At 44.5% G+C, this 72,089-nt stretch overlaps 5 protein-coding genes across 5 annotated transcripts; 1 reads left to right on the top strand and 4 right to left on the bottom strand.

Annotated features, from left to right (window-relative positions):
* The first annotated feature begins 6,085 nt into the window (after positions 1-6,085).
* Positions 6,086-7,051, top strand: LOC134406740 (olfactory receptor 10A4-like). Its single transcript, XM_063138271.1, has one exon. It carries the CDS (start codon positions 6,095-6,097, stop codon positions 7,049-7,051), a length of 957 nt encoding a protein of 318 aa, XP_062994341.1. The 5' UTR covers positions 6,086-6,094.
* Positions 7,052-17,302: 10,251 nt separating this feature from the next.
* Positions 17,303-18,271, bottom strand: LOC134406739 (olfactory receptor 6M1-like). The gene has a single exon (XM_063138269.1). It carries the CDS (start codon positions 18,200-18,202, stop codon positions 17,303-17,305), a length of 900 nt encoding a protein of 299 aa, XP_062994339.1. The 5' UTR covers positions 18,203-18,271.
* Positions 18,272-24,827: 6,556 nt separating this feature from the next.
* On the bottom strand, positions 24,828-25,772 carry LOC134406738 (olfactory receptor 10C1-like). Its single transcript, XM_063138268.1, has one exon. It carries the CDS (start codon positions 25,761-25,763, stop codon positions 24,828-24,830), a length of 936 nt encoding a protein of 311 aa, XP_062994338.1. The 5' UTR covers positions 25,764-25,772.
* Positions 25,773-30,206: 4,434 nt separating this feature from the next.
* LOC134406737 (olfactory receptor 10C1-like) lies at positions 30,207-31,142 on the bottom strand. Its single transcript, XM_063138267.1, has one exon. The coding sequence runs from the start codon at positions 31,140-31,142 to the stop codon at positions 30,207-30,209; it is 936 nt and encodes a 311-aa protein (XP_062994337.1).
* Positions 31,143-42,361: 11,219 nt separating this feature from the next.
* LOC134406736 (vomeronasal type-2 receptor 26-like) lies at positions 42,362-64,236 on the bottom strand. The gene is made up of 6 exons (XM_063138266.1): positions 63,968-64,236; positions 62,437-62,728; positions 58,224-59,069; positions 54,214-54,441; positions 47,090-47,216; positions 42,362-43,263 (listed from the first exon to the last, which is right to left on the bottom strand). Exons 1-6 carry the CDS (start codon positions 64,234-64,236, stop codon positions 42,362-42,364), a joined length of 2,664 nt encoding a protein of 887 aa, XP_062994336.1.
* Between the last annotated feature and the right edge of the window lie 7,853 nt (positions 64,237-72,089).

Raw genomic sequence — 72,089 nt, 5'->3', positions numbered from 1 at the left:
AGGCAAAGGATAAGATTCTCTCCCACCTCCAGCACCAGTCTCCCCCTCTGAATTGCAGCCTCGGCAGCTGCCACTTTGCAAAACAAAAAGTATCCCAGATATATGTGAACTATCTCATTCTGCCCTATGCTGAGTGAATGAATGAAGGTGATGAGATTGAGAAAAGCCATGTGACCTTGGAAGTGCTCTCAAGGCGAGGCTAGGATGGCTTTCCTGAATAAGTGAGATTTGCTGAGAAAAGCTGTGAATAAGGGAAGGGAAGGAGAAACCATTGTAATATGTGTGATTTAAAAATATTAAGGGACCAATAGCAGTGATTGTGCAAAGTGGAATGGAAGGAGAGACAGGCGAGGAGATCTAATCAGTAGTATAGGTACAGATATCTTTAAATGGAAGGACTTGGAAGCTTGCCAGGGAGGGAACCAAAGAATAGAAATTAGGGGTGTGCACGGACCCCCCGCTCCGCTTCACTTGCAGATCCACCATTTTCCGGATCGGGCCGCTCCGCCCCGCCCCCGCTCCGCCCACTTCCGCTCCGCTCCGCTCAGAGCTCCGGATCCGGATCCGGAGCTCCGTTTCCCCCCCCCATAGGCTTGCATTGAAAGCTAAAAAATTATACAACTTTTTTTCTGTTCAAGTTAGAAACCTCATGTTTGGCACCATGACACCTCATGGGGATATACACACGCACGCCAAGTTTCAAAGCAATCCCATCATCCCCTGATTTTTGGCGAATTTTTGAAAATCGGGCACCCCACACACAACATCCCTGCGAGGTGGGCAGGGGAGGAGGGAGGGAAGGCAGGCGGGCATGCAGCTGGCATTTCTGGGGGCATAAGGAAGTGAGCCAAGGATAAGCCAGTAATGCATATAAAATGGAATAAATCAATAAATAAACAAAGGAGGGGTGGAATTAAAAGCAGCAGTGTTGCTCAATAAACAGCAAGAAGAATTTTTTAAAAAAGGCTATATCTGTCTTTTACCAGCAATAGGGGGACGTGCCCGGGGGAGGGGGAAGTAGCTGCCAGTTCAAGACAGCCACCAACAGCTCTGAGAAGAAGTAAAATGCTCACTTCAACTCATAACAGGCATTGCTCCACCACTGAAAAGTGACCATTCACTTCAACTCATAATAGGCATTGCTCCACCGTTTTACTCTCTTTGGAAGGCTCTAATGGCCTTCCAGTGCAGGAGAGAGTGGGGGCACGTCCACGATGAGATGCCCTAGGGGAGCTCATCCCCTTGCACCACATCTATTCAGTTGTTCACCAAGGTTAGGGTGGGGAGCAGTGCTGTGTTTCTATCTCTTATTCTTGGCTTAGTATATGATTTCAGGTTGTGTTTGTGCATTTGGTGGGGCTACTGTGTTAAAAAACACGGGGAAAAGCCCGTTCAGATGAAGAAAGAGAAGTTTCCCAGAATCCCAAGTTACACGTTTTGCCTATGCCCTCCTCCAACTTTGGGATCATCATGACTGGGAGCTGACTCTGCCCCTCAGCCCTTTGAAAAAGGTATTTTTCCCGCCGATTTTTTAAAAACTTCTAGCGCGCGACCCGTACGATGCAGAAAGTTGAGAGTAGTCTCAAAATGACCCCCATCCACGACTCTCTGTGCACAAGAATTTTCAGAATGATAGCTTAAACCCCCCCCCAGTTATCCCCGATTCTTTCCCTCAATGCAATCCTATGGGCGAAAAGCCGAAAACGCCGTTTGAGCCGCGCGGTTGACCCGATTTTCACAAAAATATAGCACGCGACCCAGACAACGCAGAGAGGTGAGAGTGGTCTCAAAATGACCCCCATCCACGACTCTCTGAGCACAAGAATTTCTAGAACGATAGCTTCAAAAACAACCTAGTTATGCGTGATTATTTGCCGCAATGCAATCCTATGGCGAAATGTTTTCAAGATGGTGACCGGAGTGCTCCGCCTGAACTCGGAGCTCCGAAAAATGGCCGCTTCTCTTCGCCTTGCTTCTAGGGGGTCCGCGGTCCGCTCCTACTCCGCCTCTGGGTAAGGCGGAGCAGGCCAATCCGCTACTGCTTCTACGCTCCTAATCGGAGCGGATCACACCCCTAATAGAAATACCTCTGGTAGAAATACACACACCTTAATTTATCAAAATGCAATGGGGTGGGGGTGGGGGGGATATGGCAAAAAGAGAGCCCATGTTACTAAGGCCATAGCTAGACCTAAGGTTTAACCCTGGATCGTCCAGGGGTCAAACCTGTTCATCTAGGTGACACACAGGGGATCCAGTGCTCAGGCAGGGGCGAACCCTAGATGATCCCAGGATAAACCTTAGGTCTAGCTGTGGCCCCAGAGAACTAAAGCATACACAGAGGATCTAGAAGCTAACACCAGAAGCTCTGGAGATGTCTGCAAATGTCAGAGTAAACTCACATTTTGACATGTTAATGTGTGCACATCTCAGGTTAAGAAAAGGGGAAATGATGGAGAGTAGCAAGCATACCCCCCAAACCCCCCCCCCAAAAAAACACTGAATGAGGTGTGTTAAACATTAAATGCTGTGTGTCTTTGTGGGTGTGCCTAGCAAGATCTACATTAAGCAGGACATTACACTTTGAAAATGGGTTGAAAATAGTATGTGAAATGTGTCATGGGCCCCAACAGTTGTCAATGTGGTTAGAAACCATGTTAAAGCAGTAAACTTGCCCGTGTGTGTTATAAGACTTATTTATCAAAGCACTTCATAAAGCTGTGTTTTGCTTGATGTGAGCATAAAGCTTAAATTTAAAAAATTAGTAAAGGACACAAGCCCAAGCATGTTCAGACAGTTTGGGGTGGCATAGAACTAGGTCATTTCTCATATACTGAACAAACATGGCAGGCTGAGGGATGCGGGGAGTGGTAGGACTTTTTATTGCCTAAACATGTACAGGACTGCACCCTAATTGGGTTTAGACAAGTGCAAACACTTTTTATCTTTAGTTCCCTGTTGAAGACACATCTATTTCTGCAACCCTTTCCTAGGAGGAAATTTAAGAACCTTGCACAGTATTTAAAATCAATTATGTATTTACCCTATTTCTTCAATTCTAAGACACACTTTCCCCCCCATATAAACATCTCTAAAAATGGGGTTCGTCTTCGAATCGAGGGTGTGTCTTAGGGTTTGTTTGTTTTTCTGTTGGTGGTACTGAAATTAGTGTGCATCTTACAATCGATGGCATCTTACAATCGAAGAAATATGGTATTTATTTATTTATGGCATTTTTATACCGCCCAATAGCAGAAACTCTAAAATTATTAATGATGTATGGAAAACACAATCTCATTTAAGGCTAAAAAATCAAAGTTTAATGTGCCAGTTGTGATCTTTCCTGGGTTGATCTGGTATGACAACAGTTATCCATGCCTTGGTTACATCTTGTTTAGACTATTCCACTGTCTTCTATGGAGGTGCTACTCTTGAAGAGCAACCAGAACCTTCAATTAATACAAAATGCAGCAGCTACACAGTAACAGGAACTTATTGCACCAACATTGAAGGAACTCTACTGGTTGCCAATTCATTTCTAGGCTCAGTTCAAGGTGTTATATTTGTTAATGAATTGCTTACACCTCCAGATTCCAAAATGGTGTACACAAGTCATGAAACCATAAACATATGTAGCCAATGCATACAATATATTGTATCTACATATGTTGTATCTACATATGTGAAACATACTAAATTACAAAGTGAAGGGCTGCAGTAACAGATGTCTCTGCAACAAGCATCTAAAGATAAGAAGTGTCAGTACATGTCTATTCTCAATTAGAGTGCAATCTTATCCATAATTAGATATTAAAAATTTCTACAACTCCTGACATTCCCCATCCTGCCACTGCAAGTGGAAAAGGAAGCATAGAATATAGACACAAAGACCAGAGCTTGGATTAAACTAGGACCTCTTTATTTCAACAATATGGGAAATTCACCCCTCCCTGGATCCACATGCGCAAGTGCGGGTATCAATGTGTCTTTCTCAGGCAACTTGCCTGGCTTTATGGGTGAGCACTCTCCAAAGCCTGGAGTTGGGTAAAACCCCGGCTCCTTTCTTATATGTCACTCTGCAAGTGTGGGGAGACCACCCCACATCACCCCCTCACTGTAACTCACATCTCAGGGTAAGTGAGCCAGGAGAGTCTCCAAAGGCAAACCAATACTTGACATGGGAGCCACACAGTTCCCTAGGAGCAGGTCCACTGGATATGCCAATTAACAAAAGGTGCCATAGCGCTCACCGTCCCTATCCTAAAATTACCAATTCCTGCACTTCCTTGAAACCAATCAACCTATTTATCCCCCCTCCTTCTTAGCAATTCTGGGATGAAGGTGGCAAGACCTCAATGGGAGTAAAATTCCTACTCAGCTCTCCTTCCAAAAAGAGTGACTGTCTAATCCCATACTAGATTAAGGGAGCGAGGGTGGGAGCTGAGATGAAAGAGGCTGAGTGTTGGGGCGGGTGGGCTCTTATAGTCCCAGCCCCACCCTGTCTCTTAAGGCACAGTTGCCTATGCACATGGGGTGCCTTCATTCTCTTTTCCCCTGGCAACAGCTGCCTCCCATCCAAGCCATTCCAGCTGGGTGGGTATTGGATTTCCTGTTCAGTACATGGGAAAGGACCTAGACTTATGACATCTAAACATGCAAAGTTTTGTGCCATTTATTAATCTCTTAATTTAACCTTTGAAGGCCTAAATGGCTGGGAACCTGAGGAAGTACGTCTCACTATATTCTGTCTACAAAGTTCTATAGGAGAGGCCCTTTTGAGAATACCCTGCATGGGAAAGGACCTGCTGCTCTGTCACTCCCAAACTGGAATGTCCTCCTATAGATTTACTCTTCCATTTTTATTTTTTTTAGGAAAGATGTCAAGACGCATCACTTTAAATTACTTTGAATGTGTTATTGTGGTTTTAATATTTTAAAATGGTATTATTGTTAATATTGGTTTTATTCCTTGTTCTGATTTGCTGTGAACCAAGCTGATCGTTTTTAGCAACAAAAAAAGAGGTGGTATATAAATAACACCTGAATAACTAAATATAATCACAGGTATTGATTGTATGATCTACGGGCAGGCAACCTGGTGACCTCTAGATGTTTTTGGCCACACTTCTCATAATCCCTGACCTTTGGCCATGCTGGCTGAAAATTATGGGAAATATAGTCCAAAACATCTGGAACTTGCTAGGTTGCCAACTCCTGGTCTAAACTTACTTTTACTAATGCAAATATTTATTTATTTATTTATTTATTACATTTTTATACCGCCCAAGAGCCGAAGCTCTCTGGGTGGTTCACAAAAATTAAAACCACAATAAAACAACCAACAGGTTAAATAGTCTTATCTATGTGTATGAATGTTAAAGTATTCTCAACTATTTCTTTTCCAGGACCGACAGTATTCCAACCAAACTGTGTTCTTTTCTACCAGAGCAGTTACTTTACTGTGCATGTTGGTTTGAATTCAGAGAACTACAAACACATTGAAAGCTGCAGTTCATCAAGCATTATTAATATTTCCAGTCTACCTCATCAAGGTGAAAAGAAACTGAAACATGGGATGTCTGTCAACCCACACTTACAGCATAATAAATTAAATGGCATGTTTTAAACTGACATACCATCAATGACATTTAAAAATGTAAATGTATTTAATCTAATAGATTTTAAACAATGGAATAAACTACTCTCTTTCATATTATAATAAAATAGATTATTTTCTGTGAAGGCACTACAAGCTATTGCTGTGCTACACAGGTAGCTGGATATAAGGGAATGACAACGAGAAATAAATAATTATTTTTATAGAATAGAAGACTGACTGATAGTGTGGTACGGAGACAGATGGAATAAATCAACCAATTAATGATGCAGCCTCAAGATATCTCCTTTTTCATCAATATTTAAACAACCTTTATTTATTCTTTTTCCTTATATCATCCGCTAACAGAAAGGAATCAGTTGAACGGATGAAGAGTCATAGGGCCACATCACCACCGGAACATTTCCTGTAGAAGAAGAACCTATCAGTTTATTGGACAGTCTTCTCAAAACTATGATACAAATTGAAAAGACATTAATGACCAGCAACAATCAGACCAGTGTTACAGAATTCATTCTTATTGGATTTTCGAATCACCCTGAGCTTCAGGTACCCTTGTTCATCATCTTCCTTTTTGTTTACGCAATAACTCTAACTGGAAATCTCCTCATCATTCTTGTCACAACAATAGATCCTGCACTTCAGAACCCCATGTACTTCTTCCTCCGAAACCTTTCCTCTTTAGAGATCTGTTTCAATTTGGTCATCGTCCCAAAGATGCTGGCCAATTTCCTGATAGAGAACAAGACAATTTCTTATGCTGGCTGTGCCACACAAATGTATTTTTTCTTTTTCTTTGGTGCAGCTGAATGCTGCCTCCTTGCTGCAATGGCATATGACCGTTACATTGCCATCTGCAACCCATTACGCTATCCGGACATTATGAACAGAAGAGCTTGCTTCCAACTGGCGGCTGCATCGTGGTTCTCAGGCTTCCCTGTCTCTACAGTACAGACCACATGGATATTCAGCTTGCCATTTTGTGGGCCTAACACAGTCAATCATTTCTTCTGTGACAGCCCCCCAGTGCTAGAACTGGCATGTGCCGATACCTACATGTTCGAAATTGAAGCTCTCACGGCCACCGTGCTCTTCATCATGTCCCCTTTCCTCTTGATTCTGCTCACTTATGTTCACATCATCACTACAATCTTGAGAATGCCCTCTGCTGAAGGCAGGCATAAAGCCTTCTCTACGTGTTCATCTCATCTTGTGGTGGTTACTTTGTTTTATGGCACAGCCACATCTACCTACTTCAGACCTAAATCCAGCTATTCACCAGATACAAAGAAGATCCTCTCTCTCTCCTACACAGTCATCACACCCATGTTAAACCCCATCATCTACAGCCTGAGGAACAAGGAGGTAAAAGGTGCAGTGAAGAGAACATTATGCAGGAGAATATTTGCCCAGAACAAATCAAGTATTCGTTGACTCCTTGTCATAGGACTAATTGACACATTCATTTGTGTCACTTCTTGACTGCAACGTCAAGTGATGGTTGGCTTGTGTGGGTTTTATTTTACCAGATAATGGGATTTATTTTACCAGTTATATATTTTCTCATTGTACATTATGAAATATATCTCCAGGCACTTTGAGAATCTTCCTGGGAAATTTGACGGATAGGGAAATTATGAGGAAAATTCTTCACATAATGAACTTCTATTTTAAAGGCATTTCTGGGGGGAAAACTCACACATCATTAATTGACTGCCTCATCTGAAAATACATGACAGGCTTTGCTTGTTTTCTTCTAATTCTCCCTTTGGTTGAAAGTTTTGAATTGGTTAAAGAGAGAGAGAGAGAGAGAGAGAGCACTGGTTCACACTTTTAGAAGACTGCTGTTTCTCTGTGACTCTGTTCAGATGACTCACTAAGCCATGATGGTTAAGCATTTGTGTGTACCATGACCTAGTATATCATGTGAACCACTGCTAACCATGGTGGCTACATAACCATGGTTTAATAATACTCACTAACCATTTGCTACAAAAGTGTTTGTGGTCTAACCATTGCATAGCATGTCATCTAAACAAGGTGTGTATCAGGGGTAGCCAACCTATGACTCTCCATATGTTGCTGTATTCCAATGCACATAATTCCTGGGCATGGGCCATGCTGCTTGGGACTTGTGTGACATCAGGTTTCACAACGCAGAAGGTCACAGGCTGCCCACCCTTGCTCTTCTCCACCCCCACCTCCTGCTGCACATCCATGTGCATTTGTATGTCTAATTCTTATCACCCAGGGATGGGCAAATTTTAGAACAACAGATGTTTTGGCTTAGAACTTGCACTGTGCTGTGAAGGTCTGATGGGAGTTGTAGGCCAAAAGAGCTAGAGGTGTACTTGTTATAATCCTTATCTCCTTAGCAAACAATGAGGAGGAATTTGGAAGTTTTAAAAACAGCCTCTTGCTATTGTATGTAATCATATAATTGTTCTGTAATTTCTATATTTGATCTTTTTATTGTTTTATTCTATCATTTGCTCTTTCAGAGAGCTTTGAAAAGTAGGCATTGTAAAGGAGAACAGAAAGACTGTGCTGGGCAGAGGACCAATGGGTTGTGTAGTTAGCTTGCTATTAGTGAGTACAAATTCTGAATGTGAAAGAACCTTGGCCAGCCACCTGGAGGCCAAGGGAGGGGTGAAATGGAGGTCAGAAGTGTAGTTCTATTTAGCATTGGTATGCACCAAGTCTGCATGACAAAGAGCCCTGACCGAACCACCTGGAGGGGGAAGGAAGGGCAGACAGTGGTTAAAAAAGGCGGTAAGCCTTGGCACCAAGAAGGATGGGGGAGGGTGAAAGCAAACGCGGGGGGGGGGGGGGAAGGTATATAACTGAGAGCCTGCCCCAGAACTCCTGTTCTGATCTTTGGTGAAAGGATGTGGAGAGACCCATAATGAAGGGAGCAAGGTCCTACCTGGGAGTAGGTAGCAACAGTTAATGTTTTGTTGTTTCATGCATTACTGAGTTTTTATGCTATACATGTTTTCAAGTCATTCTTGCTCAGTCTTCCCATGTATTTACTCTACCCTTAGTTTTAATAAAGCTTTCCGCTTTACAATCTGTGAGCCCTCTTTGTCTTGGCTCAGGTCCATGCTAAATCCGGAAGTAACAGGTCATGGAAAACCGTGCTCAGTCTTTACAGGCAGCATAGAAATGCAAGAAATAAAGTCATTGCTGTTGCTGTGTATTTATGTGTCATTCTTATATCCTGCCTATTAATCAAAGTTCTTGAGGCAGCTTACATTTAAAATACAATGAGGTAGACATGGGTTACTAGGGAAGAGCAAAGATGTGTACTAGCCTTCCCCCACCAAAAGGAAATCATCAGATGTTTCAACTACTTCTGAATCTCTGGGCCACAACAAGTCATAATAGAATCAGCCCCAGCCTAAAAACAGTTGCTAAAACAGTCACATGTTAGTTCCTGACAATGCTGCTGCTGAAACCTTTTGGGCTAATATCATGACCATAGGCTAACAGCAGTCCATAAAGTATCTCCTCCTTTCAGTACAAACTTAGAATTTTTCAAATCTTTTCTTATAAGAACCAGTAGCCTAGGGATTTGAAGATTGATTTTGATTTCAAAATGATGATGATGACGATGATGATGATGGAAAAAACCTACCTTATACCACAATTAGTACAAATGTATTGTACAAAATCTAACACAAATATAGTGTAATAGAATTCAACTGTTCAAATTCAATGAATACAAAGCAATTCACAATTGTCAAGGTAATATGGGGCTCATCTACACCAAGCAGGATATTCCACCATTAAAGCGTTATATAAAAGGAAGGAGCTACACTACTGCTTTATAGAGGTATTGAAGTGCACTGAGAACTGTTGGGGCCCATTGTCACATACCGTATACCGCTTTTATACCACTTTCATAGTGCTATATCCTGTTGTTGTAGATGTGTTATGGGCCCCAACAGTTGTCAGTGCACATTATAAAGCAGTAGTGTGGCTCCTGCCTTTTATATACCACTTTCATTCCACTTTCATAGTGCAATATCCTGCTTGGTGTAGATGAGCCCCTACTTATGTTGAATCCAGACTTAGGTCATACTTAAAGCAGACCCATTCAAATTGATAGCATGCAACTTCATATGATTAATGGTGCAACATGCCCTCAGTGACCATAGGCCTCCATGCAGGCTAGGAGGAGCACTGGAGGCAATCATCGCTTCACTGTCCTCCTGTCCTACAGATTTTGCTATACGGGCTTTTTAGATCATGTAGCAAGGACAATTCTGGCAGGGAGGGAAGGAGTCTGTAAGAGGCTCAGTATAATATGTATCCTGGCCTCTCCAAGCTCCTTCCCAACCTGACCACTAGTACCTCCATCTTTCTTCCTCCTCCAAAGTAACTTCTGATTTTGGAGGACAGCTGGCATAGTTCTTTTTGTTCTGGCTGTGAGTGGACAGGGAAGGGGCAAATCCAAACAATCCTATGCTCCCTGGGACATTTGCCCAAGTACCACTGGTTTTCCTTCCAAGTCTGGATCTAAACATTAGTGTTTCACTTTAAAAAACTATCAAACAACACCCTTGCAGATCGTGCACGAGTGACCTGTATCACTCCCCCCTGATCGGCAAGGTATCAGGTGTAGTGAGGTGAGTTGGCCTCACAGGTAACCCTTATCCCACCCACTGGGGCCACAAAACCCTCAGCAGAAGGCCTCAGGCATCACCTATAACACTTAACGGTGCCACAGAATGATCACCATCTCTGTCCTCTAAACGTGCCCACCCTTAATGACACAGAAGAATAACAGGCCTATTGCCTAGTTGTTCTTCCCCACCTGCGCAGAATAACCTTTTGCAGAACCCTTTGCAGATCCTCTAAAAATATGTCATTACCTAAGTCAGTTAAGTGAACCCCATCCTGTCTATATAGCTCCCTCCTTGTCTGTACAATATCTGGATGGTAAATAATCCTATCACCTGTGTGAACTCAAGGTGATGGGAATCTATTTACTAGGGGTGTGATCTGCTCCGATTAGGAGCGTAGAAGCAGTAGCGGATTGGCCTGCTCCGCCTTACCCAGAGGCGGAGTAGGAGCGGACCGCGGACCCCTAGAAGCAAGGCGAAGAGAAGCGACCATTTTTTGGAGCTCCTAGTTCAGGCGGAGCGCTCCGGTCGCCATCTTGAAAACATTTCGCCATAGGATTGCATTGCGGCAAATAATCGCGCATAACTAGGTTGTTTTTGAAGCTATCGTTCTAGAAATTCTTGTGCTCAGAGAGTCGTGGATGGGGGTCATTTTGAGACCACTCTCACCTCTCTGCGTTGTGTGGGTCGCGTGCTATATTTTTTTGAAAATCGGGTCAACCGCGCGGCTCAAACGGCGTTTTCGGCTTTTCGCCCATAGGATTGCATTGAGGGAAAGAATTGGGGATAACTGGGGGGGGTTAAGCTATCGTTCTGAAAATTCTTGTGCACAGAGAGTCGTGGATGGGGGTCATTTTGAGACTACTCTCAACTTTCTGCGTCGTACGGGTCGCGCGCTAGAAGTTTTTAAAAAATCGGCGGGAAAAATACCTTTTTCAAAGGGCTGAGGGGCAGAGTCAGCTCCCGGTCATGATGATCCCAAAGTTGGAGGAGGGCATAGGCAAAACGGGTAACTTGGGATTCTGGGAAACTTCTCTTTCTTCATCTGAACGGGCTTTTCCCCGTGTTTTTTAACACAGTAGCCCCACCAAATGCACAAACACAACCTGAAATCATATACTAAGCCAAGAATAAGAGATAGAAACACAGCACTGCTCCCCACCCTAACTTTGGGGAACAACTGAAAAGATGTGGTGCAAGGGGATGAGCTCCCCTAGGGCATCTCATTGTGGACGTGCCCCCACTCTCTCCTGCACTGGAAGGCCATTAGAGCCTTCCAAAGAGAGTAAAACGGTGGAGCAATGCCTATCATGAGTTGAAGTGAATGTTCACTTTTTAGTGGTGGAGCGATGCCTGTTATGAGTTGAAGTGAGCGTTTACTTCTTAATCTCAGAGCTGTTGGTGGCTGTCTTGAGTTGAACTGGCAGCTGCTTCCCCCTCCCCTGGGCACGTCCCCCTATTGCTGGTAAAAGACAGATATAGCCTTTTTTAAAAAAATCTTCTTGCTGTTTATTGAGCAACACTGCTGCTTTTAATTCCACCCCTCCTTTGTTTATTTATTGATTTATTCCATTTTATATGCATTACTGGCTTATCCTTGGCTCACTTCCTTATGCCCCCAGAAATGCCAGCTGCATGCCTGCCTGCCTTCCCTCCCTCCTCCCCTGCCCACCTCGCAGGGATGTTGTGTGTGTGTGGCTTTGACTCAGGGGAGAAGTCCTTCCTGCGCTCACTTGGAGTTTTGGAAGTTCCAAATTTTGCAGGTTTAAGCCCCGCCAAAAAACAGGGGATGATGGGACTGCCTTGAGTCTCGGCGTGCATATGTATCCCTGGATAAGCTTTCATGGTGGCGAGTTTGAGGTTTCTAACGTGCAAATTGACGGAGCTATGGAAAGGGGTGTGAATGGGGTGCCCGATTTTCAAAAATTCCCCAAAAATCAGGGGATGATGGGATTGCTTTGAAACTTGGCGTGCATGTGTATACCCCCATGAGGTGTCATGGTGCCAAACGTGAGGTTTCTAACTTGAACAGAAAAAAAGTTGTATTATTTTTTAGCTTTCAATGCAAGCCTATGGGGGTGAAACGGAGCTCCGGATCCGGATCCGGAGCTCCAAGCGGAGCGGAGCGGAAGTGGGCGGAGCGGGGGCGGGGCGGAGCGGCCCGATCCGGAAAATGGCAGATCTGCAAGTGAAGCGGAGCGGGGGGTCCGTGCACACCCCTACTATTTACCTTTATGCATGCCTGATCCAGGTCCCAAGCCTGTTTCCATATCAGTCTGGGAATTAGACAGGACCAAACTATGGTGATACCTGGCCAACATCACCAAATCACCTGGAAATCAGACAAAGCCTGAACAATAAGGCTTTGCCTTTACACAAACCAAGGTTGTTTCCTCCCAACAACCAACTCAGATATCTGAAATGCCCCCAAAAGGCAGTAAGAGCAGCAGCAGGGAACAATGTGGCTTCTAAGTGAGAATTACATACTGTTGGCCAGGTTTCTAATAAACCCAGAAATATGTCTGGGGATAGCGGCTGTCTAGAATCCGCTACTCTGGGTGCCTCCCTCAGCTAACCTTGCAGGGAACACCTAACCCTAAAACCCCTGGTGTTATGTGTAACACCTTTCATTTTGAACCAGAAGGGAAGTGCTGCCATCTTGCCTCCAATAGTTTAAGCAGATAGTCCCTTCTGCTGGGAATGGACACAAAATTGGAGCAGATGCTCCACAGGAATGGGCCACAACTGCTGCAGTTGCATTCCTGACCAAAAGGTGTGAAACTCCCTACCTGCCTTGGTTTAGGCAGTCCTGGTGCTGTTGGCTATGGAATACATCATTGCTTGCTCTCCCTCAAACAACCAATCTCCCATAGGACTGCTGGCATGGCCACTGGATGTATCTGAGCCCAGGGGGCCAACTCCTGGAAACTTTGTACCTAGTTACGCGATAAAGGATCAGTTATGCCATTATACAAACCAGGTATGTGCCTAGCCCTGAACCAGATGTTACTGCAAAGTCAGTGTAATGTGAAGGCTCTCCCAAGAGCCATCACCCTAGCATTATGGGATGATAATGTATTAAGGACCCTAACAGTGGCCTGGTTGTTGCACCAAAAGTGGAGAATGGAGTGGGCCATCTGCTCTGCCCATAGATGCACAGCCACATAAATTGGAAAATGTAAGGTCTCTGCCTAATCCTGATTCTAGCCATGTATCAGGCCATCTTTCTGCACACCATCGGTCCTGCCAGATGACCCTGAAGCTTAAGGCCCCAGATTGCAGTTTGGCTTCCAAAAGCAATTCACGCCTCCAAAAGGAAATGCCATTAAACTCTTGTAAAAATTAGAGCCACATGGTCAGTCCCTTGTGGACTGTGGGAATGCTGTGGATGTCATACATCTTGACTTCAGCAAAGCTTTTGACAAAGTGCCCCATGATATTCTGATTAACAAACTAGCTAAAAGTGGGCTAGATGGAACAACTATTAGGTGGATTCACAGTTGGCTATAGAATCGGACTCAAAGAGTACTTATCAATGGAACCTTCTCATGCGGCAGGGTCTTGCTATTTACTGTTTTACTCTGTACAGCACCATGTACACTGATGGTGCTATATAAATAAATAATAATAATAATAATAATAATAATAATAATCTGGGGAGAGGCAACGAGTGGGGTACCGCAGGGCTCAGTCTTGGACCCAGTGCTCTTCAACATTTTTATTAATGATTTGGACGAGGAGGTGCAGGGAACGCTGATCAAATTTGCAGATGACACAAAATTGGGTCAGAAACAAACTGGAAGACAGAAACAAACTTCAAAGTGATCTTGATAGGCTGGAGTGCTGGGCTGAAAACAATAGAATGAAATTTAATAGGGATAAATGCGAAGTTCTACATTTAGGAAATAGAAACCAAATGCACAGTTACAAGATGGGGATACTTGGCTCAACAATACTACAAATGAGAAGGATCTTGGAATTGTTGTAGATCACAAGCTGAATATGAGCCAACAGTGTGATATGGCTGCAAGAAAAGCAAATGCTATTCTGGGCTGCATTAATAGAAGTATAGCTTCCAAATCATGTGAGGTACTGATTCCTCTCTATTCGGCCCTGGTTAGGCCTCATCTAGAGTATTGCGTCCAGTTCTGGGCACCATAATACAAGAAGGACGCAGACAAGCTGGAGCATGTTCAGAGGAGGGCAACCAGGATGATCAGGGGTCTGGAAACAAAGCCCTATGAAGAGAGACTGAAAGAACTGGGCATGTTTAGCCTGGAGAAGAGAAGATTGAGGGGAGACATGATAGCACTCTTCAAATTCTTAAAAGGTTGTCACACAGAGGAGGGCCAGGATCTCTTCTCGATCCTCCCAGAGTGCAGGACACGGAATAACAGGCAAAAGTTAAAGGAAGCCAGATTCCAGCTGGACATCAGGAAAAACTTCCTGACTGTTAGAGCAGTATGACAATGGAATCAGTTACCTAGGGAGGTTGTGGGCTCTCCCACACTAGAGGCCTTCAAGTGGCAGCTGGACAGCCATCTGTCAGGGATGCTTTAGGGTGGATTCCTGCATTGAGCAGGGGGTTAGACTCGATGGCCTTGTAGGCCCCTTCCAACTCTGCTATTCTATGATTCTATGATTCTATGATCACCCTTTATGACAGTGGATGCTCAGATTTGGTGATGTGGACACTTCCATCCATACATGGCTGAGAATATTCTCAAAAAGGCTCTGCCCAGAGCAACCACCCTGAATGCCAAATTCAAATGGCCCACTACCTCTTGCAATGTCTGAAGCGTGACTTTGCATGAAGTGAGGATCACAGTGGTCCTCTCTCTAACCTTCACTAGCTTATCTTGGGGGAGCCTACAGCAGTGATTCACTGTATCCAACTCAATGTTCAAAAATCTTAGGACTGTGCTAGGTCCCTCAGTCTTCTCTTGAGCAAGAGGAACACCTAGCTCGTTAGCCAACCTCTTGAAGGCCTGCATAAGCCTATAGCACTGTGTGGAATCACACGGACCTGCCAGGAGAAAATCATACAAATAATGAATAATGCTATGAACTCCCATCAAGTCCTTAAGCGCCCATTATAAAAAGGTACTAAACCTTTCGAACATGGCGCATGAAATTGAGAACCTCATGGGTAGAGGATTATCCATATAGTACTGTCCCTGGAATGCAAAAAGTATAGTGAAACTGAGCATTCACCAGGGTCCCAAGACCAACAAAGGGCCCAATGTCCAGAAAAAACTCCCTCTACTAGTGATCCAGTTAAGCCATGGTAGTTACCAGAAGTCAACATTCATTGAATTTGAATTTGTTTGTATTAAGGCTGAGGATATATATATCCACAACATTTTCTGTGGCATTGAAAAATGCCTCACCTTCCCTATAATTGTTCAACATTCTCTCTGGAAATGATAAGCTTTTTATTTGTATTCCGTTTGATTGCCTCACTCTCAATTGCCATTACTTGCACTCAGCAAAACAATTACGTAGTAATATCTGTCTGGCTACATAGTGTTGTGGCACCATCACATTCACTCTGTGACCCCTGCCTGGGTGGAACCACTTGAGACAAAGTTCAGGTAACAATAGCAGCAGCAACCCATCAAAGCAGGGACTGGAGCCTGTGGAAATGTAGAAATTGATCAGAACTCAGTCCCATTATTAGGAGGGATGGAGAAATGGTCTCATTATCTGCTCTTTGTACACAATGCATGATTTTGTAGACTTCTATGTCCAGATCTACACAAAGCAGGATATAACACTTTGAAAACAGTTTTAAAACTGTATATGGAGTGTGTCATGGGCCCCAAATGTTGTCAATAACAGTATAAACTTATAAAGCAGTAGTGTAGATCCTGCCTATTATGTCTTTCCTAACTTGCCTCTTCTCTTAGCTAGACCATCCCAGGTGTTGTAACTCATAGTGGAGTTGCTCCACCACCTTGATCATTTTAGTTGCTCTTTCTGCAATTTTTTCGACTCTACAATATTTAGGTGCAGCGACCATCAACTATTCCACCTCAGGTGCGTTTACCAAAACTCTATTCAGTATTCCAGGTGTGGTTGCATCATATATGTGGACAGCTTGATATTGGCAGGTTTAATTTCGGTTTCTTTCCTAATTATGTATAATATGGAATTTGACTTTTTCGCATTCTGGCTAGAGTGATTGGGTGAGAGGTGTACAATCTGAATGACACCATGGAAAAAACGTCCTTTATTGCAGTAACCATCCACCAAACCATAGATAGAATCATCTGGAGAAAGATCTCTGAAAAAGAACTTAACAAGTGAGCCGATTCATGTGTGGAAGGGGCAGCAGCTGTCTCTAAAGTAACTTGTCAACTCCTTATCATCCTCTTATTCTGATATCCCTGATTCATTCTTGACAAATCACAGAGTTCTTGTTTGAAAGTCAAAGGTGTAAAAGGTTGAAGAACACTCTGTTGTTAATTGGAAATATTATGAACTGTGGGGAAAATCCCCTTCCTCCACCCTTCCACATGATTCTGTACATTTGTACCATTCAAAGGAAATCTTAAAAACATCTCAGTTTCAATTTAGTGGCATGAAATTGAAGTGCTTTATAATTATTCCATTGAATTAGGATGTAATAAACAAACATAATGATGCTCGAGTAACTTTATATTTTCAAATTCCATTATGAATGTGTATTGTGTAGCTCTTAACGATTCATTTTACTGTTGTACAGATCAGAACCTTCACTACCAGCTTTCCTAATTCCCAAATGTTCCAATACAACTCTTCAGTCAAAAAAATAAATCACAATATATTTTAAATGTATATATATATTACATAATGTGTTTTTAGAGAAAGTACATTTAAGCATACATACTTAAATGAAATTTTCAATTAAAGTTTTTTTTAAAGAAATAATAAATCATAAATTGGTTTGGAAACAGAACAGAATGGGTTTATGGGTAAACACTACAAAAAGTAGCATGAACTAGAAATAAACTGACTTAAAAGTCAATTTCCAAATCCATATGTAGCTTTTGTTTTTCTGAGACTCAGGATTCTCTCACAAATGGAATTCCTTGGATATTTCAAACTCTTTCCTACTAATCAGCATTTTGAGGATTATCTTTTTCACAGCAGTTTTCATATCTTGATTCCTCAGGGTGTAGATCATTGGGTTGAGCATTGGGGTAACCACACTGTACACCACAGCAATAATTTTGTTCAGGTCAAAAGATGAACGGGTGGTTGGACTTACATACATGAATATCACTGTCCCATAATAAAGAGAGACAACAGTGAGATGAGAGGCACAAGTGGAGAAAGCCTTGTGGCGCCCATGTGAGGAAGGTATTTTCAATATGGTTATAGTAATGTAGATATAGGAGACAACAGTGGATAGGAAGGTGCTCAGAATCACCATAGCAGAAAGCAGGAACACAACCTTCTGTGCAAGTGTTGTGTCTATGCAGGCCAGTTTCAATAAAGGTGGAATATCACAAAAGAAATGGTTTATTACATTTGGCCCACAAAAAGGAAGGTTCACCACAATGATGGCAGCTACCAAAGGGGCCAGGCAGCCACCTGTCCAGCAGCCAATCACAATAAGTACACAGACTCTTTTATTCATGATAGTTGGATATCTGAGAGGGTAGCAGATGGCCACGTATCGATCATAGGCCATTGATGCAAGGAGGAAACACTCAGCTGTCCCAAGGAAGAAGAAGAAGTATGACTGTAGAAAGCAGCCAACAAAGGAAATTGTGTGCACCTCCATCAACAAGATGGACAGCAGTTTGGGTACTGTTGAGGATGTATAGCCTATATCCAAGATAGACAGATTTCCTAAAAAGAAGTACATAGGGGTCTGAAGGTGGCTGTCTGTCTTGACTGCAATGATGATGATTATGTTGCCGGTCATGGTAAGAAGATACATAGAGAGGAAGAGGAAAAATAGTGACATTTCTACTTTCCTCGTATTAGGAAATCCCAGAATAATGAATGTTGTCACTATGGTTTGGTTCAGAGGTACTGCAAGCCACTCATCTGGCATCTGTAAGAAGTAAACAAATAAACAGAATCACAAACAAAAGTCTGAATAAATGAAAAAGTAATCAGTATGGGGTAGGCAATGGCAAACCACCCCACTACAAAGTCTGCCAAGAAAACGTCAGCGAAAGCAGGTGTCCCTCTCGGAGTCAGCAATGACTCAAGTGCTTGCACGAGAGGTTTCTTTCCTTTCTCCCAATCAGTATGTAGAACACTGTGTTGTATGGCTGTGCACAGCTCCCCTGACTCACCTTGGAGGCTGCTTTGGAGATTCTGAAAGGGCACTGATTTGACACAGGGTGCTTTGGGGAGTGCCCAGCATGAAGCTGAGGTGAGATTCACCCCACCCCACCCCAAAACTTGTCGGCTTTGTTGGTTCCGGAGTGCTGGCTGCACAGCCAGCACCCAGGAAAGCCAGAAGCAAGGCCGATTGGTAGTCCATTGGACTCCTGACTCCCTGCTCCCCCTTGCTGCCCCCACTTCCCCCACACCACCCCCTCACTGTCACCACACATACCCATCCTAGAGCAGCTGCTGCTGCTGGGGCTTACCTGCAAATGCATCCTCCTTCTGAGAGCCAGGCTTTAAAGTAATTTAGAGTAATCATGGGGGCTCTTTACTTTTAGAATTTCTATTGTCAGAAACTACAGTGGCCATAAAGAGCCATTTACCCTTTATCCCCCACGCCATAGTTTGTGTCCAAAGATATACTAAAAGTAAAGATCCCCCACAATAACTTTAAATTGCAGCCAGGGTCTCAGGAGGAGGATGCATTTGCAGGCAAGTCCCTGCGGTGGTAATGGTGGGAGTCCAGGAAGGATGTGGGGAAAGAGGGAAGTGAGCCCAGTAAGTCCAATGGACTCACCTGGACTAATGGATGGCATTGTGCTGGCTTTCCTGGGTAGGCAGACGGGTATGGGTGAGTGGCTCTGCACTTACCCAAATTGGCCCAAGGCACATCAAGTCTTTGGTGCCAATCTGTTTTGACCTCAGAGATTTGGCCCAAGGTGGTACACAGCCCTACTGTGCTGGTTTTCCTTTCATCTTCGGCTATTGGGCGGTATAAAAATGTAATAAATAAATAAATAAATAAAAATCTTCATCTCCAGTTCAAACACACAGTGGGAGTGGGGAAGAAGCCCTTGGAAATTTTAATTTGAAGTCTAGATTAAATGGGTTGGATGCAGACACTTTTTTATATTGGTGGGGAATTTGTGGTCTTCCAGAGATTGTAGGGCTATAACTCTAAGCATCCATTGGCTATGGTGGCTGGTGCAGAAATAGGTCAAAAACTTAAGAAGTTCTACAGGTTCTCCACCTCTACTTTCGTCCCATTGAAATCAATAGGACTTAAGCTCATCATAACTTGTCCCATCAATTGCATTAAGGCATGAGAAATCAAAGCTGTTACTCTCTACCCAATTGGTGTAAGCCCAATTGAACTCAATTTTACTTATTTCTGAGTAGATACACATAAGATTGTACAGTTAGTCAGGATCCCACCCAATAAAAAGGCAAAACAGAGGTTTTCATCATAGAAACATTAACAACAGAGTAACTGGAAGTGCAACAGAATTTTGCAAAAAAAAAAGAAATTTCACAAAGTGGATTTTCAAGACTTCTGTTTTAATGGTATGCCTGAAGAATTTTGATAGTGAAAAACAGAATGTTAATAAGATGCAACAGTTCCCTTGGTGGAGTGTAGGGATGGTCTAAAGTAACATTGACCACCTGGTGTGCTCTGGATGTTTTGTACTTGAATTGATGGGAGTTGAAGTCCAAAACCTTGGAAGAGCACTAGGCTGGGGAAAGCTTGTCTAGGGTACTATCCAGTGCAAAATTATTCCCACAGATCTTCTTCTGTGAAATCTCCAAGAGTTTTTGATGGAAGAAGGAGCTTGTGACATCCATACCTAAGCCTCCCAGAATTCAACTACTGTTAGATGGAAATAATTGGATGCATTGTGCTATTTAATTTATTTCATTAATATCCATCCTTTCATCATGGAACTTGAGGAGCTGTACATGGGATGCCCAAGTCTCCTGCCAAGCAGGCACTGATCAGCTCCACATCTGCTTAGCTTCAGCACGATAGCTTCCAAAATACTAGACATGTGTTTATAGTTACTGCATTTCTAAATTATAATAGCCCCTGCCATGTCTATCTCAGGATTATGGGACAACTTGACCAACCACCTAGACAGCTTCGGAACCAAACTGCCCAGAGAGCTTCGGCTATTGGGTGGTATAAAAATGTAATAAATAAATAAATATATCTGTAGGATTCCTCACAACCACCAATCTTCTACCCTACATCCCCATACAACTTCAGTAAATTAGAGTATTGGGATGCTAGCAATTATGCCCTTCAGCTTTTCCTTGACATTTATCATAAGGCTGTAGCCTTTTTTTGCTCAAAATAAATAATCTGTATTCTCCAACAATAAAGGAATATTGGGTTACAATTTGGAGGTGAAAAGTCAAACAAGAAGAACATAAATGTAATTTTGTACTTTCTTTTATGTATTTTGAGAATCTCAGGCTTCAAGCCTATGCTCAATTACTTGGGACTAAGGGCCTTGCTAGACCTACCTGCAAATCTGTGCGGGAGGAGGGGTCAGCCCATGCTAAAAGTAGTGCGGGCCGTTGCCCCAGTCTACACGTAAGATGCAATGGGCTGCAGGAAGGACCCATTGTGTCCTCCATTTTTTTTTTACTTTAAAGGGGCCATGTACTCAGGAGCGCACCAACGATAAAGGTAGGTTTTTTTAAAGGGTTCCCCGCTCCTCCCTGCCCACAATTTCCCCTCCCACGATCCCCAATCCCCCGCCTGCCCACCCGCCCGCGATCTCTGATTCCCCGGCCGGCCGGCCAAGATCTCCAATCCCCATCGCCCCAGGCTCCGTTTTTCCCTCATCCCTCCTGGCTCCATTTCCCCCCCATCTCTCCACCCTGCCTTGATGGCCGCAGCGCTCCTGCAGAGTGCTGTGTGCCATCCACCGCTTTTCCTGGATACTCACGAGTAAATGCAGTAGCCGGGAAAAGCGGCAGAACAGGCTACACACCCATGGTCTCGGACTCAGTTTGAGACTGCGGGAAATACCTGTCCAGAAGTGGTGCAGGTTATCCCGGGCCAAGGGAGGGTTACCCCTGCCTGAGCCCGGGATCCCCTGTGCGTCATCTGGATGCACAGGGGCTGGGCCGGGGGCTCGTACCGGGCTACCCCATCATCTAGAAAGGCCCTAAGTCATATCAAACTGAAAGCAACTTACTTCCAAGTAAACATTGCATAGAATTGTGCCATAATTCTGTAATCCTACCATGCACATTTTGAAGCAATTATGGTCAACATAATTTATATAATGCAAATTAAAAGGAGATGTGAATATTACTATAGTTTTGTAAAAGAACAAGAGGAGGAGGATATAATCTAGGCAAATATTGCAAGACTCATTTATTTAAATAGAGGACAGTCGAACATGTGTTTAACTCTCCTATTGGAAACAATGTGTTCAATCCAATGTTAGCCTAACTTAAGTCCCATTCATTATACTCTAAGCAGGACTAACACTGTGTACAACCCAGTGAGATTTCTAGTGGAAACTTATACATGTCTACTCATAGGTAAGACTCACTGAGTTTGATGGTCTTACTCTTTAGGTAAGTGATACAGGATAGCAACCTAGAAGTGCCTGATTTGGCTGGACTATATCCTGTGTTCTTTGCCTGGGACAATTTGAAAGCTTTTACCAATTCATTTAAATCAACTCTACTCATTCTAATAAATGAATAAATAAATAATGAATCTCACTGGGCTGCAAAGGAGAAGGATGATTACTTGGAATCAAAAGATCATTAAGAATGAGACAAAAGTTAATCCCATACCTTATTCACTGCATACAAATTAACAGCCTGAAAATCAAAAGTGAATAGTCTTACCTTATGGGCTTAATATGATCACTTCGGGGTTTATTTATTTTTAAATTGTAAAAATGCAAAACCGTTAACCAAGACCACAATCTGACCAGATAGGATGATGATGATGATGATTATAAATGAAAACAGATTACAGGACACAGCATTTTAAAAAATTAGTCTTAAGCAGCATCTTTTTATTCCCTATGAAAGACAGCACTGGCTCTGAAATTATCTAAAATTAACTGTAGTATCTACAAGACTATTACATGTCTCGGGGGTTTTGACTGATATAGACCTGAGTGACAATGGAATGTATTTGCATTAAAAAGTTGTGAAAAATAATAGTTAAATGGTTAAACAAACATCTATTCCCAGTTGAGTGTAAGCAACTAAGGGTGCATGCAGGCCTGATGCCAGAGTAAGTTGAAACTAAGCATTCACCAGGGTCCCAAGACCAACAAAGGGCCCCAAGACCGGCAAAATACCCACTACTAGTGACAGTTAAATCATGGTAGTTAACTGAAGTCAAAAAATCATATGCTTGCACATGCCCTATTCCTGCTGGGCTTTACCTGACTCCTGGCTTCGCTGAGAGGCTTGCCCATAATGCAAGCTAGTTGCCTGTAGAAGGGATTAATTAAATTCTTGCACCCTCACATGCAGATCCAAAGAGTGATTAATTACCCAATTAAATAAAGAGGCACTAGTTATTCCAAACTCTAGTGTCAGTGTCATTATTTCTGAGCTTCCCTCTCTGTCTGCAATTGCCATTGTATTTATTTGTATGAAGGCTGAGGCCGAATATATTCTTTCATGACCTATTCTTTAGTTTTGAAAAATGCCACACCTTCCCTACAATTGTTCAATACTCCCTCTGGAAATGATAAGCTATTCGTTTGCATTCCCTTTGATTGCCTCACTCTCAGTTGTCATTACTTGCACTCAGCAACACAGTTACACAGCAATGTCTGACTGGCTACATAGTGCTGTGGCACCATCACATTCACTCTGTGACCCTTGCCTGGGTGAAACCACATGAGACAAAGGCCTTAGCTAGACCTAAGGTTTATCCTGGGATCATCCCAGGGTCATCCCTGTTCATGTAAATGACACACTGGATATCCTGAGAGCAGGCAGGGATGACCCCGGGACAATGCCTGGATAAACCTTAGGTCTAGCTAAGGCCAAAGTCTGGGTTCCCATAACAACAACTGCAATAATAAAACATCAAAGCAGGGACAGAAGCCTGTGGAAATAAGGAAACTGCACAGGACTGACAAATAAATAAATAAATAAATAAATAAATAAATAAATAAAACTTGCATGCATGAAGTAGGTTTAGGAGGAATATTTCTTCCCCATTGAAATGATTTGGTTCGACCTTAGACTATTTGGTTGCTTTTTGACCCAGTTCCTTTCCCTGCTGCTTTGGTAATGGCAATCCAAAGGAAATTATGTGGGGAAGGTTGATTAGTTTATTCTTCTCTATGCATTCTGATAACACACAAGTTGTCACATCTGCAGGAAGAGATGGTTTTATATGGACAATTTTAATATGATGATCAAGGCATACTTTCTTCTGCCTTGAATATTAAGATGGCGCTGCCCAGTGGCACTGCCCCAACATGAATGGTGCCAGTCAGAGTAAGCCATGAGGCTCATTTATGCATGTGGCATTTTTCATATTACATTTGGCAGGAGAACTGAAACTGATTATCAACCATTGACACAAAGGTCCAGTCATTGAGTGGTAAGAGTATAGCTCTATTATAATTCCAAGTTTTATTGTTACACACAGAGACATTTCATTTAACTGAAGTCCATAGTACGTTATCTCCTCACTAGATCTCTAAGAGTCACACAGCTACATCCATAGCCCACCAAAAAGAACAACTGAGTTCTAGGCAGTACAATAAGTTATGGAATGTGTGTATTGTAGCTGAATCTACACCAGCTAGCTCCCTCTATTAGCAGAAAGCATTTTAGTTCACAACTGCTCTTCTCTTTAATAGTACTGGGCAACACATAACAGGTAAGTTAAAAAAAATGTATATTTTATGACCCTGAAGGCTTTGGAGGGGGGGGGATATGAAATTTCACAAAAAGTGAAGTAAGGCAATTTTCATGCATTTGGGAACATGGATACAATGACATAGAATATGTAAAGTTGCATTGGGTTGAATCCAGACTTAGGTCCATGCAAGTTATGCAGAGTTTGGGGGAGAAACATTTTTTCCCCAGTATCACTAGTAAAATGGATTAGACATTATTAGAAAATTGCAGCATTTACCTATGTCACATTAGCATACAACTCTTCCTCTGAAGAGCTTGGGTCCACTTACAGTTGGTCCCCCATGCAAGAAGTCTATGGGGTCAGGGGGTCTTCATTATACAACAAAATTATTCCACATACATTCAGATCATACTACGCACCTACTAATGTTAAAATACAATTCCTGATCTTCATTTAATGTTCCTCACCTTATAATGAAAAACATGATATAGAAAAATGCAATTAAAAACAGGAATATAGAAATTATCTAGATGTATTATAGCAAGAGCCTTTAGTTTGTATATATGCTACAAGAATTGCACAGATAGCTCTCGGTTTTAAAATAAACTTAACATTTCAATGGAATTAGCTTCAACACTGTCTTTTTCAGAGCTCCCTTTACCTCCTTATTCCTCAGACTGTAGATGATAGGATTCAGTATTGGAGTAATAACTGAGTAGAAGAGAGAAAGCAGTTTGTCCACATTCAGAGAATAGCTTGATTTGGGACGTATGTATATAAAAATGGCAGTCCCATAAAATAAAGAAACCACTACAAGGTGTGAGGAGCAGGTGGAAAAAGCCTTCTGGCGGCTCTTGGCTGATTGCATATGTAAGATGGTGGAGATGATATGGAAATAGGACATGAGAATAAGCATGAATGGCATCAGGATTACAAAGGCAGCAGCGACAATAATTTGGACTTCATTCCAGTATGTGTCCCCACACACCAGCTTTAGAAGTGGCTGGATTTCACAGAAGAAATGGTTAATGTGGTTGGACTCACAGAAAGGCAGCTTGAAAATGAAGGTAGTATGACCCACAGCCACCAGGCAGCCACAAATCCAAGACAAGGCAGCAAGCTGGACGCATACCCTCTTTCTCATGATGACCAAATATCTCAGTGGGTTGCATATAGCTACGTAGCGATCGTAAGCCATGATGGCTAGAAGGCAGCACTCAGTGGCACCAAAGAAGAGAAAGAAATACATTTGAGTGGCACATGCTCTTATAGAGATGGTTTTGTCCCGAGCAAGGGTGTTCTCAAGCAACTTGGGGATAGTGACTGAAGTGTAGCAGATTTCCAGGAAAGACAGGTTCCTGAGGAAGAAGTACATAGGAGTGTGGAGAGCAGCATCAACATTAATGATGACAATGATGGTGACATTACCCAGTACAGTAGCAATGTAAATGCACAGGAACACCACAAAGAGAAGGAATTTAAAATCTGGGACATTAGAGAAACCCATTAAAATAAATGTATTCACTGTGCTATCATTTTCCATGGACTCTTCCTTTACATATTTTGTCTATGTGATAAATTGAGAAGATAATGAAGCTGAAAAATAAATGGTAATAAAAATGAAAATTGGATTCTGTTTATTTCTAAAACTAATCCAGTGAATTGGGGGAAACCTAGGCTTCACATCTCTCCCCCGGCTCTGAAAAAAACATGGGTTTCTTCTCCTGCTCTTTAACAGTAAAATCAGCCTAGTCTGGACACTGGGAATTTTAACCTTTTCTTTAGATGTTCTTGAAGTTAGGCCCTTTGTGTATTTCATCACCAGAAACTATAGCCTAAAGGGAGTAGTTCTCCTGGTAATGACATCACTTCCAAATCAGTATTTCTTAGAGATACAGTTAGTTCTTGATTAATTAATACTATAGTTGTGAACCTCCTAGAGAGCTTCAGCTATTGGGCAGTGCAGAAATGTGATAAGAAAGAAAGAAAGAAAGAAAGAAAGAAAGAAAGAAAGAAAGCAAGCAAGCAAGCAAGCAAGCAGGCTATCACTTCAACCAGACAATGGTTAACCAATCCAGAGATGCATAAGATTGAACAGAGTGTAAATGTCATTTCGGTGAGCTTGTGTGGGCTTGTGCAAGGAAGTATTACCACCTTCAGACAGCGCTTTTCTCCCCAAATTTACTGCTTCCTCCTATTGTGGATTCTTTGGGAAGTTTAAATGGGGTATCATATGACTGTTTTTTCTTGATATTCACAATGCTATATGCCATTTTTATGGATGGGTGGAGCCTGGCAGGATGTTTTTAGACATCCATCACTCTGGTGTAGCCCCCCTCCCCTTCCTCAGTGTGAAATGGAACACATCTTCTCTCTTATGGAGAGTGAATAGTAAGGACTAAAAGTTTTCTAGGCAGCACGTGCAAAGCAGTGCAAAACCTTTTCCATTGTTAAGTGCTGGTTCTACGCAACTTCAGGAGTCTATGGGCCCATCTACACCAAGCAAGATATTCCACTATGAAAGCAGTATATAAAAGGCAGTAGCCACACTACTACTTTATAGTGGCATTGGAGTGCACTGCAGGATCTACACTACTGTTTTATAGTGATATTGAAATGCACTGACAACTTGTTGGGGACCATGAAACATCTACACCAAGCAGGATATAACACTCTGAAAGTGGTATGAAAGTGGTTTATGGTATGTGTCAATAGGCCCCAACAGTTGTCAATGCACTTCAGTACCGCTATAAAGCAGTAGTGTGGCTCCTGCCTTTTATATACTGCTTTCAAAGTGGAATATCCTGCTTGATGAAGATGAGCCCTGTGTCTTCGAAAGCCCCCCTCCCCCACCCCATGACATGCAAGTCAGTACTGTCCATGTAAAAGCAATCAGTAACTTTTCTTATTTGAGTGTACACTAGGAGAGGGGATTAAATGGAAATGTGTTGCATGTGCTCACATCTTCCTCCCCCTTTGCCCATCTGCTTAGGCATTCCTGAAATATGGTACAGAGCAGGAGCAGATGGGCACAGGGGCGGAATGGTAGAGGGGTGGGAGGAGACACTCCCAACTGATCTTTGTCAGTGCTGATGTTAACACTGCACTGCCCAACACCTTCCCACTCAAGAAGGACATAGTGCGATGGGAGGGTTACACGGAGCAGATTATGGCAGTTTCGTCACATGACCGCCAAAAAGTGTTGCATTTTCCTCATAGCAAAATAACATGCAAAAAAAAGTGGGGAGATGTGGGACAACAACTGCATGGCAATGGTGGCATGTAAAGCCGGGGACTGTGACCAAGCCATGATGATCACATGAATAATCACCCATTTGAAGGGTCCCTATGATGCATCCTCAGCCCAAGCAGAGGGTTGGGTCCAGATGCAGTATACTGCGGACCAATTCTGCTGACAGAAGTGGAATTCCCTGTCCCCTCTTTCCCAAGGCAGCCCCTCCAGCCCCAGAAAATGCAGAGGGACCTTCTGTGAGTGGGGCTCATGGAAGGTCTCTCTCTCTTGCAGAAGGTAGATCCTAGATCTATCCCAGAGTCACCAATATTGGTTGTATGGTTGGTGCTGAAATTCTGCTCAGTTTAACTCACCCCTCCCTACATTTTGGAGTTCTGAATTACCTGTGTATGTTTCTAAATAGGAAGCGATGTATTTGAAATCCTTCGTTGTTCTATTCCGTTATTCATTTATTATTGAATTTTCTGCAGACTACTATGCATGCTCAGTTTGAGGAGCTTCCAATCCCTTTGGTTTATTTGTATCCTTCTCCCCTTCTACATCATCCATGCTGAAGAAGTGTTTTCCAAAGTATTTGACTTCTTCTGGGGTTCTCTGTGCAGTGGAGCAGGTGAACACTGTGATGTCCTGCCTTCACCTATGTCATCTTGACTTCACCAGAGATGCCCACAAGCTACCTGACAAGACTGTCCACACCACTAGCACTCAGGACCACTCAATCTTCCCTGTGCTGATGACATGTGTGAGGGTTTTGGCTTACTGCTGCTGCTCCTGTCTCACCTTTATTCTTTAGGCGCACAGCTGCACAGCCCTCAGTTTCCCATTCCGCTGCCAACATTAATCATTTTCTCCATAGTCACTCCTCCACAGACCACACCAGTTGTTGAAAAGTAATTAGAATGTATTTACATAAGTATGTGCATGAACAAGCTTAATGTTTTCCTCAGTTCAAATGTGTATGGTTACAAGGTTCCTAAGCATATTGGTTTCTGTCAGTTCGTTCTCTTACAAGTTCCACTACAGAATACTGAAGTGCACTGACAACTGTTGGGGCCCATGACACATCTACACCAAGCAGGATATAGCACTATGAAAGTGGTATGAAAGTGGTATATGGTATGCGTCATGGGCCCAAACAGTTATCAGTGCACTTCAATACTGCTACAAAGCACTAGTGTGGCTCCTGCCTTTCATAGACTGCTTTCATACCACTTCCATAGTGGAATATCCTGTTTGGTGTAGATGAGCCCCAAGTCATTCACATAAGTGAAATGAAGGGTGTGTAAAGTAGACGTACATCTTTGCCTTTCATTTTAACTCTAAACTATTTAGGTTTCACAATGAACAAAAATGAAAATAAATGTTAACAACTTGTATTTCTGCCATGAACAGAAACATATATGAATCTACTCTACATCGAGTAAAATCACTCGTCAATCTATGTCAGTAAAGTTTGCTTTAATTAGCACCTGCATTCCAAAGCTTTGGCACAGCACTTTCCCCCACATTCTGCTACCTGAGAATTGTGACTTATAAATATGTTATTAATTTCAGAACGGATTGCAAACTCTGGCACCTGCACAATCTACATTTAAACTGTGACATTTCTGCAGATGCTCTGAGTTGGTTGGTTAAACCCATTTATTTATTGATTTACAATATTTATATACCACTCCCCATTGAAAATTTCAGAGAGGTGTACAAGATAAAATGAAATTAAAAACAGAATAAAACACTTAAAACAGATCTTAAAAGAAGCAAATACAGTGACTCCTGGCTGGACATTAAGGAAAGGCTTCCTGGAATAATGATGTTTTCAGGAGGCGCCGAAAGGAGTACAAAGTTGGCACCTGCCTGACCTCCAGAGGCAGGGAATTATTTCAGGAGGGTATAGGATGATGTCACTTTAACCCTTTAGGTAAAGTCTGGCCTCTGAATTCTTTCCACAAACGGATCATGTTCAAAGATAGAGCATTATTATTATTATTATTATTATTATTATTATTATTATTATTTGTATCCTACCTTTTTCCCAATACGGGAAGTTAAGGCAGCTATATAGGTTGTATATACACCTCCATTTCTTTCATTTAATTTTATTTCTTTCATTTCATTTCTATACCACCCAATAGCCAAGCTCCCTGGGTGTTTTACAACAGTTCATGATAAAATACAGCAAAAAAAAAAAAAAAAAGACATAAAATATAAATATATAAAATTTAAAATGATAATAATATATTCATTTCTTACCCACCTCTCCTTCTGGATCAAGCGGGGAACAACATTGAATACAAAAAAATTACACAAAACTGATTACAAACATATAAAATGAATACATTATTAAAATAACAGCCAAACATCTTAAAATTTGACTGGGTAGGCCTGCGAGAATTTAGACAACTAAAAACAGTTTTAATAGAATACTAGGCTTGTTTAGAAGGTTGGCATTAGTATCCCATCATATATGCCATTAAATGCCTGGCTATCTTCATCTTAGGTTATTGTAAGCTCCACAAGAATGTCCTATTGACCGTTATGGAACTATATGATTTATTAGTGCAATGTTATTGCTATGGTTTGTGTCACTGCAATGCTCAAGTATTACTGTCCAAAGCCCTAAAATTGCTTTTCCTAATGCTCCTCCATAAAATTGCACACAGAATCACTAATCTCAATGAAAAACAAAAGGCATTTTCTTGTTTATTTGACCAGAACTTCTTTATCCATCCACATTCACAACCAAATAATTTTCTTCCACAGCTTTCTCATGGATCCCTGGATTTCCTTGTTTCTGAGACTATAGATAATTGGATTTAACAGAGGAGTTACAACTGTGTAGGAAAATGATAAAAGCTTGTCCACTGATGGAGAGTAGCTGGATTTGGGTTTTAAATACATGGAGCTAGCTGTGCCATAGAAAAGTGTGACCACTATTAAATGTGAGGAACAGGTGGAGAAGGCTTTGTATCTGCTCTCCAAAACTGGCATTCTAATGATAGTGAAAATAATGCCAATGTAAGAAAGGATGATCAGCAGGAATGGTAGCATGATAGCCATCATAGCCACTCCTATTACTTGGACTTCATTTAAGAAAGTGTCTCCACAGACCAATTCCAACAGTGGTTGTATCTCACAGAAGATGTGGTCGACAATCACACCACAAAATGGCAAATGAAATGTGACAGTGGTGTGGACCAGCCCAACTACAATCCCACATATGTATGAACCAGTTACCATTTTCCAGCAAACACTCCTGTTCATAATGGTTGTGTAGCGCAAAGGGTGACATATTGCAATGTACCGGTCAAATGCCATTACAGCTAGAAGAAAGCACTCAGCAACACCAAAAAACAGGAAAAAGAACATCTGCATGGCACATCCCCAAAAGGAAATAACTGCAGGATTCACCAATAAATTCTCCAGTAGCTTGGGGATTATAACTGACATATAGCAAGCTTCTAAGTAGGCCAGATGCATAAGGAAAAAATACATTGGTGTGTTAAGCATAGGATCAGATTTTACTAACAGGATAATCAAGCTATTTGTTATTAAGGTGATTATATAGAGAGACAGCAACACTGAAAAAATTAAGACATGAAATTCTTGAGTCTCATCAAACCCCACCAGTATGAAACCAGATACATTTGTGGTATTTTCTTGTCTACTCATTGCACCCAGTGGGTAGGTGGGTGGGAAGCTTCTTCGATACTGCTGCCTTTACCTACACATAGAGTCCACCTGTCTAACCACCCATCTATTTCTTTGTTAGTACATTTGTTTGCTTGTTTTAAAGTACCAATGCTCAACCAAAATCAAAATAACTTCTTGTTGATTGATCAGTGTCATGTATTGGCGTTCTTGATGAAGTTATGAGGACTAGTTGAATGTCCTTGCTTTTACGTTACAGTATAATCTCTCTTTTTAAAGTAACGCTATATCCTCTGCCATTACAAAAGTAGGTCTTCATTCTGTAAGATTTTTTTTTTAAAAAAATAAGCATACTATTTAGTAACTGATCTGAAGAAGGTGAGAAGGTGAAACCAGATAGAAAGACAACAACATTTCTTTTGAAATTTGGAAGTATAGAACTGTAAAAGTGGAGAGTGGGTTGCTACTTGGCAACTTGCTAATGGGTTCATTTGTAGGGATGTATGAGAAATTCATTTCAGCTCACTTTTGTTCAGGATTTTACTCAGTTTGCACCTTGTATACCAAAAACAGACTCAGGGCCTTGCTAGACGACGGGGTAGCCTGGTATGAGCCCCAGGCTGGCCCCTGTGCATCCAGATGACACACAGGGGATTCTGGGTTCAGGCAGGGGTAACCATCCCTTGGCCCAGGATAACCGGCACCGCTTCTGGCCCGGTATTTCCTGTTCCACCGCTTATCCCGGCTACCGCATTTACTTGCGAGTAGCCGGGAAAAGCGGCGGACAGCATGCAGTGCTCCACAGGAGTGCTGCAGCCATCAAGCCAGGGTGGGGAGATGGGGGAAACAGACCCAGGGGGGATGGGGGGAAACAGAGCCAGGCAGGATGGGGATTGGAGATCATGGGCGGGCAGGGGGTTTGGAGATTGCGGGCGGGCGGGGGGGGTTGGAGATCACGGGTGGTGGGTGGGGAATCGGGGGCAGGGAACCCTTTTTTAAAAAAGCCTACCTTACTTGTTGGTGTGCTCCTGCGCACATGGCCCCTTTGAACTAAAAAAAAATGGAGGACGCAATGGGTTCTTCCTGCAGCCTGTCGCACCTTACATGTAGACGGGGCAATGGCCCCTCCTCCTGCACGGATTTGCAGGTAGGTCTAGCAAGGCCCTCAGACACAATCTGTGATCAAAGGCCATACATTTCTGAGCTTGCAATATGATTTTTGAGCCAAATAAGAATGTGCTCGACAATATTTATGCATATGAAACGCATAAAAAAGCATCCTTTTGGGGGGGGAATGTACACTTTAAACAATGGGGAAAGGATGTGTACATCTCAAAGAGGTGCACAAATGATGTGTATGTTTGGAAAAATACACATAAGATAAAAACACCCTATTCTGAGGGGGCATTTCCTCAAAGATAGTCATTGTGGGTAAGGAGGCCAAGGAAATGCCCTATCCCAACAGTGTACAGCAGTTCAGGAACTACTTCTCAGAGCAAGGTATTAATGGGTGGGATAGCTAATAGAGCAGTGAGGAAAGAAGAGGAAGGAAGAGAGAAGGCAGTGAGCCTTCTTGCCTCAAGGGATGTCACATCTTTCACCACCTCTGGATTTAATATGATTGTTGCTGGATATTCAGTTGATATAACTCAGAGTTGATACAGCTCAGTGTTTCACATGGTACACTGGCTACACAACCTCTTATAAAGGTATGATGGTCCACAGTTATCTGTGTCTGAATGATATGAGTGCTGGTTTATTGTGATTTGTTGTACATGGAAGCTATCCTTAAAAAAAAAGTATCCAGAAATTTCAGCTGGTTGAGAATAAGGCCTTAGCTAGACCTGCTGATATCCTGGGGATAGCCCAGGGATCATCCCTGTGCATCCACATGCAGATCCTGGGAGCAGGAAGGAATGATCTCTCCCTTGCCCTGGGATATTGGCATAGCCTTTTCCCCTGCTTTTTCCAAGGTCATGGGATGATCCCGAGACCTCGGAACATGTGGATGGGCATCGTGGGTTGCCCCGGCTCCTCACAAGTAACCACAAGGAGCCAGGTTCTCAAGTGCTCTGTGCCCATTGAGGGTGGGGTAGGGGGAGCGGGGATTTTTTTTTAAAAAAAAAATACTTACATTTTGTAATTAAGCGCTCCTTCTCCTTTAAGAAAATACAAACAAAATGGTGGATGTGATGCCCTCTTCTTCCTAGGATGTAGACAGAGGGGGAGATCTCACAATAACTGTATCACGAGATCCTCCCCCCTCCATCGTGCTAGACCCGGTAAGTCTAGCCATGGCCTAAGTGCTCCGTTCTGTGGTTACATGTGTGGCCATTGGAGAGAGGGCCTTTTCAATAGTGGCATCCAAATTATGCAACCCCCTTCCCCAAACCAAATGTGTCTGACAACTTTCAAGTACCAGGCAATGTCCATTTACTTCTCTTGAGACTTTAATGACATCTAAGTTTTCCTTTTTAAGATGTCTGCTCTTTCTTGGTTTTTGTACTGACTTCTTTTGTACTGGATTACCAACATCATTTTTTTGTTTATAAAAAGGTTAAAATAGGGCAAGTATTTGCAAGTTGATATAACTGGGGAAATGGGGAAAGGTCAGGAGTGAAGTAGTCCGTCCACAAAGAAGCCCAATCTTACATTTAATTTGTTTGTTTTCCCCCCTCTGGTTGAACACAAACTTTGCAGTCATGTCAGAAGCGAAGCTAGAACACACTACAAGGTTAGTAGGATTCACCTGATTGCCTAGGCAATTTGGTACTCTCCCTGTACTTCCATGCTGTGCTTCAAGCTCCTCTAGCACAATGCAGAAAGACAGCAAGAGTTATCTAATGTCTCAGAGGATGCAGTGACATTTTCCCCAACTTCTGGGGGAAAGGTCAGCATGGCATAATAAGGGAGCATCCTTATGTTGTCTAGGCAAGGGCCATTCTGCCATGCCTGGCAACGACTGGGTGTTGGGAGGCATTTGCGGGCGGGGTAAGGAAGAGATATGCCCTGTTCCAATTGTGCGCATACAAGTGGTGCCACCAGGATAGGAGGGGTTAGATGAGCGCCTATATAAATGGCCCTTACCCCTCCCAGATCCTTCTCATTCGTGTGGCTCCCTCCCTCCCTCCCTGTAGGCAGTGTGAGTTCTCTGGTCGCCATTCAGGGCTGAGTAGGATTTTTTAACTCATGTACTAAATTGTGCACATGTTTTTTCGCCTACTCCACACTGTAAGACAACCTGGGAAAATAAATAGGTTGAGTTGGCGATTTCTTGTTAATTTGATCACATTTGTTTTGGCAGGTAGGAATGGGCATCCAGAGGGATTTTAGAATGGTGATCATTTGCAGGCACTGTTGCAGCGACTGGTAATTCCTGAGGGCTCCCAGCATTGAGCCCCAAGGCCGGGCTGAGAGATAAAGATTACCTCTGAGGCCAACCTTTCTCACCTACCTTGAGCCTTGTGACCTGGGTTGGGGGTGACACCAGAAGGTCTCCCTGCCCTGAAAAGGGCGTCCAGTGGTGGTGGGGGTTTGAATTTTACAGCGCCAAGCCACTGGCCAGGAATTGCTCGCTCTACACAGAAGGTCTATAAACAGGCCAGGCTGGATGCTCTATAGGATCCCCCTTTGCAGATCTTTAATAAATGTGGCCCTGTTTAAACCCAATGCTCTGGTGTCATCTCTTTATTTTGACCTCTGCCTCGCAATGCAGACATACACTCCTTTCCCCTTCCTGCCACTTGGTTCAAAGGGTAAAAAATCACCATCCTTTTAATTTCTCCCCTCAAACATTCATGGCAGGGGCAATCCAGTTTCACAGCCCATAATGACGCTGCACCACTATGAGTTGGGTGTCAGATCCCAAATAAAGCTGCGAAGTATAGAGGTGTTTCAGCTCAGCCCTTTCTCTTTCTTTTCCATGCTATATTTATTTAATATTCAGTCTGAAGGGTATTTCCAATAGAACTGTTTTCTATGAGAAAGATTTGGAGGGGGTGGGAAAACTGTGTTAAAATATATAATGTATAGATACCAAGTAAACCTTCAGTTTGTGTGGTGTAGAACTCAAGAGATCAGAATTTTGAAATCACTTTTGTAGTTATTGGGCAGATTGAAAATGTGAAAAATAAAGAACTGTGTGTAGAAGAGTGGGGAGAAAAAGAGAAGGGGCAAAGCCATAGTAGGAGAAGATAAATTATTGCCAAAACTATGAAGGGGACACAAAGATTTCTAACAACAATAACACTCAGTTATTTTTAACTAGATAATGTCTTTACTACTCCTGGAATCTGCCCAAAAAAGGAAGGAAGGAAGGAAGGAAGGAAGGAAGGAAGGAAGGAAGGAAGGAAGGAAGGAAAACATTAGCTAAATGATCTTACAATCACACCTTGGTATTCAAAGATTATGCAGTCATTTTTTTCTGAATTGTCTTTGTTGGAACAACAGGGCAGCACATATTTGTAATTACCTCAGTGAGCCTTTCTGTGATTGGTGCTGCTTTCAAATACTATGTGGTTTTTCTTGGGGCGTTCCTAGACGAGGCCTTAGCACGCCTTGAGAGCTGGTTTCCCTGCTGTGCTTCCACATGACGTACAGGGGAATCCGGCTCCAGGCCTCACTGAAGCCTCCTCTAACGCGCCATAAGCGAAGGCGCTTATGGCACGCCTTTTCCCCAGCCCCAGCCTGAGGCGGGAGCTGGGGAACGTCTAGCTACTTCCGTGACTTTTTGCGGCTACTCGCTTACTTGCGAGTAGCCGCAAAAAGCCGCAGACTGGCCACAGCGCTGAGCTCTGTGCCCATCGGCCGGGGGAGATCCCGATAGGGAGAAGGAGAGACGACACAGCACAGACACACACACACGCAGGGAGAAGGGGAGACGACACAGGACAAACACACACACACGCAGGGAGAAGGGGAGACGACACAGGACACACACACACACACGCAGGGAGAAGGGGAGATGACACAGGACAGACACACACACACGCAGGGAGAAGGGGAGAGGACACAGGACACACACACACACACGCAGGGAGAAGGGGAGACGACACAGGACAAACACACACACACGCAGGGAGAAGGGGAGACGACACAGGAGACACACACACACACACGCAGGGAGAAGGGGAGATGACACAGGACAGACACACACACACACGCAGAGAGAAGGGGAGACGACACAGGACAGACACACACACACGCAGGGAGAAGGGGAGACGACACAGGACAAACACACACACACGCAGGGAGAAGGGGAGACGACACAGGACACACACACACACACACACAGGGAGAAGGGGAGACGACACAGGAGCGGATGGGGGGGTTAACTAAAAAAAACCCTTACCTTCTCCGCAGTCTTCGGGCCGCACGTGGCCCCTTTAAACTTTTTTTAAAAATGGCGGATGCTGCAGGGATCTGACGTCCCTGCGCGTCGTGCGTCTGGAAGCCCGGGCGGTGCACGCTAACATCAGCGCGCTGCTGCCCCACCTCCCTGCCGGCTTATCCCGGCAGGTCTAGCAAAGCCCTTGGTCTTCTTGTGCAGTTTTGGTAGCATCAAGGGCTGTGATGTCCTGCAAATCTTAGCCACCATGTAGAAATCTAAGACAGAATGAAGTCAAGAATTTCTTCCCATTCATTGTATTGCAAAATACAAAGTAAGCCTGAGGTTTGAGTGATGTAGAACTCATGAGATCAAAGTCTCACGGAAATCATCTTATTGTATCGAAGCCACAAGGGAAATAATTTTTGAACAAAAGATCAATTAAAGTGCTTCAAGCTTTCATGAGGTTTAGGTCCCATCCATCGGGATTTATGAGTGCTCAGCCAGGATCCTTGATTCATGATTATGTCAACAACTATTCCCACTCTAAATACGTTCAGCCAGAACAATGCTGCCTCTCCTTCCACCATACTGCTACCTCATAGTGTGAACTGCAACTTCCATGTAAGTGTTCATGGAAGCCTGGTTCTCATTATGTTTCCACCTCAAAAACGTTGGATGAAGATCATGTGAACTGGACCTCCATATGATAGATCACATACTTAGAGGACATTATTCACACTGCAAATTATCTCTGTAGTTGGAACAATATGTTGTCCACCCATAAAAAAGACTTGCTCCAGTTCTTACATTCAGTTGTGAACTGAATGTCACTCCTTAGCCACACTGGGGCAGAAATGCCCTAGCTAAATGTATGAACAAGTGCAAGACTTCATACCAAACTTGTTAAAACCCCAGTATAATAATAAAAACAACTGAATATGATATGTTCTAGGGATGTGCTCCGCTTCTCCTCGAACCGGAGAAGCAGGAGCGGAGTGGGGGGCTTCGCCTACCCTTAAGGCGGAGGCCAAGAGAGTCAGGGGGGCTGTGGATCGAGGTGAAGAGGATCGCCTCAATCTGGAGCTTCTCCTGAAGGTAAGTGGGGGGGAGGGGGACTAATCTGGCGCTGCCGGCGCCGCCATACATGCAGCGGTGGTGGCTGCGGCACCAGGTAAGGGAGCAGGGAGGAGGGACGCTTACCTTCCTCCATCGCCGGCTTCAATTGAGGCCCCGGTTGAAGCTGGAAGTGAAGGCCAAGACCTCTTCCGGCTTCAACCGGGGCCTCAATTGAATCCTGCGATGGAGGAAGGTAAGGGGGCGGGGTGGGTGGGTGGTTTCTCTTGCGCCATCGCCGTCGCCGTCCATATAGTGACGGCGGTGAAGCCGGATCTCGCTCCGCAGAGCGGAGCGGGAGACGGGCAGAGCGGCGCGAAGATGATCGGGCCACGAAGCAGATTGGGGGGTCCGTGCACACCCCTAGTGTGTTCATTTAAAAACAAGACTATCAACACTTTTCATTATATTACCCCTTTCATGTTCAAGGACTGTCAGGAATGCTTTAATGTGGATTATTGCACTGAGGAGGGTTTGGACTTGATGACCTTATACAACCCTTCCAACTCTACTATTTTTTGATTTTATGATTCTCCTCCTCACCCCGCTACCCCCCACACCATTTTTGAAATTCAAGCCTCTACTTGCAAGTTTGGACATTTCTCCATAAATGTGTAAGACAGATAAACTGTTGCCTCACAATGGTCTGGAAAAACACAGAGCTTTAAAAAAAAGAATGCAAATGCGTAGCTCAGCAAGTAAAGGTTTCCTTTCCTTAATGCAAAGGTGAACAAAGGACTGACTTAGAGCTACATCAGGCAAACACACTCATTACTGGGCACTCACAGATTTTCGCAGGGTTGTTACTGCATTGTCTTCCTCCCACCTGCCTCTTGCCCCTTCTAGCCTTCTTTGCGTGTCAAAAAACCACCCCAGTAAGTCCAACTTATTTTTAAAGATGGAAGTTGCCTCTATCGCCTGTTGTTTGCAGGAGAAGCAGCGGGATCAAAACAGCCCACTGAATGGGCCACATGTAAGTTGTTTACTTCTTTTTTCAAAAGAGGAAGTAATGAGGGACAAACACATGGGTGGAGAAGCGATGGTAAGCAAATGTGATTTTCCCTCAACATCCAAGGTCTCCCTCCAAGTGCCTACTCTGAGGGAAGCTTGGAGGATGGCAACAAGGGAGAGGGCCTTTTCAGTGGTGCCCCCCCCCCAAATTATGGAATGATATCCCTGACGGGGCTCACCTAGCGCCAACATTGTTATCTTTTCGGTGCCAGGTCCAGATTTTTCTCTTCTCCCAGGCAGCTATCAGATATGCTGAGTTTTTAACTGACCCTATAATAGTTGTTTTAAATGAGTATTGTTGTTTTTATGCTTTTGATGGTTTAAACTTTTTGTATATTTGTTTTTAATGTTCACTGTTTTTAACCTTTGTAAACCGCCCAGAGAGCTTTGGCTATGGAGCAGTATATAATACATGTAATAAATAAATAAATAAATAAAATTACTTTCTTCTGTTTTTGTAATACATGTATACAACCAGTACAAGCAAATCTGATAACCGGTTTTCCAGAACACTTCCCCCCTTTCTTTTGCAGAATACATCAAAAGTACAGAAATCTACAGATCTCCAACCATATTTAGTATTTGGTTCAAGGAGATGGGGATTGGGTAAATTTGGAGTGGAGGGGATCACAGGGATCCCCCCCATACACACACTCAGCCCTAGAAGGGATACATTGAAGCAACACCAGACATTTCTTAACATTGACTTACATCAAGGGTGGGCAACATGGGCCTCCAAATACTCTGGCCTACAACTCCTATCTTCCTCACCATTGGCTATGCTCGCTATGGATGATAGGAACTATAGACTAAAACATCTGAATGCCACAAGTTGCCCCCACTTGACTTTCAATCTGACAACCTACAGAAGTCTGCTTCCTGCCCAACCGGAGTGGCTTGGGGGGGAGGGCTTTTGTGGGTGGGGATGGGGAGGAAGAAAGATGCAGCATATGCAGTGGCACATGGGCAGCATAAGGTATGGGCAGGGCAGATCCTATAAAAGCCTACCTTGCTGAAGCTCTGCCTCTTTGCTTTTCAGCTCTCACCATCCCTCCCTTTAAAGAGTATGGGATTAGCCAGTCACCTCCTTTGGAGGAGGGGCTGAGTAGGATTTTTTATCTGGTAGGTTTTTGCCTCTACCATTCTGGAATTACGATTACCGGAGGATGAATAAATAGGTGAATTAGATTGGTTGACGGGTGTGCGGGAAAATGCATGCTATTACAATAGGGACAGTGAGACCTCTGACATTATTTGGTGATTGGCATATCTGGAGGTCCTGCTCCTTGGGGCTTTGCAGCTTTGTGTCAGGATATGGTGTGCCTTTGGGGACCCTCCTGTCTCATCTACTCAGAGATTTGCAGCACTGACTGGGGATGACGCAGTCCGTCCCCCCCATACACTGAAGAGTAGCTTGAACAAGGGGCTTGGTTTACCTGACTCCTGTGTTCAATGGAGTGGCTCACCCTTATTGGCAGACTAGGTGCCTGAAGAAAGGGATTCTCTTCACTTTCACATGCAGATCCAGGAAGAGGTAAAGTTCCCTTATTTAAATAAAGAGGCCTTAGTTTTCCCAAGCTCTGGTTTTGGTGTCTTTATTCTGTGCTTCCTTCACCACTCACAATGGACATGTCCTTTCAGATGGCTGGGAAAGGTGGAATCATCTGGGGAAGGGGGATTCTCTGCACAAAGGAAGCATAGCATTGGTACTCATTTCCAGAGAACTTTCTATTGCATTGGTGCAGCAACCTGATGGGCAATTCATTCCCAACATGCAGATTCAGTATGGCCCAAATTGTTTTTGCACTGGAAAGTGAGAAAACTTTATCCAGATTTATAACCCAGTGGTCACTATCATTTTTTTCCAAAGCAAAATACATTGACAAGTATAATTGATCAGAAAATGATTCTATCAACACATATTGAAGTAACTCTCTCTTACTTCAATTAAATATCTAAATAAAACAGAGATGTCATGGTAATCTGATGGGCAGCATTTCCACGGCCAATATTTTGTTTTGCTATATGAAGTATTATCACAAATCCTGTGTATGACCAATTGTATTCAATCCATATTCCATAAGGGAAAATTCATCACCACCACCACCACCATCATCTTAATTAGGGGTATGCACAGACCCCCCAATCCAGATTTTCAGGATCGGGCCCGATCCTCTTCGCACCGCGCCGTGCCGCTCTGCGGAGCGAGATCCGGCTTCGCCATCACCGCTACATGGACGGCGGCAGTGATGCAAAATAAGCCAACCCCCCAGCCCCCTTACCTGCATCCGTCACAGGGTTCAATTGAGGCCCCAGTTGAAGCTGGAAGAGGCCTCGGCCTTCACTTCCGCCTTCAAGCAGGGCCTCAATTGAAGCCCGCAATGGAGGCAGGTAAGCGTCCCTCCTCCCTGCTCCCTTACCTGGCGCCGCCACCACCGCATGGATGGTGGCGCCGGCAGCACCAGATGAGTCCCCCTCCCCCCACACTTACTTGCAGGCGAAGCTCTGGATTGAGGCGATCCTCTTCGCCTCGATCCACAGCCCCCTGACTCTCTTCGCCTCCGCCTTTTCCGGAGGCAAATTAGGCCGCCTCGCTCCTGCTTCTCTGAACAGAAGAGAAGCGGAGCACATCTCTAATCTTAATGTCATGAAATGGATGCAGAAATGGCCTACAGGGCAGATGGAGAGTATGAACTGTGGCTCAGTGCAGGGACTGAAGATATCATGGGATACACAGTCCATTAAAAGCAATGGAATAGACTAAGAACAGCTGTGTTGAGATATGCATCCCAATGCACATTCCTGTATGCATCTTATTTATGTCTATAGTTCCAAAAAGAAAGGATATCCAGGACAGTCCATGGTATGATCACAGATATCCAAAATAACAGGGTGGATGGGGAATCAGAAAACTCCACAGAACATGAGGGCAATATTTTACACATGCTTAGTTCTCCATTATGGGTATAAAAATGCAATAAAGCCAATAGTAACTAGATCAACACATACTTTTCATAGGCATTATGCCATGCTCCTGAAAAGACAATCCAACAACATATACAATATATAGAAGAAGTAAAATATAGAAAATTCTCCAGAATTTTGAAGCCAATGAGAAAATTGATTGTTAACATGCACAATTACAATCACTTTACATAGTCTTCATAAAATTCCATTTCATTCCCTATCTAATTTTAAATTACTTCTCCTGTTGACCTTCAAAGCTTTTCACGGTCTAGCTCCTTCCTATCTCTCCTCTCTCATCTCACACTATTGCCCCGCTCGTGCTCTTCGCTCCTCTGATGCCATGTTTCTCGCCTGCCCAAGGGCCTCTACTTCCCTTGCTTGGCTTCGTCCATTTTCGTCTGCTGCCCCTTACGCCTGGAACGCTCTTCCAGAACATTTGAGAACTACAAGTTCAACCGCAGCTTTTAAAGCTCAACTAAAAACTTTTCTTTTTCCTAAAGCTTTTAAAACTTGATGTTGTGCAGACTTCTACTGTTACTTTCTACTGTTAGTTTTACCCTACCCTGTGCCTGCTTACCCTACCCTGTACCTGTTGGCATTCTCTTCCCCGCCTTATTGTTTTACTATGATTTTATTAGATTGTAAGCCTATGTGGCAGGGTCTTGCTATTTACTGTTTTACTCTGTACAGCACCATGTACATTGATGGTGCTATATAAATAAATTAATTAATTAATTAATAATAATAATAATAATAATAATAATAATAATAATAATAATTCAATGCAGTATAGAAGGCAGCTAATGAGAAGGAGATGTTTTCAGTGCTTTCTCCTTATGACATGCTCCTTCTTGTTCAGTTCTGGCCTCAATAAAATAATGTAACATTTGGGAGAAAAGATGCAACCCAGCAACCCAGCGCTGGAGGATAAGATAGAGAAGATTTCCACAGCTACCATGTATTTCCCCTTTGTGCTCAAGTAGGTTGGGACAAAAGACAACCAAACACTGCAAAACACCAACATGCTGAAAGTGATGCACTTGGCTTCATTAAAACTGTCTGGCAACCTCCGGGCAAAGAAAGCCACAGTGAAGCTGGCAATGGCCAGCAAGCCCATGTAGCTCAGTACACAGTAAAACATTATGGATGATGACTCATTACACTGCAGTACAATTTCTTCAGCCACTGAATGCATGTCAGAATCTGGGAATGGGGGAGAGGTTGCCAGCCACACAACACAGATGCCTGCTTGAAAAATGGAGCAAAGAAGAACAATGTAGTTGGCCATGCTTTGCTCCACCCACTTCTTGATCCTGGCTCCTGGCTGTGTGGCCATGAAAGCCAGAACCACAGTGATAGTTTTGGCCAACACAGAAGAAACAGCCATGGTGAAGACGATACCGAAGGCAATTTGGCGGAGGAGGCACGTCACCTTCTCAGGTCGGCCAATGAATAGAAATGCACAAAGGAAGCAGAGTAGGAGGGAGATGAGAAGAGTGTAGGTCAGATCTTGGTTGTTGGCTTTGACGATGGGAGTGTTATGGTGTTTCATAAATGTTCTTATCACCAGAGTTGTGATCAAAGAAAATGAAAGAGAACACATGGCTAAACTGATGCCCAAAGGTTCTTCATAAGATAAGAAGCTTACAATCTTGGGAAGGCATAAATTCTGATCCTTGTTTGCATATTGATCATCTGGGCATGTGGAACACTCAGCCATATCTGGAAAAAAAGAGTGCATTTACTACCACAGAGCCATGCTATATGTGTCTTTGATATTTATGTTACAGTGAAAAGGCACTCCTGTCACAAGTAAACTTTTGGTTGGTTTTGTGAATGCCCCCTATCTGTGAATGCCCCCTAATTGGAAATTCCCCCTAATTGGGAATGACCCCTAATTTGAAATGTCCATTAAATGGGAATGCCCCCTTTTTGGAAATACCCCCTAATTGGGAATGCCCCCTAATTGGGAATTTATTTATTTATTTATTTATTTATTTATTATCGTATTTATACCCTGCTCCTCAGCCAAAATAGGCTCTCATAGCGTCTTACAATTAGTTAGCAAAAAAAACCATTCATTAGAATACCCCCTAATTTGGAAAAATGTGTTTCCCTTTGTGCTGTTTAGGCTCTGAAAATTCTTTTTCTCTAACATCCCTCTTTACTATCAATAAAGGTTACTTTCTCTCCCTATCTCCCTCTCAACTTGTCACCCATCCTTATTCCTCTTCCTCCATTCTATCAATAAAGTTGCCAGCTTTATGACCTTGCGAGGGGAACTTCTGCCCACACTCCTCCTCTCCCTGATGTAAACACAGGCATACAGCAACTCTATGTGAATTGCCCTGGCTATAGTCAGAGGAAAGTGCAAAAAGAATGTGAGTGGCCTAGGGTGCCAGGAACAGCTGCAGGAGGGAAGAAATTGGATGCACACCAGGTGCCCTGAATCCTCAGATGCAGCAAGATGGAGATGGGTCTGAAAGGAGTTCAGCCAGATGTTCACAAAACAACAAATGACAAAGCGTTTATGGCTCTGAGAGCAACCTTGGGAGTCACAGTAAGGCTGTGGAAGGTGCTGTCGATCATGCAGTAAACAAGCAATTCCCCTGAATAAATCCCTTTGCTTGCTTCACAAACAGATTGCATTTCCTGACTCCTCCTCATAAGATCCAAGTTGCTCCAGCCTGATCAACTGAGCAGCTTAGGGGGTTATTTAAATCCCCTTTTCACACTATAACAAATATGATAAACATGCTTTAACTCTTGCTCTTGCTAAGATAATGCATTCTGTTCTAACATTGTTAAAGATGGCAGTACCAACATGCACATGTGCATAAACACTGGTAATGTAGACATGAAAAACACAGAGATGAACTAAATCAGGGTTATACAATGTGGTTCCCCAGGCACCAGTGCTCTCCCAGACAAAGGGAGCTGGGGCTCAGATCCTGTCTTTACCTTGCACTCAATTGTTTGGGCAAGTTACTTGTCTGTTATGAATAGCCATGCTTCCCATGACAGCCATTTTGTGGTGGTTCCCAGGACAGTTTCTCAAATTACCAATTATGTCCATGGGCTCAAAAGTGTTGCTGACTCTAATCTAAATGAACTGAACATTTTGGGAAATTATGTGCACAAAGATCTGTGTACAACAACAACAACAAATACAACAACATGGAAATAAAAGACAGAACAAAGGAAAACTCTTGATTTTTTTTCTACTTTGGAAACAAAGTCAGTTAATTTGTAAATCAAAAAATCTAAGAGAAATTCAGAAGAGAAGAATTTTGCAAACATCTCTAACTGTAAGAACTCCAGTGAAAGAGCTTAGATCCACACTTGGGTAAGAAACATGACTCCATTCTGGAAGAAGGAGATTAATCCAGTCCTGGAGCAAAGCCATCCATTTTTCAATGTTTGGCTGAGTTCGTGTATTAAAACCTGGGTCATAGATCAGCCAAGTCCTGTTCTATTAGTGGAAGGCAAATAGTATGCCCCTTAGTTCTTTTACCCTTGACCTCCTTTTCTGCTGGCAGCAGTGGCCTTAGCTAGACCTAAGGTTCATCCTGGGGTCATCCCTGCCTGCTCCCGAGATATCCTGTATTTACATGAACAGGGATGACCCCGGGACAATCCTGAGATAAACCTTAGGTCTAGCTAAGGCCAGTGTTGAAAAGTAACAACCAAGTTTCAAAGAGCAACTTTAGAATTGTATTAAACAAAATTGTTCAATAGGAAAAAGAGGGATCCAAAGACACAACATACATTAGAAAACAAACAAACAAAACAACCACAACCACATGAGCAACACAGTAAGAAAACAACCAGGGATAAACACATCCAGGTCTCTTATGCAAGCAATATCTTTCTGCCATAGGTCCAGCACTCTTTCAACCAGCCCTCTAGTTCATGAGCTCTGACTCCTTCTTTCTTCCTCCTTTCTCCTTCCCCCTCCCTGACTGCCTTTTCTGCGCTTCTGCCTTAGGATTTTACATCTTCAAAATATTTATTCCCCCTCCCTAAAACCAACCATACAGGGGAAATAGTTTCTTCTTCCCTTTTGCAACCTAAATTTCTATTTCCTAAATTCTTCTTCTGACCTTCTGTTGAATTTCCTGCAAACTCTTTTTTTCTTCTTCCTCTGACCTTCAGTTCTGTCTCCTACAAATGCAGGATTCTGATTCCTATAATATATCTTATCTTGTGACTTTCTGGATGAAACTGACACACACACACACTATATTAAATAATAATAATAATAATAATAATAATAATAATAATAATAATAATAATAATAATAGAGATAAAAAATATACACCACTGGCCATGGAAATCAAAGAACTGTGCCAACAGGAAAAGATCACAATTATTCCATTAGTCATATCGGTCACTGGCATCACATCAAAAAACTATACAGAAAACCTTCAGAAACTGGGCCTACCAAAATACATCCACACCAGTATCCAGAAAGCAGTCATACTTAAAACTTGCTCATTTGTCAGGGAATTCCTGCATCTCTAAAATACAGCATGACATGGCAAAGCCCAGCATATCCATCTAGAAAAACTGCCATGAGTGAGAAATAATAATAATAATAATAATAATAATAATAATAATAATAATACCGTATTTCTTCGATTCTAAGACGCCATCGATTCTAAGGCGCACCCCATTTTTAGAGATGTTAATTTGAGGGGGAAAGGGCATCTTAGAATCAAAGAAATACTTCCCTCACCGCCCAGCCAACCTCCTCCCCCCCTCCGCGCTTTCTTCTAATGGTTGTGTCCTTTTCTTTTTTCCCTCTGTGAGAGAAGAAACTGCCGTTTGCGCGGGAAGAAGGGGGGGCGTTGGAACAAATAGTAAACTTAACTCTCCAGTCCCGCTCTTTACTTGTCTCTGCACCAGGGGACGACGACACGCAAGTAAGTCCCATGGAAATCGATGGGACTTACGAATAAATTTGCCTAACAAAAAACCAGGCGCTTACCCAACCAGCTCCTCGCTCGCATGGCTCGAGGCTGCTGCAGGAGCTTCCTCTTTTCCTCTTACCGTATTGCTTCGATTCTAAGGCCGTAGCTAGACCTAAGGTTTATCCCTGGATCATCCAGGGGTCAAACCTGTTCACCTAGGTTCAACACATGGGATCCAGTGCTCAGGCAGGGGCGAACCCTGGATGATCCCAGGATAAACCTTAAGTCTAGCTGTGGCCTAAGACGCCATCGATTCTAAGACGCAGTCCATTTTTAGAGCTGTTAATTTAGGGGAAAAGTGCATCTTAGAATCGAAGAAATACGGTAATAATGTTTTGTTATTTCACAGCCCACCCCTCTCATATACAGACACACACAGACATACTTAATCACATATCTTATTTCAAATATGGAAGAAAGGTAACACAGGAGAATGTGGGTGCATTACCTCAATCCCCACATAGAGGTTATTGGGTACATTACCTCAGTATGGGGATTGCACTTGGTTGCATTTACCCCTGGATCATAACCAATCTCTTTGACATCTCTGTACACTTTAACACTCATACACTCACCTTTATGGTCAGACATTCTCCCTCTTGGACAAGGGATGCAGTCATAGCAGCAGAAGGGCTGCCCTTCCTTTCTTTTCATCCTATAACCAGGCTGACAGTTGGCATTACAAACAGAAAACGGTTGTACCTGTCCATTAATGAAAGAGGAGAATGTTCATCTTCAGAAGAATGGTGTTCAAATCATTAAAGATTAGAAGACAATGATACAAATGAGCTGATGCAAGTATTGGAGCAAAACTATGTGCAGCATAATTTGTTTTTCACAACAGAAGCAATGACATTATCTGCTGTAATGATATTAGTCAGCATTTGAAGATTGTGGGTGGGCTGGAAAACAGGTGTTGCCTAATATCTGATCTTTATCTTAAGAAGGCTAGGCCCAGACAGTGAGTGGCCCTAGGTCACCCAGTGTTAACCTCTCTCTCTCTCTCTCTCTCTCTCTCTCTCTCTCTCTCTCTCTCTCGGGTTCATCAGACAAGCATTTTATTGCACACATTGCTGCCCACTCACGGTTTTTCATGCTTTCTTTAGACGATGACATCCATATCCCCTTGTGCCTCCCACCCATTCTTGCCTTTTTTCCCCGTCACAAAATGGACCCTTTAATATAACTTTTTTGGGGAAATGGAATGTGCCACCATTTCATTTTGTGTGCAGGAAATGCAGTGCAATGAAAATGCCCCCCTGAATGGGCCATGTGGTCTTTGTTTATTTCCTCTTTCTTCTCTGGGAAGAAAGGGGAAGTCTTGTGGGACAGGAACAGGGACGGAGAAGCAATGATACAGCACCATGCACATTGATGGTGCTATATAAATAAATAAATAATAATAATAATAATAATAATAACTGTGATTTCCCCCCATTTGATTACTCTCTCTCTTCCCCACCCCTCTTCAGCCATGTTAAATTTAAGAATAATAAACTAGCTCTGCTCTTTCCCATCACTCTCATCACCCTCTGTCCCCTCTATGGCAGCTGTCGTGTCAAGATCCTGCAGTTCAAAATTTATCACTAAGCCACTAGTTACTAATTTCTACAGACCAGTGAGCAGCAGCATGAATGGGCTGAAGTACTTAGTAGACACTCTTACAACTTTTTTTTTGGGGGGGGATGGGCATGCAGTGTTCCTCCAGTTCTTGAATGTGCTCCTCTGGATATGTGAACAAACATGCACGTTTGGTCAAAATACACATTTATACAGAAATCTTAAAAAAAAAAAAATTGGCAATAGTGCATCTTTGGAAAGCTAGAACCTAATAACATGCATACACACACACACACACACACACACACACACACACACACACACCTTCAAACAATGGGGGATTTATTAAACTGATGCAAGAATTTAAAATGTACAGCTAACTATTGCGAAAAATGACCTGGTGGAGTGTTCATGCAAAAGCATGTACATAACATGGGAGAAACTCTCATTGGATGGAGAGAGGACAGACAGGAAATTAGATAAATTAACTTAGGGTGCAGTCCTATGCATGCTTAGAAGAACAAAGTCCTATGTGGCTGGCTGGGGAATGCTGGGAGTTGCTATCATGAGAAAAACACAAAAGTTGCAGAAAGATTTATAGCTGTTCATCGCTAAAGACAATAAGGCTGATCACCCTACCAGAGCCATCTGGATCATCAATAAGAGAAAAGAGTGTGGTTTGGGGAGAATGAATGCCCAATCAGGAATAACTGAGCCACTGCAATGCAAAATTGTGAAACCTTTGCAAACTGGACAACTTCCTAGTCTTATACCAGGAAATCTTTCGTTCTAATCAGGAAGGCGATTCATTTAAGGGTTTCTTGCATATGTGACTAATTTTACTGCTTGCTTGGATTGGGGCTTTTTTCATAGCTACAATTTTAATTGGTTTGGCAGTGCCAGAACTAGCCTTGCATACGTGATCCAAAGTAGCTGAGTAATCTCCTTTGTTAAGGCCAAAGATTCCTGCCTTGGCTCAAACTAATGTTATGGTTGTCAGTACTATGGATGTTGCAGGGCCTTCTCTACCATGAGCATCCTGCTAACAGCTTTGGATTTGGAGAGAGGGATGTCTGCAATTTGTATTGCCAAAGATGAGCTACAGCATTTGTTATAATGGATTACTTTTTGGCAATCCAAATGGCAGGTGTGTGTGTGGGGCGGGGGGTGTTGTTCAAATTAGGGACACAGTTTTAAAGCCCCCTACCTCCTATATTATGGTACTGCAACAGGTCAGGTCCCCTTTACTTATTTTAGAGTAAAACAAGCCACAGATGATGATGACGATTTATTACATTTCTATACCGCCTCATAGCTGAACCTCTCTGTGCATTTTGTAGAAGATTAATGTCTTTAAAGTAGGGGTGTGCACGGACCCCCCGCTCCGCTTCACTTGCAGATCCGCCATTTTTCGGAGCGGGTCGCTCCGCCCCGCCCCCGCTCCGCCCACTTCCGCTCCGCTCCGCTCGGAGCTCCGGATCCGGATCCGGAGCTCCGTTTTTGCCCCCCCATAGGGTTGCATTGAAAGCTAAAAAAGTAAACAACTTTTTTTCCGTTGAAGTTAGAAACCTCACGTTTGGCACCATGACACCTCATGGGCGTATACACACACACGCCAAGTTTCAAGGCAATCCCATCATCCCCTGATTTTTGGCGAATTTTTGAAAATCGGGCACCCCATTCACACCCCTTGGGATAGCTCCGTCAATTTGCATGTTAGAAACCTCAAACTCGGCACCAGGGCAGCTTATCCATGTGTCCACATGCACGCCAAGTTGCAAGCAAATCCCATCATCCCCTGATTTTTGGCGCGGCTCTACCCTCTAACGCACCTCCCATAACCCTAATTCACACCCCTTTAGATAGCTCCGTCAATTTGCACGTTAGAAACCTCAAACTCAGCACCATGATAGCTTATCCACGTGTCCACATGCACGCCAAGTTTCAAGGCAATCCCATCATCCCCTGATTTTTGGGGAATTTATGAAAATCGGGCACCCCATTCACACCCCTTGGGATAGCTCCGTCAATTTGCATGTTAGAAACCTCAAACTTGGCACCATGAGAGCTTATCCATGTGTCCACATGCACGCCAAGTTGCAAGCAAATCCCATCATCCCCTGATTTTTGGCATGGCTTAACTCACCCCAAATTGTCCCATTCTACAACTACGTCAATTTGCATGTTTGAAACCCCAAAGTCGGCACCATGATAGCTTATCCACGTGTCCACATGGACGCCAAGTTGCAAGGCAATCCCATCATCCCCTGACTTTTGGGGAATTTATGAAAATCGGGCACCCCATTCACACCCCTTGGGATAGCTCCGTCAATTTGCATGTTAGAAACCTCAAACTCGGCACCATGAGAGCTTATCCATGTGTCCACATGCACGCCAAGTTGCAAGCAAATCCCATCATCCCCTGATTTTTGGCGCGGCTTAAACTTTTTAACTCACCCCAAATCAAGTCCCATTCTACAACTATGTCAATTTGCACGTTAGAAACCTATCCTTTGGTCCCATGACAGCTTACCCATGTGTCCCCATGGACACCAAGTTTCAAGGCAATCCCATCATCCCCTGATGTTAGGGGAACTTTTGAAATTTGAACACTCCAGTATGTCAGGGATTTAAAGTTGCAATTGCAGACAGCTCAATGGGGCCAGTTCCAAGGCAATCCCAACATGCCACGAGATAACCCTAAATCTTCTGGCACATTTGAAAAAGGGATTATTGAATTTGATAAAGTCTAAGTGAGCGCAGGAAGGACTTCTCCCCTTAGTCAAAGCAAGACACATACACCATCGCTGCAAGGCGGGAAGGGGAGAAGGGAGGGAAAGCAGGCAGGCAGCATGCATTGTAGTGCCGCAAGGATGGCTTGAGCACTAACGCATAGCAAACCAACCCATAAGTGGGCGCAAAGTGAGGCAAAGATGGCTGGTTGTTTCTTTCTAAGCCAGCAGTTACGCCTTGAGGGGCACAGAGGAGGACGATTGGGAGCAAACCAGGCACCAGGCGGGCAGAGAGGCAGGCAGAGTAGGCGAGGAGTCAGTCCTGGCAGATGCCCCACCACAGCAGCACCCCGGGGGAGGCGGGCAGGCAGGCAGGCAGGCAGGCAGGCTGCGGGCATTTCTGGGGGCACAAGGAAGTGATGGCTGGTTTCTAAGCCAGCATTGCAGTTAGTCACGCATTGCAAACGCAAACCATCCCAGCGAGTCGGTCACCGAGGAGGACAGGCTAGCAGAGGGGCAGGCAGAGTGACATGTCATAGATCTAGTATTGGGGAGGAGTCAGTCCCGGCAGATGCCCCAACACAGTAGCACCCTGGGTGGGCATTGGAAAACGCCATCTTGTGGGTCAATACTTCCCCCACCCCATGTCCTGCAGGGTTGCCTGCCTAACCCTTGTGGGGATGGGAGATGGAGAGCTTAGAGTGGCAGTGCCAGCAGCAGCCTTCGGCTTTCCCCTGGAACCAGTCGCCTTGCCCGCCTCTTTCCCCAGCAAGATCGCCTGGTGCTGCCTATGAAGATGCATCTTCATGCTGCTGGTTCCATAATGCCCTGTCGATGAACCCCTGCTTAGGCTGAGTTTGCAGTGGCGACAGACAGCAAAGCGGGGATCCGCTCCCAACTCAAAGTGGTCTCACACGATGCTTGTCTTTCGTTTCCGTGGTGACACCACCAATTGCCCGCCTGAGCTCTCTGGTGTTGCCACAGAAACAGGGGTGTGGGATGAGACTGGGGAGAGAGCCTCGGCCTGCTGCTGCTCCTCCTCAGCCCCCACATCCTGGAGGCCCACCGCCTCCTCCTCCTCCCCCCCTCCACTGTGCTGAGGACCTCGTCTAGGTCCATCAGCGGGCTCGTGGGCTGAAAGGAGAATGAAGGAGTTGGGGATACTCCTCCTCCTCTAATGGCACTGCTGCCACGTGCCTCTTGCAAACGGGCACTTTTCCCATTCCCACCCTCAAAAAGAGAACGCCGGGCACAAGTTGCAGAAGAGAGTGGCTCTGCCTGCTGCTTGTCCTGCTTCTGTTTTGGAGCAGTCAGCCAAGGAGTTGCCCGTTTGAGTTTCACAGGAGGAGAGGAAGCCTGCTTACTGCTGGCAGACTGAGCCTTGCTGCTTTCAGCACGCCTGCTTCCTCTTTTCATGATGACTAACAAAATATTAATACTACTAATACTATGTATAAGGTACTACTAAGAATATGTATAAGAAGAATATAATATGTTTAAATGTAGGGAAATGGGACAAGAACAATAAAATATACTACTACTAATATGTATGAGAATATACTAATATATATATATATATATATATATATATATATACTACTAAGAATATCTACAAGAATATAATAATATGTTTTAGAATATTACTAATAAATGTAGGGAAATGGGACAAGAAATGGGACAACCACTACTATAAGAAGAACAAAATATGAATACTACTACTAATATGTATGAGAATGTATACTAATAGACTACTAAGACTATGTCAAAGAATATAATAATAATATGTTTAAGAATAGGGAAATGGTGTGCGTATGCTTTCCCCAAAATGCTCAATCTGTGGCTGCCTGTTGAACTTGACAAAAGCAGCCCACTCCGTCGAAGTTACACAGAGAAGAAAAAGAGAATCCAATTTTTTTTGGTATATTTGGTATATAGAAGATAGAAGGAAACACAATCAGGATTTAAGAGAGGGGAGGGGGGAAAAGAACCAACCACTACTATAAGAAGAACAAAATATGAATACTAATATAATATGTATGAGAATATATACTAATGGACTATGTGAAAGAATATAATAAAATATGTTTAAGAATATAAATGTAGGGAAATGGGACAAAAAGTGTGTGTATGCTTTCAAAAGAAAGCTTTCACAAAAGCAGAACAGTCAGGCTTTAATACAGGGAAGGGGGGGGCAACCAACCCAACCACACACTCCAAAATTCAAAAATAAAGTTTATATTAAATCAAAGTAAGGGGAAAACACAGGGCAAACTAAGCTACAAGTCAGAAAGAAGCAAACAAACACACACACGCGCCAAACTAAACCTATCCTAATCTATCTCCAAAGTCCAAAGCAGGAGCACTAACTAACTAAGTGTTCCCTCCACGAACGCCAACCCACAAAGAGACACAAAACAGAAAGTTCTCAGGGTGGGTCTGCCTTAGTCCCCCCTCCAACGCTGGGATTGGAGGAGGATGCTTTCTGAGGAGATCAATTCTCATCAGGATTGGGAGTTGAATGTGCCTGTCATCGCTTCCAAAAAAATAAAAAAATAAATAAAAAAAACCCAAACCCCGATTTTTAAAAAAATATTGCACGTGAACCACAGCACGCAGAAAGTTGAGAGTGGTCTCAAAATGACCCCCATCCACGACTCTCTGTGCACAAGAATTTTCAGAACGATAGCTTAAAACCCCCCCCAGTTATCCCCGATTCTTTCCCTCAATGCAATCCTATGGGCGAAAAGCCGAAACGCAGTTTGAGCCCCGCGGTTGACCCGATTTTTTAAAAAATATTGCACGTGAACCACAGCACGCAGAAAGTTGAGAGTGGTCTCAAAATGACCCCCATCCACGACTCTCTGTGCACAAGAATTTTCAGAACGATAGCTTAAACCCCCCCCCAGTTATCCCCGATTCTTTCCCTCAATGCAATCCTATGGGCGAAAAGCCGAAACGCAGTTTGAGCCGCGCGGTTGACCCGATTTTTTAAAAAATATTGCACGTGAACCACAGCACGCAGAGAGGTGAGAGTGGTCTCAAAATGACCCCCATCCACGACTCTCTGTGCACAAGAATTTCCAGAACGATAGCTTCAAAAACAACGTAGTTATGCGCGATTATTTGCCGCAATGCAATCCTATGGCGAAATGTTTTCAAGATGGCGACCGGAGCGCTCCGACTGAACTCGGAGCTCCGAAAAATGGTCGCTTCTCTTCGCCTTGCTTCTAGGGGGTCCGCGGTCCGCTCCTACTCCGCCTCTGGGTAAGGCGGAGCAGGCCAATCTGCTACTGCTTCTACGCTCCTAATCGGAGCGGAGCACATCCCTACTTTAAAGTAAGGTTTAGGATGACTGACAATCATTCAAAATTAGGACCATTCCCAAAATACCTGCCTTCAAGTCCTACCTGGTTAAACCAGCTGTGCCATATAATGGCATCCTTATTAATGGTAAATGCTTCATCTCCAGGTGCCCGGGGATCCATGCTTCCAACTTTTACTCTAATGAAAGATTGGTTGGGAAAAGTGATCCAATTTATGATGTCAAATCGTGGAACTAACTCACCATTCTGGTCAAAGAAAACATTTTCCCCAGCGCTGTTGTTAAAGGACACCATCTTCAGAAAGTGGTGGAGCTAAAGGAAAACATATGTCTTTAACAAAAATGATGCCACAGAGAACAAAGACCTGGATCTTCCCCACAGAAGTAGAAACAGCGCCCTTGGAGGATATTATGCTCACAAAGATATTTTAGAGCCAAGTCCAACATTAGGCTTGTTGTGTAATACATCCACCACAATAGTTTTACATGGCTATTGTGAACGGACAATCAGAAAACAAGACTTTCTTAATCCATTGGACAAAAAACTTGCACTGAGGGATATCACAACATGAAACAGGAAACGTTATTGACACAATAATAAAGAGACAGACAAATCCATCTGTTTCACTTTCTTCAATGTTTACTCATATCTTTTTTTCAAGCATAAGTTTGTTCCCTCCAGTTTCTCTATCAGCTTGAGAATGTGTCATTTTAAGAATGAATGAATAATTTTGTACTCAATTCCCCCTAATATGCACAGTTTGGGCAGGGGTTTTCCCAACTGACACCTTTGTGTGTGTGTGTGTGTGTGTGTGTGTGTGTGTATGTATGTATGTATGTATATATATATATATATATATATATATATATATATATATTGTGATTTAGGTCAGTTCATTTTAAATTGCAAATCCAGTGTGTGTGTGTGTGCGTGTATGTTTGTCACCATCCCTGTTAACAAATGCCAAATGCCAGCGGAAAGGTTGCTCCTCATTGCCATACTTGAAGAGAGGTTTTAGGGAGGGGGGTGTCTATCTGTGCATGTGGAGGAAACTGTTTTGTGGAGGAGAAGGAGGAGGAAAAGGAGGGTTTGTCCTCAAGAATTTGTGGATCCAACCTATTTCTGCTTGATTTACAGTGGATTTCATCTGCCTTTTTAAAAATATCACTATTAATATAGTTATATGTTGCATGTTAGTTTTTTTTTCTTTCATCCATTTTGTACTCTGATGTTTTTGTACGAGAGTTATCCAAGGCTGTTGCTAGACAAGGCGGTAGCACGGTGTGAGGCCCGGTCTCCCTCCTGTGCATTCAGATGGACAGGGGATTCCGGAGTCAGGCCGGGCTAATGCCTTCTTAAGCCGGGATAAGTGGATTAATTATGGCCTGGCTTTTCCGCAGCCCCAGCCTGAGGCCGGGGCTGCAGAAAGTCTGGCAGGGTCCATGGCTTTTCCTGGCTGCTCACTTACTCACGAGTAGCTGGGAGAAGCCATGGATTGGGCACAGCACTCACAGGAGTGCTGTGCCCATCGGGCTGGGGGGGGAATCATGGGGGGAGATAGGGGCCGGGGGAAAGTCCGGACCAGGCAGGAGGGGGGGAAAGAAGGATGGGGGACAGGGCACGGACATGGCGGACGGGGGAAGAAGGACGGGACAGGGCACGGACATGGCGGATGGGGGAAGAAGGACAGGGGACAGGGCACAGACATGGCAGATGGGGGAAGAAGGACAGGGAACAGGGCATGGACATGGCGGATGGGGGAAGAAGGACAGGGGACAGAGCACGGACATGCGTATGGGGAAAGAAGGGCGGGGGACAGGGCACGGACATGGTAGACAGGGGAAGAAGTACAGGGGACAGGGCACGGACATGGCGGACGGGGGAAGAAGGACGGGGGACAGGGCATTGGGGAGGGGGGGAAGAAGGATGGGGGACAGGGCATCGGGGAGAGGGGAAGAAGGACAAGGGACAGGGCATCGGGGAGGGGGGAGGATGGGCGAGTGAGCAGCCAGAGGGGGAATCAGGCATTGTGGGAGGGGAATCAGGGCCAGGGGGAGCGGGAACCCTACATTTATTTTTTAAAAAACTTACCTTGTCCGGCGGTGTGCTCCTGCGCACATGGCCCTTTAAGGCTAAAAAAAATGGCGGACACAATGGGGCTTCCCCTTGCCCCGTCACGTGTTACGTCTGGAAAAGGGCAACGGCGCGTGCTAGCTGTAGCACACCGTTGCCCCGACTCCGAGATGGATTATGTGGTAGGTCTAGCAAGACCCCAAGTCTTCCATTATTTATTCTATGCTATATTGCTATTTACAGTTAACCTTTCTGATATGAAGGAATGTCAGAAGCAATTTATTAATAAACTCTCTTTGGCACCTATTTGCAGATTAGTATCCCTTTGTTTTGAAACAGAAACATGGGAAATTGCCTTATACTGAATCAGATCAATAGTCTATTTATTGTTGACAAAGAGTGGCAACAGTTCTCCAGGGTTTCATGCTTTATTTTCTTGTCCTACCTGGATATGCACATTGAATCTTGTTCTTCCTGCATGCAAATCAGGTGTTCTGTGACTGAGGCCATGGCTAGACCAGGCCTATATCCTGGGATTGTCCTGGGATCATCCCTGTGCATCCAAATGACACACAGGGGATCCCGGGAACAGGCAGGGACGACCCCTCCATTTGCCTGGGATAATCCTTAGGTCTAGCTAAGGCCCAAGCCTATTCTTTTATCCCCAGATGTGACCCTCTCCCCGAACTGTTCCATACATTATTGCAATGTCAGAGATAGGTGCCATCTATATAGTAGTACATGTTTATCAGTGTCTCCCACAGGACCTATCTCCTCCTATCATTATCAACAATAGTTCAGGATAAGGGTGTGTACTGAGCACAAGACAACAATTCAGTGATTCAGAAAAATAACCAGATTTGCCTTGGACTGATTTGGAGGCAGTTCAGTTGTGCTTGGAGCCCAAATCTGAATCTTGGTCAATACATTCAAAGCTTCATGTTCCCATTGACAAAACTGGATGAAATGTGGAGGTAAATTTGAAAGTCAGAGCATCATCAGATGGGAGGGGGATCATGTTTCCTTGCCATGTTTTTGGCCTTGTACTGCGTCCCACAATACAGAAGAACAGCTACCTCTTTTTTCACATGCTGAAGAAAGAGGAAGCAACAGTGACCACCTGGCCCATTCAGTGGATGTTTTTATTGTGCTGCTTTTCCTGCACACAGCAAGAATGGTGGCAAGTTTCACTTTCGCCCCCCAAAATCAGATTTACTGGGTCTTATTTTGTCCTGGAAAAATACCAGAAGGAGTAAGAGATGTGCGGGAGGTGGATGGCATCACCAAAAGGACCTGTAAAAAACCTTGAGTAGTCAGTAACAAGCATGCAATAAAATGCTTCTCTGATGATACTCTCAGCATAGTGCTAGACTTGGATTTGACAGACCTGGGTTCTAGTCCCCACTCAGCTGTGAAGCTCACTAGATGACTTTGGACCAGTCTCTGACTCTCACACTTTGTTGTCAGGATTAAATGGAGAGGAGGACAAAGCCTATGAGAGCAGGTTTGGGTTCCAGAGAATACAATTAATTAAAATACAACTTGACAAATATCAGACAAATACTTGCAAAGTTTTATTTAGATTTATAGTTTTTAAAAAATCAGGACAGGATTAGAGAAATTTGCAGATATAGGTGGCCCAACAGGGAGGATCAAATTTGTTAAGCTCCAGATGAATATGTCCAGGGTTGTATGTTTGTTTGCCAGTTGGTTTTCAAGTAGCCTTTGCATATGCTATTATACCCTGATTCAATTTGGAAATGCCATGAATCTTTCTGAAGCAGACTAATTCAGTATTGGATTTGGATTTGGCTGCAGCCAATACATATCCCCATTAGAAAAATACTCATGTTCCATCAGACCATCAGATGAAAAGGTTGACTATGGCCATGGCTAGACCAGGCCTATAGCCCAGGATCATCCCGGGATCATCCCTGTGCATCCGAATGACACAGGGGATCCCGGGAGCAGGCAGGGACGAACCCTCCATTTGCCTTAGGTCTAGCTAAGGCCTCCATTACCTGCCAGGGCTGTTGCTGCTTCCTTCTCTCTCCTTTCAACATTGCCCTCCTTTTGGGTATGGATGAATACATGGCATGCAAAGCATGAGCCACAGCATAGACTGCATTGTAGATGATGTAGCTGTGGCCTGTTACACTCCTTGGAAAGACATGCTGGGGAAGGGTCTCCAGCTTCTCCTCTCCAGTGCAGATATTCCCACTCATGCTGCCCAGAACAGAATCCTGAAATTTACAGTGAAATGCCAGAGCCCAGAAGTCCTTGATAAAGCCATCTCCTTTAACATTGGAAGGGTTTCTATTTTGAATAAATTGTCTGAATCCTGGAAGTTCATTGGAGTGAAGTGCAAGTGATAAAGCACCATGGAATCCTCGTATATCCCAGCGACTTTTGCGTACAACATTTTTTAACTCCATCCCAACTGTTAGAATCCAAACTTTGCCTTTTGACTTGTTTATTGCATCTATACTTACCAAATATATCAAAAAAATCATAGAATGTGTGTCCCCATATGAGACCAACACATTGGCTTTGCTGTTTGTGACCTTATAATAAAATTCCATTGCACATTTTGTAATTTCTGTGTAAGCATCATAACATAAATATAAACTTGTGAATGACTCTATGACAGCAAAACAGATGCCTCTGTTGGAGAATTTGGGAAACATTATAGTCATGAACCACGCTAAATTCTCCCCATTTGCAGCAATTAATACAATCCATCTCCAGTTGAAATGGTGAAGTAACTGCAGAATCCCCCTGTAAAGATGAAATCCACTTGGAATCATCTGGTAGGAGGAATGGAGATTGTTGCTCTCCGTTTCAACTGTAGCAGAGCCACACATAAGCTAAAGGGGTAGGGGGAGAAACAGACAGAACAAATGTTCAATATGACATAAGTGTTATCTCTCTGTGTAACAAAGAAAGTGTATTTGTACAAAAGAGTATTTCTGAAATCCTGTTTATCATCCTCATTGACTAACTGTAAGAACTTCCCCAACAAAATTGTCCATAATATTCTTGAGACTGAACTTTGCTGAAAAAATCATGTAATTCTATTTATTTATTTATTTATTTATTTATTTATTTATTTATTACATTTCTATACCTCCCAATAGCCGGAGCTCTCTGGGCGGTTCACAAAAATGATTCACAAAAATGATTCTACACCAATCAGATTTTTTCCTGTATGATTATTTTATTTGCTCTGTAGTTATTGTTAAATAATATTTGCCAGGTGAATAATGTGTTTCTTTCAAATACAACCAAACCATTTCACCCAGGGAGGAATTACACAGACCTTGAGTGGAATTATACCATTCCAAAGACCCACATGCGTCCTCAGCAATTATGTATATATGGTGTGGGTTCCAGATGTGAAGACATGATTTACACAATCCCCCTGTAAAGTCATACTCAGGCCTCATCTACACCAAGGAGGATATTGCACTATTAAAAGTGGTATAGAAGTGGTATAGAAAAGACAGGAATGACACTACTGCTTGCTTTATAGCATTATTGAAGCACACTGACAACTGTTGGGGCCCATTGACACCTACCATATACCACTTCTATACTGCTATATCCTGCTTGGTGTGGCTCCTGCCTTTTATATACTGCTTTCATACTGCTTTCATAGTGCAAAATCCTGCTTGGTATAGATGAGGCCTCAGTGTTAACAGACAAGAGTATGGAGTTTCCCAGACAAGGCCTTTATTGCACACTTACACTGACCCATTTATGGATTTCTTCAGATGGGCGGGGGCAGACAATAGCAGTTATCATGGCCATAGCTAGACCTACGGTTTATCCCTGGATCGTCCAGGGGTCAAACCTGTTCATCTAGGTGACACACAGGGGATCCAGTGCTCAAGCAGGGGCGAACCCTGGATGATCCCAGGATAAACCTTAGGTCTAGCTGTGGCCCATATGCCTGTATTTTACCACTGCTTCTTCCAACTTTTTTTCTTCCAAAACCCAAACCATGTAAAGGAAGAATATATGGAAAACCTGCACAATTCCTTTTGATTTTAAGCATTAGAGCACCTCCATTTGGAAGCCCCTTATAAAAGAAATAAAGGTAATGGAGAAGCTAATGTGCTCTGAAGTACTCTAGAGATATTGAGGGCCTTCCTAGACGAGGCCTTAGCGCGCCTTCTGTCCCGGCTTCCCTGCTGTGCGTCCAGATGACGCACAGGGGAATCTGGAGACAGGCCGCGCTGAGGCCTTCTCCAACGCGCCATAAGCGAATTCGCTTATGGCGCGCCTTTTCCCCAGCTCCGGCCTGAGGCCGGAGCTGGGGAAGGTCTAGGGACTTCCGTGGCTTTTTGCGGCTAATCGCTTACTCACGAGTAGCCACAAAAAGCCGCGGACTGGCCACAGCGCTGAGCGCTGTGCCCATCGGCCGGGGAGATCCCGGGAGGGAAAAGGAGGGGAGATGACACAGGACACACACACACACACGGAGGGAAAAGGAGGGGAGATGACACAGGACACACACACACACACGGAGGGAAAAGGAGGGGAGATGACACAGGACACACACACACACACACGGAGGGAAAAGGAGGGGAGATGACACAGGACACACACACACACACACGGAGGGAAAAGGAGGGGAGATGACACAGGACACACACACACACACGGAGGGAAAAGGAGGGGAGATGACACAGGACACACACACACACACACACGGAGGGAAAAGGAGGGGAGATGACACAGGACACACACACACACACGGAGGGAAAAGGAGGGGAGACGACACACGGGACATGGAGGGAGAGAAAGATCAGGAAAGGATCAGGAGCGGATGGGGGGGTTAACTAATAAAAAACCCTTACCTTCTCCGCAGTCTTCGGGCGCACGTGGCCCCTTTAAACTTTTTAAAAAATGGCCGGCGCTGCAGGGCTTCCGTCGTCCCTGCGCGTTGTGCGTCTAGGGGGCTGGGCGGCGCGCGTTAAAGTTTGCACGCCATCGCCCCGCCTCCCTGCCGGCTTATCCCGGCAGGTCTAGCAAGGCCCTCAGTTAGATTCCTATTTAGTCATACTTAGGCCGTTGCTAGACAAGGACTTAGCCCAGTGTGAGGCCCGGGCTCCCTGATGTGCATCCAGATGACTCACAGGGGATCCCAGGGTCAGGCCGGGCTAAGTTCTCCCTTGACCCAGGATAACCAGATCTGCTTATGGCCTGGCTTTTCCGCAGCCCCGGGCTAAGCCCAGGGCTGCGGAAAGTCTAGCTACTTCTGTGGCTTTTCCTGGCTGCTCACTTACTCGCAAGTAGCTGGGAGAAGCCGTGCCCATCGGGCCGGGGGGTGAAATCATGGGGGGGAGATGGGGGCCGGGGAAAGAGCGGACCCGGCAGGAGAGATGGGGGAAGAGCGGAGCCAGGGTGGGGAGATCATGGACAGGGGGGGCACAGAGGGGGCATCGGACATGGCAAGCAGGTGATCTGGTGGGCATGGCAAGTGAGCTGGTGAGCGGGCGGGGGGGCATCAGACATGGCGGACGGGGGGAAGAAGAACAGGGCCAGGGCAAGGAGATCGGGGATGGGCTAGTGAGCGGGGGCGGACATGGCGAGCAGGGGGAGGATGGGCGGGTGAGCGGGCAGGGGGGCATCAGACATTGTGGGGGGAAATCAGGGGCAGGGGGAGCGGGGAACCCTTTATTTTTTTAAAAAAAAACCACTTACTTTTCTGTTGATGCGCTCCTGCACACATGGCCCTTTAAGTAAAAAAAAATGGAGGACATGATGGGGCTTTCCCTTACCCCGTCACGTGTTACGTGTAGAAAAAGGTGACGGCCCACGCTAGCTGTAGCGTGGAGTCGCCCCTACTCCCCACCGGATTATCAGGTAGGTCTAGCAAGGCCCTCTGTTTAGACTCGGTGAAATTAATGGGATCAAAGTTAGCCATGAATATTTTAAGACACATTGATTTCAATGCCTCTGGATCCAAGTCTGGATCCAACCCAATGTCCCTCCATAGATTGATGTTCATGAATATAAAGTTTTGTACTAGCCATATTTTTCCCCCAGGTTGGAAAGAGTCACAATGATTACTTCCCTTGATACAATTCATGCATATTTTTTGCTTGTTAATGTAAAACAATCTCATCTCTGCCTACGTATTGCAAAGTCAGGTCTAGAATGAAAAAGATATCCAAATTGTTCATTTTCTCTTCCCCCACCCTCACAAAAATACATCATGCATTGTACCTGAGGAAACTTGTAGATGCCCAAAACAATTGGTATCTCTTGTGAGACATCAGCGACCAATTCTGCGATGACTGCCAGTAGATTGTCATGGTTCTCACACTTGTAGTTGGGGACAAGTTTTTTGTTTGGAGAAATAAATTGCATTATAGCATGATAGATCCACCTTGGTCTCAGAAAACTGTCATAAATTTTGAATCCCAGCGTAGTATTAGGTAATATCTGGGGATTTTTGTTGATCTCCTTTACTGCAAATGCCAAAGCCAGGATGTGCTGGTAGTTCTCAGTCACTATACTATAAAAAGACTTTTTTTTTGTCATAAACATAGTAGTAGTAGTATTTATATCTTGTTTTATTAGGCAATCCTTAATCTAATATAGTTTACACATGACTAAGAACAATACCTACAGCAGAGTACACAGACCTCTATCAATCTACATAAGAGCATAGGGAGCAGCCTTATACTGAATCAGACGATTGATCCATCTAGTCCAGTATTCTTGACTCTGATTCACAGCGATGGCTCTGTGGAGTTTCAAGCAAGCGTCTTTCCTAGCCGTAAATGGAGATGCAGGGGAATGAACCTAGGACAGTCTGTATTATTATTATTATTATTTATTACATTTATATCACACCTTTTTTCCTCCAAGGAACCTAAGGCTGCATACATAATCCTCTTCCTTTCCATGTTATCCTCACAACAACAACCCTGTGAGGTAGGTTGGGCTGAGAGTCTGACTGGCCCAAAGTCACCCAGTGGGTTTCCATGGCTGAGTGGGGACTAGAACCCCGATCTCCCGACTCCCAGACCAACACCTTAGCCACTAAACCACAGTGGCTCTGGCATGTAAATCATGTACTATACCACTAAGCTACCAACCCTCCCTATATTTTATAGCATGTGAAAATTGCTCTATGCTTCAATAAGATAAAGATTTGGAATAGGGTGTGTAAAAGTGAATGACATAGCTCACTACAGGGAAAAGCAGTTTTATGAATTGCAGGGGCTATGATGAAGAAATAGCTTGGTTTGTGATAACAAATTTCACCTCAAACCTAGGAAGGGAGAATTTACCCATCAATACTTAACATAATGGGTATGGAAAAAAGGTTTGTGGGTGAGAAATAGGAAGTAAGTGGTAATATAAAGACAGGCAATAAACAATTGTTATAAAAGGAAATCAGACAATATTGCTAAATACATTTTAAGGGGGGAGGACTTGTTTCTTTTGTTTTATTAATGTTGCCAGTTCTGTTGGCCAATGTAATAAGCCACACTTTGGGGGCTGAAATTACTATTTGTATCCTTGTGTTCATACAGAAACATCACCAGATCCTTATGTCTCTTTCACATCCATCAGAGCTATAAAGTTCACCATTGTTTCTCTTCCTCATGAAACACGCTCTGGGGGAAAACAACTGAAAGTACAATTGCTACAAATTCATCTCATGCCTCCCCATATAATTTTGTCTATTACTAAATAGGATTTCGACAGAGTTACATTATTGGAGGGAGTGAATAATTATACTAACATTTTCTTTAACGGTGGACCAGATGGATAGTTGCTGAAGTTATGTGGACGAACATAGGAGGCCTGAAAAACAATGCCACCATAGATGAAATCTCCTGACTGATAATATTTGGGAATAGTTAGATAGGAATTCCACATCCCACATTTCAAAACCTGAGCCTGGCATGCTATGTGAGGCAGCAGCAGCAAGAATACTAATATCACCATCATCTGTGCAAATCTGCCCTCTGAACGTAGATGCCCCTTTTTGCATCTATTGCAAACCTCCATGGTTACAACAGTTCAGAATCTCCATGCTTACTGATTGTTCTGTTTGCTGATAGACTTGAACATTTAGCAGAAATCAGTCTGATGGAGTCCCTAACCCTGTTTCTGGAATATATGGGGGTATATTTATACCATCATGCATACACTTTATTAATTTTGTTATTAGATGCAGGAACTCTAAAGGGGATTTTACAACAGCAGACTTAATTACAGTCCTCTTGCTAATTACAGGGGATCCAGCTCAAAATGGCATATTCTCTGTGGTATCACCGAAAAACTCATGTTTGTCAGAAATGTTATCTCTCTGTTAGTTAGTCAGTTAGTTAGTTAGTTAGCAAGGGCCAAAAACAGTAGGGGTGTGCACGGACCCCCCGCTCCGCTTCATTTACAGATCCGCCATTTTCGGAGTGGCCCGCTTCGCCCTGCCCACGCTCCGCCCACTTCCGCTCCACTCCGCTCGGAGCTCTGGATCCGGATCGGAGCTCCGTTTTCCCCCCCCATAGGGTTGCATTGAAAGCTAAAAAAGTAAACAACTTTTTTTCTGTTCAAGTTAGAAACCTCATGTTTGGCACCATGACACCTCATGGACGTATACACACGCACGCCAAGTTTCAAGGCAATCCCATCATCCCCTGATTTTTGGCGAATTTTTGAAAATCGGGCACCCCATTCACACCCCTTGGGATAGCGTCAATTTGCATGTTAGAAACCTCAAACTCGGCACCAGGACAGCTTATCCATGTGTCCACATGGACGCCCAGACTCAAAGCAGTCCCATCATCCCCTGATTTTTGGCGTGGCTCTAACCTCTAACGCACCACCCATAACCCTAAGTCACACCCCTTTCGATAGCTCCGTCAATTTGCAAGTTAGAAACCTCAAACTCGGCACCATGATAGCTTATACATGTGTCCATGTATAAGAATAAAATAATATGTATAAGAATATACTATATGTAGGGAAATGGGACAAGAAGTGTGTGTATGCTTTCAAAAGAAAGCTTTCACAAAAGCAGTCAGGCTTTAATAGAGAGAAGGGGGGGACAACCAACCAACCAAACACACACTCCAAAATTTAAAAATAAAGTTTATATTAAATCAAAGTAAGGGAAAAACACAGGGCAAACTAAGCTAAAAGTCAGAAAGAAGCAAAGAAACACACGCGCCAAGCTAAAATCCTAATCTATCTCCAAGTACACAGCAGCCAGCAGCTAGCTAAGTAGACCTCTCCCAACGAAAGCTAAACCCACAAGACGCTGAGAGTTCAAAGATCTCAGGATGACTCTGCCTTAGTCCCCCCCCTCCAACACTGGGATTGGAGGATGCGATCAATTCTCATCAGGATTGGGAGTTGAATGTGCCTGTCATCGCTTCAAATAAACCCCGCCGCGCCGCAGCCAGTTTACTCTATCGTTTGTATTGTAAATGTACCCGATTTTTTTAAAAAATATTGCACGTGAACCACAGGACGCAGAAAGTTGAGAGTAGTCTCAAAATGACCCCCATCCACGACTCTCTGTGCACAAGAATTTTCAGAACGATAGCTTAAACCCCCCCCCCCAGTTATCCCCGATTCTTTTCCGCAATGCAATCCTATGGGCGAAAAGCCGAAAATCACCGTTTGAGCAGCGCTGTTGACCCGATTTTTAAAAAATTCTAGCACGCGACCCGCACGATGCAGAGAGCTGAGAGTAGTCTCAAAATGACCCCCATCCACGACTCTCTGTGCACAAGAATTTCCAGAACGATAGCTTCAAAAAGAACCTAGTTATCCGCGATTATTTCCCGCAATGCAATCCTATGGGCGAAATGTTTCAAGATGGCGACCGGAGCGCTCTGCCTGAAAGAGGAGCTCCGAAAAATGGGCGCTTCTCTTCGCCTTGCTTCTAGGGGTACGCGGTACGCTTCTACTCCGCCTCTGGGTAAGGCGAAGCAGGCCAATCCGCTACTGCTTCTACGCTCCTAATCGGAGAGGAGCACATGCCTAAAAAACAGGACCAGGAACTGGAGGACCTGGGCAGGAAAAACATTTATTTCATCAATAGAATTGGCCTGATTAAGAATGTTATTAAAAATCCTGTTCAGTTTTTTTTAATGATATAGAACTATTAAATATTAATAAAAACATAAATAAATTTTATTACATTTTTAATCTGCCAATTAACAAAAGGTTCTAGGTGGATAACAAACAGTTAAAAGATCAAAATGTCACACAAACAGTTGGAAAAAAAAACCATAACATTCTATGCAAATGTTTCAAAGAATACAATGCAATACACTAAATAAATGCAACTCCAGAAGAAGGAAATAAAGCTTTCACAAAACTGATGTCTTCAAGGGTTTGGATCCTGGTTTCTCTTGGATCAAATGTGCTAGGTGTCCCAACCCCTCCATGTCCATGAAAATGTTACACAGAGACAAGGCACCCTGCAGAATGAGATGTGCTCTGCAAAAAACCCTCCCAAAAAAACAGGCCACGAGAGCTTCTATGAGCAGTGCTCTTCCCATCATGCCAATTTAAAGTGGGTGAGACGGTGGATCAGTCCCCACTTGGCTCCTCACTGCTGCCCATTCCCGCTTCATTTGATCTCAACTCCATTTTACTACAACTATGTTCTCTGGTTTAATTAGCTGTTTTCTTTATTCTGCTTGACACAACACCAAAATAATTCAAATGAGTTGTTCTATCAGGGTTAGAATAACATGGGATGACTCTCCTTTGGCCCTGTTCCTCAGGTGATGTAGCATGCAGGTGCAGCTTAGGCCTATACTCAAGTATCTGGGAAAGCAGCCAAAGGCTGACAATGATAAACGATGGAAACTGGAAGTGAAACAGCAGTTTGGTTTATTCCAAGAACACAAGCAGGTGGGGGGGGGAACGCAAGAGGCTTGGATGTAACTGGGAGGAAAACAAGGCAGAAGTCCAGGCTTATGGCTTACAGAGTAGTTATTGTCCAGTCCGAGGTCCAGGGCTTTGGCAAGAGATGTATTATTATTATTATTATTATTATTTATTTATATAGCACCATCAATGTACATGGTGCTGTACAGAGTAAAACAGTAAATAGCAAGACTCTGCCGCATAGGCTTACAATCTAATAAAATCATAGTAAAACAATAAGGAGGGGAAGAGAATGCCAACAGGTACAGGGAAGGGTAAGCAGGCACAGGGTAGGGAAAAACTAACAGTAGAAAGTAACAGTAGAAGTCTGCACAACATCAAGTTTTAAAAGCTTTAGGAAAAAGAAAAGTTTTTAGTTGAGCTTTAAAAGCTGTAGTCAAGAGTCCAGTCCAGGGTCAGCACAAATGGCAAGCAGCAAAGTCCAAGTAACAGTCCATAGGTCCAAAGGGCAAGAACAGGCAAGCGAAGTCACAATCCAGTCCTAGGTCAAACAGGAGTCCAGAGCAGAGAGACGTAGTCACGAGGTCCAGGAGTCAAGGCAGGGATCAGGAACAGGAATCCACGAAGCAAGGCACGGGGTCAAGAGATTCAGGAACAGAGGCTTTCGCCAGGAAGCTCAGATAATCTCTGACAAAGCTACCTCAGCTCACGGCTGCATATTTATGCTGAGTCAGGGTGCTGAGTCACGGTCTTTCAGCTGTTCCTTAGTTGCTTGGCGTTTGAGATAAAGGCGGCGTGACCGCCACCTAGTCTCTTTTTCTGCCTGCAGCTGACTAAAGACAGGTATGTCCATTTCTCCCCCTCCCATTTCTGACCCCTCCCGATTAGTAGAGGTCTCTGCTGGCACTGAGCCCTCTGAGCTGGCAGAGGTCCCAGCTGACACTGGCTCTTCCCTTTTGGACTCTGCAGGAATCTCTGCCAGTCCAGACTCCATGCTTCCTGGGCTGGGCTCCTTGGTACTGGGTCCAGCTTCCACCAACTCCTCCTCATCCCCTGATTCCATGTCTATGCAGGGCATGACACTACTCCCCCCTCCATTATCCCCTTCCCCCGAACCCGGAGGGCCCAGCTTCCTGGGATAATGGCAGTGAAAGTCGCGAACCAGGAGTGGGGCATGGACATCTGAGGCGGGTTCCCACGATCGCTCCTCAGGGCCATAGCCCACCCAGTCAATGAGATACTGGAGCCGGCCATGGTGTCACCGAGAGTCCAAAACCTGCACCACCTCGAACTCCTCTTCCCCATCCACAAGCACTGGAGTAGGAGGGGGCCCTGCCCCCGAGTCCGGCTGCACCCTGGTAACCGGGACCAGCAAGGAACAGTGGAAAACAGGGTGTATGCGCAGAGTCTGAGGAAGCTGTAACCGGAAGGCCACTGGATTGACCTCCACAATGATCAGATATGGTCCCATATCCCCTTCTGACACGGATGCCGGAGAGCAGATGCCGGGACAGCCAGACCCGGTCCCCAACCTTTAAGGGAGGCCCTTCCTGCCGCTTCCGATCTGCCCCGGACTTGTATGCCTCCTTGGCCACCTCCAACTGTTCCTGAAGCAGGGAGCGAGTGGCCTGCAATTCCTGCAGCCACTGGTCAGCTGCAGGGACCGCAAAGGAGGGAACGACCGCCGGGAACCACCGAGGATGAAACCCCCCTGTTGCAAAAAAAGGGGTCTGCTGGGTCGAGGCATGGACAGAATTGTTGTAGGCAAACTCCGCCAATGGGAGCAGCTCTGCCCAGTCATCCTGCTGGTAGTTAGTATAACAGCATAGGTACTGTTCCAACGTACCATTCGTTCGCTCGGTCTGACCGTCCATCTGGGGATGATACACCGACGACATGTGGGCAGTGATGTCTAGGAGCTGGAGGAGACTCCTCCAGAACCGTGCCATGAACTGCGCGCCACGGTCGGAGACAATGCCCTCTGGGAGGCCATGGTACCGGAAAACCTGGTTGACGAAGAGCCTCACTGTTTCCTTAGCGGTAGGCATCCCCACACATGGCACAAAATGGGCCATTTTCGAAAATAGATCGACCACCATGAAAATGGTGGTATGGCCCACAGAAAGAGGGAGGTCGGTGATAAAATCCATGGAAATAACCCGCCAGGGCCCTGAAGGGGTTGCTAAGGGGTGCAGCAGCCCCGCCAGCCACCCCCGGAGATCCTTTGCTTGATGACACACTGGGCAGCTTTGAACATAGTGGGCAACATCAGCATGGACCCAAGGCCACCAAAACTCCCGAGTAAGGAGATGCAAAGTCTTGCACAATCCAAAGTGCCCGGCAGGTTTCAAATCATGACAGAGACGGAGCACAGTGTTCCGACAAGTCCCTCCCGGTACGTAGAGACGGCCGCGATGATACAGGAGGCCATCACGCACGGAGAACAGAGTGGGAGGATCGTCCCCCGGCGTGTGCTGCAACCAAAGAGTCCTGAGCCTGAAGGTCCCGAATCTGGTTGGGCAAAGTGGTAGCCACCGGCACAGCCACAAAATGCTCTGGATGCAGAATCATTGAACGCTGCTCCTCCCCCAGCTCCACTGCATACTCGGGCTTCCGAGATAATGCGTCCGCCTGTCAGTTCTGGGAACGTGGGATGTATCTCACTGTGAAATTGAACTGGACGAAGAACAGGGACCATCGCTTCTGGCGCTGCGTCAGTTTTTGAGCAGTCTGCAAGTATTCCAGGTTGCGGTGGTCCGTTCGTACCTCAACCGGGTGCGCCGCTCCCTCCAGCAGATGCCGCCAAATCTCAAACGCCACCTTGATGGCCAGCAGCTCTTTCTCCCAGATGGTGTAATTGTGTTCTGGGGGCATGAGCTGTCTGGAGTAGAAGGCACATGGCGACAACCGGGAGGCATCCTTGGTTGGCTGGAGCAGCACCGTGCCGATAGCGACATCAGAGGCATCCATCTCGACTACGAAGGGTGTACGAGGGTCGGGATGCTGTAGGATCGGGGCGGAGGTAAACTTAGCCTTCAATTCCTCAAAGGCCTAATGGGTGATAGCAGTCCACTGGAACGAGGCCTTTCCCCGGAACAACTGAGTGATGGGCTCAGTGAGGGTTGCAAAATCGGGGATGAAATGCCGATAAAAATTTTCAAACCCCAGGAATCGCTGGACCTCCTTCCTGTTCCAAGGGGGCTGCCAGGACAACACTGCCTCCACCTTTGATTGGTCCATCACCACCCCCTCGGCAGAAATCCGGTAGCCCAAGAAGTCTACCGCTGTCAGGTCAAAAGTGCACTTCTCCAATTTAGCATAGAGGCGGTGCTCTTGGAGTCTACAAAGCACCGCCCGCACATGGACGTCATGGATGGTCTGGTTAGGGGAGTAAATCAGGAAATTGTCCAAGTAAATGATCATGAACTGATCTAAGTAGTCCCGGAAAATATTGTTAACGAAATGTTGGAATATGCCTGGGGCATTACAGAGGCCGAAGGGCATGACCATGTATTCATACTGCCCATACCTGGTCATAAAGGCGGTCTTCCATTCATCCCCAGGCTGGATGCGCACCAGGTTGTACGCTCCCCTCAGATCCAGCTTGGTAAAAACTCAGGCATGACGAAGGCGCTCCAACAGCTCTGGGATCAGGGGCAACGGGTATCTGTTGCGGATTGTAATCCTGTTCAGGGCGCGGTAGTCATTGCACAAACGCAGTTCGCTACTATTCTTCTTCTTCACGAAGAGAACAGGAGCCCCTGCAGGCAACGTAGATGGCCAGATGAAGCCCTTCCTCAAATTGGATTCCAAAAAGTCCCTTAGGGTGGCCAGTTCTGGTTCGGACAAGGAATACTGGCACACCGCCAGTATAGGGGCCCCTGGAACCAAGTCAATGGCACAATCATATGACCTGTGGGGGGGCAGTCGCTTGGCCTCCTTCTTGTCGAAGACCCCCGCAAAATCTTGGTATTTCGCAGGTAGACTGCCTGATTCCCGGGAGGGTGTCTCCTGGACTGCAGGGATTCGTTCTGGCCAACAGTGCTCCTGGCAGTATGGTGACGCAAACAGCACCTCCTGCTGAGTCCAAGAGATGCAGGGGTCATGCTGGGTCAGCCAGGGCATTCCGAGGACCAACGGGAAGTGTGGGACGGCGGCCACAAAAAACTGGGTGAGTTCCACATGGCCCTGGATCTCCATGGTCAGCACCGCCATCTGGTGGGTCATGGGGCCTGACTTGAGGAGCCATCCATCGATCGTCTCCATGGGCCATGGTTCCTCCAGTAGCTGCAGCGGGATCTGGTGTTGGGTGGCAAACCCCAGATCCATAAAGCTATTGGACGCCCCAGAGTCTATCATGGTGCCAACTGATAGCACCTGGCCCTCCTGTCCCCTAATTGTAGCTGTCACCAACAGCGGGTCTCTTCTAGGTTCCGAATGGGTGGGGTAGCATCAGACACCGGTTCTCCCAGGCTTCTGACCCCAACTAAGCCTGGGAGTGTCCATTTCCCGACAAGGGGGCCCCTCACTGCTTGAGTGGGCAGCTACGGGCAAAATGGCCCCCTTGCCCACAATAGAGGCAGAGCCCAGCTGCTCTCCTTCACTTCTTTTCAGCTGCTGAAAGGCGAGGGCAGGCTCCTCCTAGCTGCATGGGCTCCTCTGGTAGGCTAGAAGCGGGTGCCATGAACGTGGTTGCAGGAGCCTCCGGAGTAGCTGCAGGACCCATCAGAGCCCACCCGTAAGACCTGGGCATGGTCTGTTGTCGAGCTAGCCTGCGGGCTGTCAGCCTGCCATCAATCCTGGTGGCTTGTTCCATGAGCAGGGAGAGAAAGGCAGGCAGAGCAGCTCGGGCCAGTTCATCCAAAATGGGGTTGGCTAGCCCATACCTATACTGAGCCTGGAGGGCACTGTCATTTCAGGTTAAGTCCTGGGCAATGAGGCAGAACTCCGTGGTATAATCCGCCACTGAGCCCTTCCCTTGGTGCAGATGATGGATGCGCTGCTCTGCTGTCTCT

Source organism: Elgaria multicarinata, chromosome 11 (genome assembly GCF_023053635.1).
Source record: "Elgaria multicarinata webbii isolate HBS135686 ecotype San Diego chromosome 11, rElgMul1.1.pri, whole genome shotgun sequence".
Taxonomy (NCBI): domain Eukaryota; kingdom Metazoa; phylum Chordata; class Lepidosauria; order Squamata; family Anguidae; genus Elgaria; species Elgaria multicarinata.
Note: the sequence above shows the minus strand (reverse complement) of the source record. Positions and strands in the feature narration are given on the sequence as shown.

Bases quoted from the DNA above. Each gene is read 5' to 3' on its own strand.
- LOC134406740 (XM_063138271.1), top strand. From the start codon at position 6,095: ATGACCAGCAACAATCAGACCAGTGTTACAGAATTCATTCTTATTGGA.
- LOC134406739 (XM_063138269.1), bottom strand. From the start codon at position 18,202: ATGTCACTATTTTTCCTCTTCCTCTCTATGTATCTTCTTACCATGACC.
- LOC134406738 (XM_063138268.1), bottom strand. From the start codon at position 25,763: ATGGAAAATGATAGCACAGTGAATACATTTATTTTAATGGGTTTCTCT.
- LOC134406737 (XM_063138267.1), bottom strand. From the start codon at position 31,142: ATGAGTAGACAAGAAAATACCACAAATGTATCTGGTTTCATACTGGTG.
- LOC134406736 (XM_063138266.1), bottom strand. From the start codon at position 64,236: ATGGAGGTTTGCAATAGATGCAAAAAGGGGCATCTACGTTCAGAGGGC. The intron at 62,729-63,967 runs GTTAGTATAATT...GTCTTTTTATAG, and splicing joins GGTCCACCGTTAAAGAAAAT to TATAGTGACTGAGAACTACC. The intron at 59,070-62,436 runs GTACAATGCATG...CTACCCCTTTAG, and splicing joins GCATCTACAAGTTTCCTCAG to CTTATGTGTGGCTCTGCTAC.